The sequence below is a fragment of the Juglans microcarpa x Juglans regia genome, chromosome 4D (genome assembly GCF_004785595.1).
Source record: "Juglans microcarpa x Juglans regia isolate MS1-56 chromosome 4D, Jm3101_v1.0, whole genome shotgun sequence".
Taxonomy (NCBI): domain Eukaryota; kingdom Viridiplantae; phylum Streptophyta; class Magnoliopsida; order Fagales; family Juglandaceae; genus Juglans; species Juglans microcarpa x Juglans regia.
The window spans coordinates 9,215,730-9,287,818 of NC_054600.1; the positions used below are offsets into that span (position 1 = coordinate 9,215,730).

At 34.4% G+C, this 72,089-nt stretch overlaps 4 protein-coding genes and 1 pseudogene across 5 annotated transcripts in view; 3 read left to right on the forward strand and 2 right to left on the reverse strand.

The window, feature by feature from the left end:
• The first annotated feature begins 14,265 nt into the window (after positions 1-14,265).
• LOC121259810 (probable protein phosphatase 2C 46) lies at positions 14,266-19,234 on the forward strand. 2 transcript variants are annotated; one of them, XM_041161575.1, is made up of 5 exons: positions 14,266-14,634; positions 15,147-15,528; positions 15,723-16,090; positions 18,094-18,330; positions 18,590-19,234. In XM_041161575.1, exons 2-5 carry the CDS (start codon positions 15,210-15,212, stop codon positions 18,857-18,859), a joined length of 1,194 nt encoding a protein of 397 aa, XP_041017509.1. In that variant the 5' UTR covers positions 14,266-14,634; positions 15,147-15,209; the 3' UTR covers positions 18,860-19,234. The 2 variants fall into 2 exon arrangements, with proteins under 2 accessions (XP_041017509.1, XP_041017508.1); XM_041161574.1 differs by having other exon boundaries at positions 14,283-14,634; positions 15,098-15,528.
• Positions 19,235-21,576: 2,342 nt separating this feature from the next.
• On the reverse strand, positions 21,577-24,677 carry LOC121260117 (annotated as a pseudogene).
• A 15,798-nt stretch (positions 24,678-40,475) lies between these two features.
• Positions 40,476-42,585, reverse strand: LOC121261346 (NEP1-interacting protein 2). Its single transcript, XM_041163670.1, has 6 exons — positions 42,303-42,585; positions 41,865-42,039; positions 41,239-41,417; positions 41,035-41,118; positions 40,768-40,935; positions 40,476-40,666 (listed from the first exon to the last, which is right to left on the reverse strand). The coding sequence occupies exons 2-6, from the start codon at positions 42,016-42,018 to the stop codon at positions 40,544-40,546; spliced, it is 708 nt and encodes a 235-aa protein (XP_041019604.1). The 5' UTR covers positions 42,019-42,039; positions 42,303-42,585; the 3' UTR covers positions 40,476-40,543.
• A 19,180-nt stretch (positions 42,586-61,765) lies between these two features.
• On the forward strand, positions 61,766-62,485 carry LOC121260118. The gene has a single exon (XM_041161967.1). It carries the CDS (start codon positions 61,766-61,768, stop codon positions 62,483-62,485), a length of 720 nt encoding a protein of 239 aa, XP_041017901.1.
• Positions 62,486-68,290: 5,805 nt separating this feature from the next.
• LOC121259707 (aconitate hydratase 1) overlaps positions 68,291-72,089 on the forward strand; it is a 7,109-nt gene continuing 3,310 nt past the window's right edge. The window contains exons 1-11 of the mRNA XM_041161425.1: positions 68,291-68,470; positions 68,653-68,757; positions 69,350-69,510; positions 69,610-69,702; positions 69,902-70,087; positions 70,267-70,428; positions 70,718-70,862; positions 70,976-71,118; positions 71,190-71,246; positions 71,336-71,415; positions 71,506-71,581. Of these exons, the coding sequence (XP_041017359.1) occupies positions 68,467-68,470; positions 68,653-68,757; positions 69,350-69,510; positions 69,610-69,702; positions 69,902-70,087; positions 70,267-70,428; positions 70,718-70,862; positions 70,976-71,118; positions 71,190-71,246; positions 71,336-71,415; positions 71,506-71,581 (1,212 nt within the window). The 5' untranslated portion in view covers positions 68,291-68,466. The remainder of the gene's footprint in view (positions 68,471-68,652; positions 68,758-69,349; positions 69,511-69,609; positions 69,703-69,901; positions 70,088-70,266; positions 70,429-70,717; positions 70,863-70,975; positions 71,119-71,189; positions 71,247-71,335; positions 71,416-71,505; positions 71,582-72,089) is intronic.

Consider the following 72,089-nt stretch of genomic DNA (forward strand, 5'->3'; position numbering starts at 1 on the left):
CACAACCCAACACTGCTTGTTCCTCCATATTCTTTCCAATGTAAATTTGCTTTAGTCTATCAAAAGTTTTTGGACGGAGCTGCGATTGTCGGTTTCGAAAATCTTCCCCAAATTTCTTTCCAATGTTAGCGTGAAAAATTCTGGGTAGAGCCATGACTTTGTATTTATAGAATATAGTGCGATATTTGTAAGATAAACATTGAGTGTAGACTACAGTGTGGTAGATAAGGTAGTCAGTGATGCCAAATCACTGGTGGTAGAACTTGTTGGGTAGAAACAATGGCCGAATAAAATATAGGTTTCTGTATTAGCAGGAAGGGTTGTTGTTAGAAATGGGAAAAAATCATGTGCGGCAATGTCTGTTTGAAAATAAAATGTAAGCTAACATGTCATCACCTCATTAGTTGGTGCAAACAATCATGTTTGCACCACGTCCGGTTAGAAGAGGGACTCAATTTCAATATGAAAAAGCTATAGGCAGTCGCTTGGTGCAAGCGCGGGACAGACGCGTCTAATGTGGAAAAATTAAAAACGTATTGTTTCAGTGTTTGACCTCATTGTCCTAGATCTTCGACTCTCCTTCCTTCATTTTCCTCCCTCTCTGTGTTTCTCTCCCTCGAAGACGAAGACGTTTACTGCCGATTTCTCACCTCCCTCGAAGACTTTCTCGAGTTCTCTGTATTGGTTTAAAGAAGATGTTCATCGACACCTCCTCAAAGTTTGGGCATGGCCGATTCTAGACAACTCAAGAGAAATATAAGTTTTATGGATGGGTCAAGGCATAATTATGCAAGCATGTTAGATGTTTTTGGCTATCAAGCTAATGTCCTTTTTATGCAATGCAATTTTTTCTTTAGGACAATTGCATCGTCAAAATTTATGTGGTTTGACATGTTTGAGGATTTTGGAAGGAATTTTGTCAAGTTTTATTCTGACAAGGATATCTTTTTCATCTTAAATAATTAGTATTGCTTCAAAATTTTGGCTTGCACTTAAAATCTGCTATTTCATGAGTTTGGCACCATCATGGTTTTAATTTTCTGTTCTTCTTTTTTTGTATTCCATTCTTTTGGGATCAGAATCTCTGATCTTTTCTACTCCGAAGTGGAAATTGTGAGGAGTTTACTATTTACATATCTTAGTTAAAGGTTGAATGTCTGTATATTTTTCTATTATTATCTTGAATAAAATCTTGTTTACGTATAAAGAAATATCTTAGCTTAAGGGTATGTAAAGGGCCCTAGAAATATTTTGGGTTTAGAAAAGATGATAGCAACTTTCTTTTCTGAGAAGAGGTATGAGGCTGACCAAAGCTAGTTGAATCTGACAGGAAGAAATAGTTGACGAAATGTAGATGGGAAAAGAAAAAACTTTACCAATGCTTGATGCTGCTGACGGAGAAGACCCACATGAAAATGGAGACCCATAGACCTAGACGAACAAGACGACTCAGAAGCAATGTGGGTAGCAATTTCCTAGATCACATGAGAAGGAAGACGAAGAACTAACACGAACACGCAACCGAAAATCTAGACGAGCGGGAAGACAAAGATCCAGACAAACACGAGCTCTCTTTCAGTGTCCTTTCTTCATTCTTATTTCAATTTTGGACATGCATTTTGTTTTTTCTTTTTTTTAAAAAAAAAAATCTGACATGGCATCAATGACTCCCCACCGACTGTAGGTAGAAAAATTTTTTCAATATAAATTGGATCCAAACTAAATATAGACCCTTTACTCAGTGCGAAGAAAAAATCAAGGGAAATTCCTTGGTTATGACTCTAAAAAGACACCAATATTTGGGAATATAAGTATTCTCGTATATGCTCAGATATTCTCAAATATTTCATTTCTAAACATTATTTAAATATAAAATTTTTCAAATTCAAATTTTTAATTTTTTAATTTAATCATTAAAACTTTTGCAAACTCCCAAACTAAACATAAAAACAATAACAATACAACTTTTTCAAATTTTTCAAATTTTTATTCAACTTTTTCTCCCTAAAAGCAATCAGGTGATTGCCCTCTTCCACTCGCCCTTTCTTTGCTGTATGAATAAGGTCTTAATATGTATGGGCATTATAGACGGGTCACAATAAATTGCTAGTCGAAGGTTTAGATCACCAATCGCAATTCATCACCATCTTGCCCGCTTACAATATACAAATGAGAAATATCCAAATCTTTTTTTTGGGTGACCCATCATCTAAGCAAGTTGCACCCGTTATTTTTTAAAATTCAATAAAACATCTTAATTCAAATAGTTTTACTATTATTCATAAATAATTTTACTACTATTTACAAATATTCTAAGATATTCAGAATGTCCAAACGAGCCCTAAATAGACACCAATTGTCTTTAAACTAGGTGTACATCCTAAATTGAGAGAAGTTTGTCTGTTAGAACTGAATTCATTAGATATAATACATCATACATTATCCCTTATATCCTATTACATAAAACGTTTCACATTTAAAGAATATACTTTCAATATAAATTGGCTCCAAACCAAATACTATTACGTACACCTAATTTGAATCTTTTTCATGTTCCATCAATGTTCATACGGATAAAACATTCATTATAGCTTTTCTTACAAAATAGAGGATGAATACAAGGAAAAGAAGCATGAAGACACTACACAAGTACACCACAACATGCAAAAAACACCATGCAACAAGCAAGTTGATGAAAAGCACAATGCAGCAGCTGAAAAGTATAAAGCACTAGCACAGAAAAGCAACGCAACAAAAGGAAAGCATGGGGTGACAGATCAACCTTAAAGGCTGCACTGATTACACACAAAAGCAAATAAAATGATGAAAAGCAATGTCAAAGAAACATATTGCAGTAGATTTATTGTAAAACAGTAGAAAATAAAAAGTTAACTTTAGGACTCTTCCTTTTGATCCTTTCGGTTTTCTTTTGTAATGCATATATATATATGTAGCAGAACCTTGTATCAACTTAACTTAAGAAAATGAGAATCAGTTTTTCTCTATATTGAGATTTCATTTCAAGTTCTTGTTTCACTTCTAACATGGTATCAGAGAAGGCTATTTGTCCTACTGTGTTTGCTTAAATCTGCAAACAAATTTCATCTTTTAAGCCATGGCATCCTCATATTTCTCTTCTCCTATTTCCATTGCTGAGGACCCAAGCAGTCTATTCTTCCTACATCACAGTGATAATGCCAACACTGTTATTGTGTCACCCTCATTAACTGGTTCAAATTATATATCTTGGAGTAGATCATTTCTGCCCTCCATTTCAATAAAAAAACAAGCTAGGCTTCCTGGATGGCACCATTAATACTCCTGAGTTGTCAGATCCCTCGTATGTGTCATGGCTGAGATGCAACAACATTTTATTAGCTTGGATCCTGAATTCTGTTTCAAATGATATTACTTCTAATGTATTTTTCATGACCTCAGCTAAGCAGGTTTGAGACAAACTCAAAGAAAGATTTGCTCAACCTGATGAAGCTCGAATTTATCACCTCCAGCACAAGCTCAATAGCATTGTTCAAGGGCACCTCTCTGTAAGTGATTACTCCACACAACTTACTGCTATTTGGGAAGAACTACACAGTTATAGACCACTTCCTTGTTGTTCTTGTAGAAAGTGCACTTGTGATGCCTTAAAAACTATTGGTGAGGTCCAACAAGGAGATTATGTTTTTAAGTTTTTGATGGGCTTAAATGATAGCTATGATTTTGTTAGGAGGCAAATCATTTTACTAAGTCCTTTACCTTCATTAGATAAGATATTTTCACTGATTTTGCAAGAAGAAAGACAAAGGCAAGCAAGAAATATAGCTTTACCCATCTCAGAGTCTTCTGCTATTTTAGCCTACCAAAATCTTCCATAGAAAAGGGAAAAATTAGACTTGATTTGTCACCATTGTGGTAAGATTGGACACACGAAGGATAAGTGCTATAAATTAGTAGAATTCCCACCAAACTTTAAATTTACCAAAACTAAGTTTGGAAGTAATCTTGCTACATCATTATCTGCAATTCAAGTTGCTACACAGGTTGTCTCTTCACCTCAGGAAGCTCCTGCTCCAAGTGCTTCTCAATTGAATCTCTCTCAGGCACAAGCACATCACCTCATGACTTTTGTCAATGCTCAATTCCCTCAGCTAAACTTGGGACAAACCAAGCCAATTATGCCTACTCCTACTTCTGCTAAACCAGACACTCCTGAAACCAGCTCTTCAATCACACCCTACTCAAACTTAGCAAGTAATTATCACTGCCTCACCACTCTCTCATTACCTGCTAATCAATTCCATCTCAGTTCTATAAACCACTGCAAACACAACTCACCTTCTCAAGATGAACAATCTGATGTTTATAACACACCCATGGATCATGGACATAGGAGCCACTGATCGCATGGTGTGCTCCACCTCATTTTTTAACAAGCCCTCTTCTTGCATACAAGCCTTTGTGCAACTCCATAATGGTACAAGGGCTCAAATTACCCACATAGGCATTGTCAAACTTCCAGAATCACTAATCCTGACTGATATCCTATTTGTACCCTCGTTTACTTTCAATTTGATCTCAGTCAATAAGCTCACTCAAAGACCAAATATATGCCTATTTTTCTCAAATGATTTGTGCTTCATCCAGGCCGTCTCTTCATGGATGACGATTGGACTTGCTAAAGTCCATACTGGCTTGTATTACCTGCTACCTTGTCCTCATAACAGCAATATCAACCCTCCTTCAACTCTCTCCAATCAAACTCAAGTCAATTAAGTTACCACACAACAAGTTTTTGATCTATGACACTTTAGATTAGGACATTTATCTTCACAAAGGATGAGTTTAAGTCATTCTCATATTCCTAATGTAAAGTCCAAGGATCATTCTCATTGTAAAATCTGTCATTTGGCCAAGCAAATGCATCTTTCTTTTCCTTCAAGTGTATCCTCTAGTTCACTCCCTTTTGACTTAATACACTGTGATATATGGGGACCATATTCTCAAGCCTCACTTCAAGGTTTTCATTACTTTCTAACTATTGTCGATGATTTTTCTAGAGTAACTTGGATTTTCCTAATGAAACTAAAATCAGATACAAGATCCATTTTACAATCATTCTTCCATCTCATATACACTCAATTCAATAAGAAAGTAAAGAAAATCCGGACTGACAATGATCTTGAATTCGATATGGAAAATTTTTGTAAAGATCATGGCATTATTCACCAAAAGTCTTGTATGTATATCCCTCAACAGAATGGTGTTGTTGAGAGGAAACACCAACATCTCTTAAATGTGGCCCAAGCCCTTCTCTTTCAAGCTGCATTGCCCACTCAATTCTGGGGAGATGCAGTTCTAACAGCTACATAAATCATCAACAAGATACCTACACCTATTCTTTCTAATAAATCTCCCTATGAAGTACTATTTTCCTCACCACCTTCATATTCTCACATTCGAGTCTTTGGATGCTTGAGTTATGCTAGCACTACCAAGTACCACAGAACTAAGTTTGAGCCACGTGCTAAACCCTGCATTTTTCTGGAATACCCTGCAAATGTCAAGAGTTATAAGCTTTATGACATGGAAACTCATTCCACATTCATTTCCAAAAATGTCATATTTCATGAATTTGTCTTCTCATTCCAATTTCCCACCTCCATTCCTTCTCCTCCTCCCTCATTTCCTTAAAATCTGGTACTCCCTCCTGCACTACCAGATGACACATTCTCACTCGCTTCCATGTCACAACCTATCCCAACAGATGCTCACCTCCACCCACTCACATGTCACAATCCATCTCACAATCTGAAACACCTTAGCCCCTTATATCTTTCTCTCCTACCTCCCTTGATTCACCTCCTTCACCCCAACAACATGAGCTGCCTACCAACCCATCCCTTCGAAGATCCACCAGAGAAAGACATCAACTTGCCTATCTTCACCAATACCACTATCAAACAGCAGCCTCACATCCCTTCATCTATACTTCCTCCACATCCTCTTCAACTCTTCAGCCATTCCACCATCACTTGACCTACAAACACCTCTCTCCATCCCACCAATCTTTTTCTACTTCCCTTTCATTACTTTTTGAACTATCCTCTTATAGTGAAACTGTCAAATTCAAGCATTGGCAGGATGCCATGAAAACTGAACTCAGTGCCTTAGAAGAGAACAACATTTGGACTGTTACTTCTCTTCCCCCCCGACAAAACTGCAATTGGTTACAAATATATCTTCAAAGTCAAGCTCCAATTTGATGGCTCCTTTGAAAGACACAAAACAAGTCTAGTAGCAAAGGGATACATTCAAAGAGAAGGTTTTGGCTTCTAAGAGACCTTCAGTCCAATAGCCAAGCTCACCACATTTCAAGTCTTTCTTGCCTTGGCATCCATTCAAAACTGGTTTTTATCTCAAATGGATGTTCATAATGCTTTTTTACATGATCATCTTGATGAGGAAATTTATATAGATTTATCACCTGGTTACCACATTCACAAGGAGCAGCTTGAGGGGGAGAAACTGGTATGCAAGCTAAATAAGTCCATCTATGGACTAAAATAAACATCAAGGCAATGGTTTTCAAAATTCTCTAATTCACTCACTATCATTGGTTTTAATCAATCCAAATCTGACTACTCTTTATTCACCAAAGGGAATAAAAAATGAGCCTTCACAACACTCCTAGTCTATGTGGATGATATCATAATATGAGGCAATTCTCAAAGAGAAATTGATCTGCTCAAAGCTCACCTCCATGGAAAATTCAAAATCAATAAACTTGGACCCCTCAAATACTTCCTAGGACTAGAGGTTGCAAGATCATCAGCTGGAATAAATGTTTGTCAAAGGAAGTACACCCTCGAAATCTTGAAAGACTCAGGGTTACTTGGCACCAAACCTGACTCCACACCTGAGTTAAATAAAAAATTGAGTCATACCACAAATGAGATCCTACAAGACCCAACAACCTATAGAAGACTCATTGGAAGGCTCATTTACCTGACCATTACCAGGCTAGACATTAAATATGTTGTAAATGTGTTGAGCCAGTTTATGGACAGACCATCACAAGCTCACTTACACTCAACTTATAGAGTCCTCAGGTATCTAAAAGGTTCTATAGGCCAGGGCATCTTCTTGTCATCAAAGTCATCTCTACACTTGAAGGCCTACAGTGATTCTGATTGGGCTGCTTGTCCCGAAACTAGGAGATAAGTCACAGGTTTTTGTATATTTATTGGGGACTCATTGGTAAGTTGGAAATCAAAGAAACAAGTGACTGTTTCTGTGTTTGGCAAGTGAGAGTACTTGAGGTACTCTCACTACTATTCTTTACTTTATTATTACTTTTTACCTACTTTTCTACTATTCATTACTTTTCACATACTTTTTAATATTTTATTATTACTTTTTCATTACTTTTTCACTACTATTCATAAACATTCTCAACACTTCTCAGGTATTCTCACTACCCAAACGTAGCCTTATAGTCCTAAGCAGAAGCATAATATAAAGCATTAGTCTCTACAAGCTGTGAAATTGTTTGGCTCCTTGGTCTGCTAAAGGAACTTAGCATTGGCCATGCACAACCTGCTTTCTTGCTCTGTGATAACCAAGCAACCATCCATATCACGAAGAACCCTATCTTCCATACGAGAACTAAACATATAGAACTTGATTGCCATTTTGTTAGAGAAAATGTTTTGGCTGGAATCATCACATCTATCTACATTGCCTCAAAATTCCAACTAGCAGATATCTTCACTAAGGCCTTAATAGTTTCTGTTTTTCAGTTCTTATTGTCCAAGATGGGAATACTCAATATCTATGCCTATCTTGAGGGAGAGTCTCACAAAACAGAGGATGAATACAAGGAAAAGAAGCATGAAGACACTGCACAAGTACACCACAACATGCTGAAAACACCATGCAATAAGCAAGTTGATGAAAAACACAATGCAATAGCTTAAAAGTATAAAGCACTAGCACAGAAAAGCAAAGCAACAAAAGAAAAGCATAGGGCAACAGGTCAACCTTAAAGGCTACATTGATTACACACAAAAATAAATAAAGTGATAAAAAATAATGTCAAAGAAACAGATTGCAGTAGATTTCTTGTAAAACGATAGAAAATAAAAAGTTAACTTTATGACTCTTCCTTTTGAACCTTTCGGTTTTCTTCTATAATGTATATATATATGTAGCAAAACCTTGTATCAACTTAACTTGAGAAAATGAGAATCAGTTTTTCTCTATATTGAGATTTCATTTCAAGTTCTTGTTTCACTTCTAACAGCTTTTCTCAAATAATTAGACTTTTTTCTTTTTTCATTTTTGGGGGAAGGGATGGTATTAGTCAATAGGAAAATGATACTATGTTGTTTGAGTTTACTTCCTCAATTTAACCACTCATGTATTTGTTTTTTTATTTTTTTGTTTAATAGTTAAGAAAGTGACTATTAATGTATTGATTTTTTTTTAAAAAAATATTTAAAAAAAATACAATTTGCACTAATGTCTTAGTCAATATCAATATAAATAAAAGTTGATCTCTAGCCGTTCAGTCTTGAAAGTGATAAACGGCATTGCATTGCAACTTGCACTTGAAAATCACTATTTTTCTAACTCTATTTATAATTTTTAATTATTTTCAACTCTATTTTCCAACTAATTTTCAAACTACCAATAAACAAAAAAAAAATAAGTGGACAATCCTTATTGGCTCTCGGATCGCTTGTGCTTCCACATTAAGCAACTAAAGCAACTTGTATGCATAAAAGAACTTGAATTTACCACTTTTCTTTGCAACTTGTATATGCAAATCATGCCATCCTTCCAAATATATGTTGAAAAATATAGATTATAATTTCCCTTGAAAAAAGTTGTTGAATCGATTCCATTTTTCAAGACGCATTATAGAGTCCTGTTTTTTTTTTTTTTTTTTTTTTTTTTTTTTTTTTTATTTTTACCAATTTTATCTAACAAAAATACTAGAGTTACCAAATGTTGGATCCCAGACAATTTTATCTAAAGAGAATGTGCAATATTTACACATTTCACGACTGTAAATATCATTTTTTCTGAAATGCAATGAACCTTTCTATTTGAAGATATAGGAATGGTGATCTCACCTTATTTCTTTTTTCAACTCTACCCTCCTAATTGAATTAAAAATCAGAGAAATAAAATTTATTTGTTACCAACAAGAAGGAAATAACATTTATAGTACTTGACCTTTACCAATATCCTTTGCAACTTTGGTTTGCAAATGGCTTCCTTTGAAAATGTAATAATATTATTCTTCTCCTCCATAAACTTAGGGAGATCAGGGATAAATATATAGTGCTTGACCTTAATCATTTTCTTTTCTTTGCAACTTGTAATTGCAAATGACATTTTTCCTTTTCACCTCCATAGAACTTAGGAAGAGGGATACAGAGCTCTTAAACAATCTCTTTGTATGATGAGTTAGGAGGAGAAAGTTTCTTTTTGCAACTTGTATGTGCAAATGGCTTAAATTGAAAAGAAATAATATCTTTTCTCATATAAGTAATTACACTTTTTTTAAGGTGTGCAAGTCTGGAGCACTTCATTTGCAAAAAAGTAAAACCCACCATTAAAAAATAATTTTTTTCATATATATCTTAAATTTATCAATTTTTTTTCAAATGGAGTGTACGATAGTTGCACACCCTAAAGCTGTAATTTTATTTCTCTTTCTCATGTATTTAAATTCTTGAACCTTACATACATAGCACTTATTAATAAACTAAAAATGAAGAATATGTAAAATTAGCAAAAATGAGTCTCATGCAGCCACTAGGTTGCCCAGATCTGTCAAATCAAGTCGCTTCTAAATCTTATCTTAAGTAAGGTTGTGTTTAGATATTAAACTGAGCTCAATTATTTATAAATAACAGTGAGTTGAGTAGTAGATGGAGTTATGTGGGGTCTATCTAAACTGAGTTAAAAAGTGTGTTCGGATGTTAAGATGAACTTAGTACTTTTAATGAGGATTGAAAAAGGTCGTAGGTCCCACATATAAAAATGTGTTAAGTTGAAAAAGATTGTGGGTCCTACGTGTAAAAAGGTTTTGAGTTGATATAAGTTTAGTAATTTGAGAGTTGGGTATTTAGATGTTAGACTCAGCTTAAAATTAGACTAAACTCAACTCAACTCAGCTGAGCTCAGCAACTAAACGAAGCTTGTGTTTGGATGTTGAACTGAGTTGAGTTGAAATGATAAAATATTATTAAGATATTATTTTTTAATATTATTATTATTTTAAGATTTGAAAAAATTGAATTGTTTATTATATTTTGTGTTAGAATTTGAAAAATTATAATGATGAATTTGGTAACCAAAGTACCCTAGAAACATCTAAACCTTTTTGGGTTTTTAATTTTAATTTTCTAGGTTTTGTTATTTTTTTTTTCACATTTTAGCATGTTCAAGTCAACAATTAAATTATAAACGGCACTCAAGAAGAAGTATACGTATACAGGATAACTAGAAGTAGAGGACAAGAAAAGGTTTGATAAGGACTCGTTGAAAATAGAGAGAGATTACACTACATAATGTTTTTATTTAATTATGTATATATATGTGTATGTATATGAATGGTGGCTCTATAGCCACTGTTTGGAACTCCCGCCAGTTGTTTTACTTGTTTTTTTTTTTTGCTTTTTCTTTATATGTATTTTTTTAATACTTAAATTTTTATTTAAAAAAAATTCACAACATTATTAAAAAAATACTTACTTAATCATTAAGTAAAAAAAAAAAAAAAAAACAACAGTAGCCCCCAGCGGTAAGAGTAGAGTTTTCCTATATGAATTTTTATACAAACCTAAATGATTAGCCTAGGATAGAACTAGAAATGGGCATTATGTTTGCAGTCCAATATATTTCCATTATGTTACCTAGCCAAAGTCGCCACCTCATGTGCCAAAGTCAAACAGTTGTTCTTTCTTTCCTACTCCCTTTTTTTCTACATATGCAGTAGAGGGCGGAGCACTCTATATGACCAGCAGTGGGTTATCAGTGAAGAGAGAACAACTTCTTTCTCTATTGCCTTGCTTAATTTTCCTTTTATGATTGAAAGTAGCATGCAACGCCACTAAAAGAAGGTTACTTCCTATATATGTTGAGGCAAAGAAAATCTAGAAGCTAGCTTTTGTCTTGAAAGCAACCATGCCTATATCATGGAGTTTTGCTTACCAAAGTGATCTTACTAAAAGTCATAATTAAATATCATTATTGTATAGGTATATCTCGTTGTGGAAGACTAATTACTGAATAATTTATAGGTGGAGCCAAAGAGTGTAAACTGTACAAATTAACAATATCATTTATTATTTCCTAAAAATTTTTAAAAGTACTTATCTACGGTGTTGTTTTAACTTTTTTGGTGGCACAAAAATAACTTATGTAAGTTTATTGCAAAGAACCAAGGAAAAATGCAATTTTCAAAACATTTGGGAGTGGGGGGATGGGGGATTATTTTGAATTTTCAAACATTACAAAAAAGAATGAGAGTTTCAAAATTTTTGGAGTTGCGATGCCCACTCCTATCCCCTAAATCCGCCCCCTTTCCTCCTCCTTTTTTATTTTATTTTTATTTTTATGCAAGTAGTTTACATAAGGAAGGGATAAGATTTTCAGACAAATACCTCATTTCAACTTCTTTTTTTTTTTTAATTATTTTTATGGGAAATAGTCTTTATTCATTCATGAAAGTGAAGTTACAGTTTTGACTGATACAAGGAAAAATCTAGATTACAAATCAACTACTCACAGTTGGGGCTCCACCAGTACATAAATTCCTTTATGACTGGTTTGGTTAACTTCTAAAACTCTCTATAGACAAATCGTCTGAGAGAACACACTCTGCCTAAAGCAAATATTTCAAACCCCACCCTCTAGAGGAGGAGAAAACTTTTACCCTATAGACAAAATGTCTAAGAGACTATTTATTATTTATTATTAACCTAAAACAAATGAAATAATATAAAACCTAAATGATACATGAGAAAATAGTAAAATACAGCTTGAAAAGCTATAGATCCACATTTTCAACCTTAAGAAAATAAAAAAAAAACAAACACAAGGACTATGGTAATGCGTGTGGGACACATGTGGAGAGTTCTCTTGTCGCGCGTGAAGGCGGTAGAGCTTTCCTTGCAATTGCGCGTACTTGAATACTTCATTTCAACTAATACAATACAAAGAAAGAGAAAAAATTCAGATCTATAGGATGAATTGATCCTCCTGAATTCCCCACAATGGAGGATTCGTCTTAAATGATGGATTTTTACAAACCGCACAGGCGGGCTGCGATGCCATCATTTGAAACAATAGTTGTTTATGGCGTGCTGCAGTTTATTAATTTGAATTATTTAAAGGAGATACATGCGTAACGCATGATGCGTTCTCCTCTTCAACATCTTTGTTCAGTTGGGAAAATGGTAATATGGTTAGATGATATCGACTGGCTTGAGTCGCCAGTATCTAGAAATTGTAACATCTAATAGATCTAGGGACGCTAGAGCCACTAGTACGATGCCATAACTTTCAAGTTTCAACAGCGTAGAGATGTTACTAGGCGGGTGGCCATGAGTGAATGGAACTGTACGTGAGGCACACGAGCCAATCATTTTGCGGTTGTTCTGCCTTGTATTGGTAGATTCGTGGCTGGGGCATCGTGTGGTGGAGGTTGCCAGTCACTCAAAAACAATAGGAAAACACTACTTTACCTCTACTTTACCGTTCAAAGTGACTGTTTAATTTTTTTTTTTTAATGATTAAAAAACTAATTTTAAATGTATTGATGTATTTTTTTTATTTTTTAAAAATATCTAAATATATTAATAAAATGTGAATAGAAAAATAAAATAAAAAATTAAAAAAACATTATGGATCACTTTGAATAGACTACTTTAAGCAGTAGAGTAGCCCGACTCTACATGAAAAATAATAATTCATGTCTAAATGGAGTGGATGGAAGCAATGTTTTAACATAAATGTTTTGGTTCCAAATTTGTGTCCTGAATGCGCTTTTTTTTTTTATTGATTAAAGAAATATTTTTTAATGATGTTATAAATTTTTTATTTTTTTAAAAAATATTTATGATGATTAAAAAAATACATGAAAATAAAATAAAAATAAAAAAGTAAAATACACCATTTGAGACAATTCTTTAAACTACTTTTTCGATGATTGTAGCAGAACTCATATTTTAAATTTCATTCTCTTAATCATTCTAATTTAAGTATTGAAAAGAATATTTATGCGTTATCGTGTCTTTATGTGTGTGTATATATAAAGTTATAATTAGTAAAATAAACACAATTTATGCGTGTATCATGTATATAAATGTATGTGTGAGCGCATATATATATATATATATATATATATATATATAAATTAAATATCTATAATATATATATATGTGTGTGTAAGAATTGGAATTGAAGATTTATAAATTAAATATATGTTGAAAACACGTAAGCAAATTTAGAGATATTGGTATTAAAAGATAATATTAAAAAATACAAACTTGAAACGAGACACACAAAATAAATAAATAAATAAATAAAAGAGTTTAGAAATTATTAAATATAATAAGATTTAAAAAAGAAAGAAAGAATGAGGGGAATATATTTAAAATTACAAAGAATAAAATTATATAAATATCTTTTAAATTTTAAAATAACATTAATACTATCCAAATTTAAAATATACAAAAACACTATAAAAGCTTTAAAAATTATAAAATCCTAACGTGGAATGGAAGAGTCCTGTTATTCCGATGGTAACGAACTGGAATTTAGAGAGAGAGAGAAAAAAAAAAAGACAAAAACGACAACCGGAAAAGAAACAAAGCTAGCGTATATATCTATCTCTTTTCATTTACCGTTACAAAGTAAAACAAAGGAAGAAGAGATATTTCTGAGAAAAACAAAAGGAAATTAGAATAAAACTGAAAGGAGTTTATTTTATCTCCGTATAAAATCTAAATATGTCATTATAATCCATCCAAATGTTGTAGTTTCATTGGATTGAGGCCATAGATTTTGTGGATGACGAAAAAGTTTGACCAAAAACTACAACATCCCGGAAAAGGGGTGGGGTTTCATGCAAATTAAATGTATTTGTAATTAAAAATAATTATATAAAAATTATTTTCTGCCCCTTTCTATCTACTCTCTTTTTGTTCGGTTCATATGTGGAGCCCATGGCTGCCCCATATGCATTGCTGGCTTTCAGGCCAACGCTTTGTTCGTTTTCTTTTGTAAGGGCTTTTGTCTGCTGAGAAGGACCAGAGCGTGAAAAAAAGGAAAGAGCTTTGGTTCGTTCAATCACACTGATTGAGAGCTCCTTATTCAATTATCTCTTCCTTCTTCGTCTTCCATCTTCTTTATTACCCACAATCGAATCCAAAAAGAGAAAAAGAGAGTGTGACCCATATACAAAAACCCTATTACCCATGGTTTGATTTGATGGATCTATGGATCTAACGGTTTTATACCTATATGTATTGCTTAGTTTCTTTTAGATCCCCTTCGTTTTCGTTTGGTGTTATTTGGTGGCTGACCGGAACTGATTGAGTTTCCTAATTATATTCTGTGAGTTTTTTTCTCGTTTCTCATGTATACGTTTCTTTTCTTATTACTTTGGAAATTTACGGGATTGATTTATTTGTTTGATTATTGTTTTTAGTTTGGTATTGGATAGTTGAAAGTTACTGAATTTGAGTGTGTGGACAAATAATTGTATGGTTGGAGCGTGGAATGGGGGGAGGTAGAGATTGACCATTACTCTTCGCCGCAACTCTAAGTTGTTTTCTTTCTGGTGTGTTATTCATTTATAGGTAGTAGTAGTTTTGGGGTCACTGTTCTTTTTAATTTCTAAGCAGAAATGCAGGTGGGGTTTTAAAGTTCAGGTCATATTATGCTCATTTCAATCAGGTTTTAGGCAAGATATATAGACTGGAATTTAAATTATTTTGCCAGTTACGTGAGTGGATGTAGACTATATTGAAGGGTGTTAAGCATGTTAATTATGTTTTTTTCTATTTCATTCATATAGTGCTTATCTCGGTCTGCACTCAAGGAGGTTGTTGGGGTCTTGGTTGCAGAGGGCGTTATTGCATCCATTCTGGATGTTGAGGAATTGGAAGCTGGCCCCGGTGAAATGAGGGATGTTATCAAGGTTGATGAACTTTCTGAGGGCCTGCTGGCGGCCGTCCTCGGACCGTTATGCCCACACAGACTCGGATGCAACAGGCCGGCAAGATGGCTTACTTTGGTACAAAGATACCGGTCAGCACATGAGTGGTGAATTCTCGATGGCTGTTATCCAGGCCAACAATTTGCTTGAGGATCAGAGCCAGATTGAGTCTGGTCCCTTGAGCTTGCTTGAGTCTGGCCCATATGGCACTTTTATTGGAATATATGATGGCCATGGCGGGCCTGAGACATCACGTTTCATTAATGATCATCTATTCCAGCATCTAAAGAGTAAGAAACTAGCTCCGATAAACTTTTAGCATGAGAATGTTTGTTAATCCCAAAAGTGACATCCATTCATTTCATATGTCATTATAATTGAGAATAATGAGATTTTATGCAGTTTCCTTCAGTATTTCTTGGATGTTGTATGCTTATACTTCAATTGTTCGGTCTGACATGGAAATTGAGTCATGCCTTAGCAGGGTTCACCTCAGAGCAACAATCCATGTCGGTTGATGTGATACGAAAAGCTTATCAAGCAACAGAAGAGGGATTTCTGTCTCTTGTTACCAAACAGTGGCCTATGAAACCCCAAATTGCAGCTGTTGGGTCTTGCTGCCTGGTTGGTGTAATATGCGGTGGCACCCTCTACATTGCCAACGTTGGTGATTCACGTGCTGTGCTGGGGAGGCTTGTCAAGTCAACTGGGGAGGTCCTTGCCATCCAGCTGTCATCAGAGCATAATGTGGCAATTGAATCTGTGAGAAAGGAGATGTACTCTGCGCACCCGGATGACTCAAAAATTGTGGTTTTAAAGCATAATGTCTGGCGTGTTAAGGGCTTGATACAGGTGAGTTCTTTGTGTGGACGACACTGATATTTCATTTTAACCTCACCCATTTAATCACTCACTTTTTATTCTTTATATTTTGATGTTTATGATTTATGGTATCATTTTGATTTGTACAATGCAGATGTTACAGTGTCAATGGTTTCAATACCTTTAAAAAATGTGACCTAATTTTAATAGACCAAAACTAGTTACAAGTGCCCTGCTGTGTAGATGTGACCTAGTGTAATCATAGGCTCCTTTGATGTTTGGCAATATTACTTCCATTTCTGCTAGCAGCTTTTAGCTTGGTTGTTAAGGATGATACTGGCTTTGGTCTCCTGCATAAGCCACGTGATTCAGGCTCTGCCATGTTGTTGAGTGCCCACTATTCCTCGTCTTGAAATCTGATCCAGAGTAGGGCCGTCACTGTAGCCTGTGTAAATTAATCTGGATGCTAATAATTTCTGGAGGATGTTGTTGGGCAATAATTGCAAGGGAGACCTCAAATTTTGGGTTGTTGCAGCTGATTCCATCCCCCCCCCCCCCTTTCTTTTCTTTTCTGTTTCATCCTACTACTTGCTTGGGGCACCAGAATGTTATTTTGTTTATTGATTGTGGTAACTATGCCTGTTTATGGGGTGGGGTGTGTGGGGCTGGGTCCTTGGTTCTCGGTTCAAATACTGCTATTGCCCATGAGAAATTACATAGCAGTTTTAATGTACTTTATTGCTTATTCCAGTTTCTGAATGGATGAAATGCTTTTTCTTTCATTGTGGGGGTGTCATTCGTAGTTCTGGTTCTTTAGGGCCCATTTGGCAACACAACTGTTTTCAAATCTTCAACTTTTTCATCTAATCATTATAACTTTCCCAACTCCTAAACGAAACACAAAAAATAATACTACTTTTTCAAAATTTCAAAACAAAGACAATATTAAAAAATTATATTCAAACAATTTTTTAACTTTATAATATTTTTATTCAACTTTTTCTCTCTCCTTTCCCAAAACCTAATAAAACATCTTAACTCAAACCATTTGACTGCTAATCATAGATATATTGATATATTCTAAGTATCCAAACGGGCCCTTAGTATTCTACATGCATAGAAGTTGTGCATCTTCATGCATGATCTTCATGCTTGAGTGTTTGCAAATTGGATCCCATGGAGGGGAAAAAGTGCACAGACCATGACATGTACTAGTTGTATAATGTTGGCTTTATACCTTGTAAGCTATTTTCATAACCATAGAATACGACCCCAAGCGAAATGCATTCATTTGTCTCATACACCATGGGGATGGTGAGAAAAGATCTTCCCAGGGAATGATTGGATAAGTTAGAGAGAGGAAGAAAGATGGTGACTTGGGAAAGAGCTTAATAATGAGTCCATTATGTGTCACTGATGAATATATAAAGAGATGGTATAAACCCAGAATCGGCAGATCCACATGGTAAATGTATTTCCAACCTATAGTTTAGCACAAAACATATTATTGCCAGTGATCATTGCTCCGAACATGACTAGAAGTCATGCTTAGCGAGGCTTAAGTTAAAAATTAAGATATACAAGGATGAGCGATTTATCCAATGTGGAAAAATTAAAGGGCAATGCTATTTATAATAGGATCACTCGGAAAATGTTCTTATTAAGATGGCATTTATAGCCTGAGCTGATTTTGACATTTTAGAGTGATAAATTAGAAATAAGTAATATTGGCGATTGTGATGTTTATAGCTCTGAAGAAGTAATACTGGCTCTGAAGAAGTAATACCGGGGATAGTGGTATGTTGGATCTTAGGTTCAAGTTCTTTTTTTTTTTTTGGGGGGGGGGGGGGGGGGGGGGGTGGTGGAATTGCACGTCATTTTTTTTTACTGATGATCCCCTAAAAGATCCACACGACACTGGAAATGTTGTAGGAGTGGGTTTCTGTTGTGTGTGTCATGGAAAACCTTTAGTGGCATGCTGAGCATTTTTCTTTTAAAAAAAGTACTTATCTGTGGATATGTTTGTGTTGCAGGTATCTAGATCTATTGGTGATGTCTACCTGAAAAAGGCTGAATTTAACAGGGAGCCTTTGTATGCTAAGTTTCGCGTTCGTGAACCTTTTAAGAGGCCAATTTTAAACTCTGAACCGTCAATTTCTGTGCATGAACTTCAATTTCATGATCAGTTTCTTATCTTTGCTTCTGATGGGCTGTGGGAGCACCTTAGCAACCAGGATGCAGTTGATATTGTTCAGAACCACCCACACAGTGTAAGATATTTATATCAGCAATGGCAGTTTCTAGTCTTGTGTGTTTCATATCTATGAATTTCTGGCTTGACCTTGTAAACTGCACCTTATCATTAGACAATTTGGAATTGCTCTTAACTTGTGAAACTTTGTGGAGCTTTCACTTTTTGAGTCTATTCAATAAGTAGAGTTCTTTTGCCTCACGATCTCATCATTGATTGACATCATATTAGAAACTTCAAGAAATAATGGAATTTGACATTACCTGCTCCTCGTGCAGGGATGTGCCCGGAGGCTTGTGAAAGCTGCCTTGCAGGAAGCAGCTAAGAAAAGAGAAATGCGGTACTCAGATCTGAAGAAAATTGACCGAGGCGTCCGCCGACATTTCCACGATGACATCACAGTCATAGTTGTTTTCCTTGATTCAAATCTTGTGAGCCGAGCGAGTTCGGCAAAAGGCCCCACTTTGTCTGTGAGAGGAGGTGGTGTTATTCTACCTGCAAAAACACTAGTCCCCTGTGCCACACCCACGGAAGCTAACACTACCTAATGAATCCACATCTTTGAATTATTGTACTTAGTGCTGGATACTTCTTTTGCATCTGGGTGCCCATCAGTTTATATATCAAAGAGAGATAAGAGAAGCTCCTGCCCTTTGTTTTTTTTTTTTTCTTTTTTTCTCTCTGTACAATGTAACATTTTACTTGGGACATGTATTTTATTTAGTTTCCGAGGACATGGGCAAGGAAAGAATCAGGTAAATCGAGCTTCAAAGTTGACATTGATGATTCTTTCTCTAGGATGATCTCCTTATGAATTCATTTTTCTCTTCACACTCTTTGCCCCCCACATTTAGAGTTTGTATTTTGTAAAATATCTGAAACATCTTCCCTTGAAATCAAAGTTTCAGTTTCTGTTGTTTCAATTCTCACGTTGCGGTCTCAGATTCTGCCTGTGGGCACTGAAATGGTTGGGGAAAGTTCGCTTCTTGAAGAAGGATTCTTTATATATGAGTAGTATTTGTTTAGTTCAAAACAAGAACACTGTAATCCTGCACGTAAATCTCAAATTTAAGGGCAGGGCGAGTTGATAGCCTAACAACCACTGGAAATGCTGAGATCAGTTTTCCACCATTTCTCAAGAAGAAGAAGAAGAAGAAGAAGATACTAGCTAGTAGGAGTATTTATCAGTTAAATCATAAGAAAAGGAAATCAATGTGGAGGAAACACTAAGGTCTGGTTTGGATTCAAAGATGCGAAGAGATGGTTTTAGATGAAAAATTAAAGTTGAAAAAAAATATTGTTGGAATATTATTTTTTAATATTGTTATTGTTTTGGAATTTGAAAAAATTGTAATAATGAAATTAGATGAGACACTAAAGCCCTGTTTGGATATAGACACTCTCAACCCATGTCATCTTAACTCATATCATCATTACAATTTTTTCAAATTTCCATATAAAACATAATAAACAATTAAACTTTTTCAACTCAAAACAATAATAATATTAAAAAATAATATTATAATAATATTTTATTTAACTTATTTAAAATCATTCCATCTTATCTCACTATCTAAACCAGCCCTTATAATTACAGAACGGATAAGTAAAGTTATTCTGAGATACTTTTGTCATACCTTCAATCTGGTTAATTTCTGTAATGAAAAATTCTACTCTACAATTTTTTTTTTTTTTCAATTTCAACTTAAAAAATTAAGATTAGTTTAATTAAGAAAATATTTAAAAAAACGTATATAACTTTAAAAAGTATTTTTAAAAAATGTTTAAGTTAGAAAAATCGCTTTAACTAAAAGTAGTTTAAAAAAACAAATCTGTTCAACTTAAAAAACCGAGAAAAAAAATCACTTTAACTAAACAAATTTAAAAAAATTATGTTTAGCTATTTTTTTTAACAACAACTGGTTTAATTAAATAATATATAAAAATCTCTTTAAAAAGTCATTTTAATTTAAAATTATTTTAAAAAATAGGTTGAAGTTAAGAAAAAGTATAAATAAAAAGTTCTAAAATAATCTGTTTAACTAACTTTACTAAAATAATGTGTAAATAAGAAAATCCTGAAAAATCTATTTATCTTAAGAACTTGTTTTTTCAAACTTAAACAGGTTTAAATTTTTTTTTAAGTTAAATAATAATTTTTTAAGCTAAACTGATTTTTTAAAAAAAAAATTAACTGAGATTAAAAAAATTAATAGAAATGGCTCGTGTCAGCTTTTGATTCACTGACACGTGTCATGTTTTGCCACGTGGTAAAAATTTTTATTAACTGACAAACGGTTTTTTTAACGGAAGTTATCGAATTGCAAAATTTTGAAGAATTTTGTTATGTATAAGTAAGTTTGTGTATCAATCTGTGTACTAATATTGTTGCATTCATATTCTAAATTCAAATTAGTACTGTTTTCAATAAAATCTACTTTCTGACCAATCATATTGAATGGGTGCGCGTATTAGTACGCATAATCACTTACAATTAAATTTTTTCAATTCTGAAATCTCAAGTATAAATGTTGCGAGATAAAACAATCAAGAACTTTTCCCGAATTAGTGAAAACGGAGGTACTCATGAATTTGAACCAAAAAAAAAAAAAGGGATCCAACTGCAATATTTTTTTTTTTTTTTAGTTTTTTTAACTTATTGATTAAAAATGTTGTTTAATAATATTTTGAATTTTTTTTATATTTTTATATTTTGAATTTTTTTACATCATTTTTTAAAACCTTTAAATATTTTTTAAAAAATTTACAATATTATTAAACAATATTTTCTTAATCACTACGTAAAAAAAAAACTAAAAAAAAAATTTGGAGTGGGATCATGGAGTGGGATCCCTAGCATTACTCAAAAAAAAAAAAAAAAAAATAGTGGGAATTAAGGAGAGAGATTTAGATTGCATTTGGGTATTGAGATAATCTCAAATATTTTGTGAATATTAGTGAAAAAGTAATAATAAAATATTAAATAATAGTGAATATTAATAAATATTAAAATACATGGTTCACTCAGATTCCAAATGGTATCAAGTTTTTCATGTTAAACTATTGTCTAACATGGTTCTCCCACTCACAAAATGTTGTTCTATATATATATATATATATATATATATATATATATATATATATCAGCTCTTTTTTTTTTTTTCTCGAATTTAAAGAGCAATTCATACCAATATATGTAATCAGTTATTTTATATATATATATATATATATATATATATATATATATATATATCCTGCATTCAAATCTTCCAAACCCAAATATTTTTCCTGCATTTTTGTCACTCTTGCCACTCAACGTAGATGATGATCTTCTTCTGCATTCTCAAGAATCCCCTTCAAGTTGTTCTTGTCAAGTCCAGACTAAGACTAGTATCCTCCAAACACCTTAAGCTAACGCTTTGAAAGGAGAGGCTATCCATCTCCACATGAAACTTCTGAAATCCAACGCCATTAATGCTCACAAAGCTCTGAGAATAATCCAAGTTCATCGATCCAACTGGCCCAGCTCGCTCTATTGATCGAGAAGAAACGCTGCCATTGGAGTGATGGCCAGCAGTAGTAGCACTACTTGATCTTCGAGCATCCTTTGAAAGTGGTTCCAGGGCCTCTTCCATCTCTTTCCACACTTGTCTCATTGTCGGACGATGTTTTGGTTCTTTGACAACACATCTTAGGCCTATCCTTCCCATCTTTAGCATCATCTCCATGTTGCATGGCTCTGCTAGCAGATTAACGTCTAGTATGTCTCCAATGCTGCCTTGCTCTAAGCTAGGCCTTGCCTGCATGCATTTTTTCCCCATAGGTTATATTAATGTTAAATATAATTACATGATGAGTTGTCGAATGACCAATTACAGTACCCTTCCCATGAGTTCAAAAACTTTAGGAATAAGTTAATAACTACACTTTGCATAATCCTTCTAACTTATCTAAAGGTTTTGCATTTTGCATCCCAAAATATCAAAACTGAAACATTGCACTCTCAAACTAAAAAATAGGTGTCGTGACACAATTTTGATAATATAGGATGCAAAGTAAGTGATTTTGGTGGCATTGTAGCATTTGATCTGTATTCGAGTTTTTTTCTTTATTTTATCATCCATGTAAATGAATTAAGTCCCGTTTGGATAATGAGATGAGATGAGATGATTTTAGATAAAAATTAAATAAAATATTATTAAAATATTAACTTTTAATATTATTATTATTTTGAGATTTGAAAAAATTAAATTGTTTATTATATTTCGTGTGAAAATTTAAAAAAAATTATAATAATGAGATGAGATGAACCGTTTCTGTATCAAATGAAACCTCAAGATTTTTTTAAATTTTTATATAAATTTAAGAATCTAGATAAATAGACATATCGAACTAGCTTTACATTATTTACAAATTTTTTGCATGTAAACCTACTCATATAGATCAGCTAAACCTCGAACTTGAAACAAGGGTTAAATGCCTCAAACGGCAATTAACATTTAATGAACAAGACAACTTAGTAAAACACACGGTTTTACTAAGTTGTCTTGTTCATTAAATGTTTCTTTTTACCACATATAATTAATGGCGTAAGAAAAAACAAAAAAATGATTGCTCACCCATTCAATGATATGATAATTGGACTGATTTCGACCGGTATAAACAGCAGGCCGAGCAGCAACAAGTTGCAGTAAAATAATACCAAAGCTGTACACATCGCTGAATGGTGTCAAATGGAAACTGGAACAGTAAGCAGGATCAAGGTATCCAGGTGTCCCTTTTATCTGGCTGCTCACATGTGATTGGTCCCCACTAGGCCCCGATTTCACCAGACCGAAATCCGAAACCTTGGCTTCAAACCCTTCTCCTATTAAGATGTTACTTGGTTTTATGTCCCTGTGTATTATGCTTGGCTTTATCCCTTCGTGCAGATGAGCAATCCCTGCATATTTTTCAACCAAACTTTATCAAATAGTTTAATGTGGATCATTTTGTGAGGGGAAGGGGCAAAGATCCCGACTTTTTCATAAGTAAAAACATAAAGTGGATCTTAATTTATAGTATTTATTTCCGTCCGTGAAACAACATTAAACGATTAGTAAGTAAATACTGTATGACTTATTTTATGTGTTTATCTCTGTTCGATCGGTAAGAAAATACCCTTTGCTGCTCCTATGGCTATGTTGACTCTCTGCCTCCAAGTTAAGCTCTCTCTTCTTCCTGCATGCATGGTAATTACACATGAAATAAAAAACAAAGAGCATATAATTTAGGACTGTCAAACAGGTTTAAACTCACCCGTAATGTACTCAAGAAGAGAACCATTTGGTGCGTACTCATAGACTAATATCTTTTCCCCTCTTGCTCCTGTTTTCAAGGCAGAACATGAGGAAGATTCATGATTTTGAATATAATTTGATCATGGACAGCCCAAGTTGACATGATGCACTTCGAATTTTGATACAATTCTTTCTTGAGTACTGACGTTTTAACATACCTGGTTCTTCACAAAATCCCACCAGACCTACGAGGTTCCTGTGTTTGACTTTTGAAAGTAGCCTAACCTCTGTTTCAATGAAACACTACACACAATCATGTACCTTGTTTCTGGATTGTACGTAGAAGATTGAAACTTGTGCATATATGATTTGAACATGGAAACATGTTATTAATTAAAACCTCAATTAAAATTTTTACCATTTCTGAATTCTTCACGACTGTGGTATGAATCAGCATGGGGTCTCTTAATTGCTAGTGTTCCTTCTATTTCAAATGTCCCCTTGTAGACATTCCCATATGCACCAGACCCCAACAAGCAATCTTGGCTGAAATTGTTTGTAGCCTTCTCTAGCTCCTCCATCCGGAACTGCCTCAGCATCATATTCTCATTTTTCAAGCTTCCTAATTTTCATTTTCCCCCATAATTAATTAACCATCCATTTATGCTACAAAACTACTGTATGTTTGAATATCAAGGAAGTGGGTAGCTTCGATCAAAGCTGGTAATTTCGAAGGAAATGACTCTCTTGGTTCAGTTTAGTACCATTCAACCATGATAACAGCACTAATCATGTACTCACAAGCCATATTATTGTAAGAAGTGCATGAAGAAAGTTGCATCCAAAACACAAACTGATGTTACTAACCTTTCTGCCGGAAACGTTGATTGAGAATTGGAAACAGTATCTTTCTGCAGAAGTAGTAAAGCAAGGCAACCACAAAGACAGCAGAAATCCCGATTATAAGCCCTTGCAATATATTCCTCAGCACAGGTTCATTATTTGTCGGAGAAGGCGAAGGCCGCGGCGGCTCCGGCAATGCTGATGATGGTGAATCCGCTGCAAAAAGACGTCTATAATTTGCCATTGATATTCAGTACTCCTCTTCTAGAAATCAATAAAACTTCGATCTACATGACTTAATTGGGTTCACTCCTCCCTCCAACATGATTATGTACAAGAAAACAGAAGGATACAGATCGAAGTGGTGGTGGTATAAACAAACAAGACACAAAAAATAAAGTAAAAATGTAACAGTTGCAGCCGGCTGTCCATTGATTTTTAAAACAAAATAAAAACTCCAGATTTTCAAAGTTGCTTTTCCATGTCAGTACTTGGGAATTAGTCTTCTTTTGGGACGGCAGATATAATATATACAAGTCTACGTAAATCCATGCACGTATACATATATCTTGTCCCAGGAGGCATTGAGTCTCCATGCATCTAGAGGTTGACAAGTGACATGTACTAGAGTAGGTCTTGGTGTACAAAACAAGTGTACTAAACACCAAGATTAGTGCAAGATTAGTGCTAAATTAACTAATTAAGGAACAGCTGGTGAACAATATATCTAATACTAGAGAGGCAACACATATATAAATATGAAAAACGCTTGTCGCAAGCGCCTGGTGTAAACGGCGTGTAAACGTGATTGATGTAGAGACACTTGATGAGAGAGAGATCAAGCTGATGAGAGAGATCAGAGAGAGCTGAGGAGAGAGAGACCAAGCTGTTGAAGCTGATGAGAGAGAAAGACCGAGCTGATAAGAGAGAGAGCTGATGAGAGAGGAAGAATTTATTTTAAATCTGACGTGGCATGGATGACTGCACGCCGATTGTATCTACCGACTATATATAAAAGAACTGTAGAAATATATATTATTCTGAGGTTCGTTCTATAAATTAAGAAGCTACATACAGTACTACTGATTGGATCTTTTGATGTCTTGTAGCCATTGTTTGACTTAAATTAGAGAATATTTAATTTAATTAACATTCGACAAGGTCTTTATCTTTAAAGATTTGAATGTTTTCGTCGTGCTTTCGTGAAATTATCCGGATGCACAAGATTCCCATTAAAATATGCTGATCTCAAATATGTTAATTAAGAGTATAAACAGATCATCAGAGATTGAGAGAAGGCCTGGTGTACGTAACTTTATTGGCTTCAAATCTGATCTAATCCTTATTTACCTCTATAATTGAGTTTAGTCGATCGGTTAAGGATTCAAGTTATTGTTTGGACTTAAGGTCTCAAGTACTAGAAGAGAGAGAAATACATGATTAATCAGTAGGTTCTACATGCAACATTTATTATTCATTTAATGTTGTATGAGTTATTTATAGAGACAATAATAAATATTCTAGGGGCCAGTACTACTTATTCATCCAATCCCATTTTCTTAATATACAAATATCACAAATACAAACACTTTTTAATGTCAAATTTTTAACTTTGTTATTTGATCATTACCTAATTATTAGAACTTTTTCAAACTCCCAAACAAAATATAAAAAATAATTCAACTTTTTTAAATTCTAAAATAACAATAATATTAAAAAATAATATTTTAATTTTATAATATTTTTATTCAGTTTTTTTTCCTTCTCATTTCTCAAAATTCCAATAAAACATATTAATTCAAACCATGTTTCACTACTATTCACAAGTATTTCACTACTATGAACAAATCATTTCATTTCATCTTATCTCATCTCACTATATATCCAAATTAGGCCTTAATGTGTGTCTCTCTCCCACTCAAGGAATGAGACACTCAAGTTCAAGATACAACAAGTTATAATCCCTACACAAATATGAACAATGCATGAACAATGGATATTGTTTATCCTTATTTTTTTTCCTCCTAGTGAAAATCCTGTGTATCAAGCTTTAACCTAGATCAATAGACAATTGGGTTGGCAATACATGTTCATAGGTCGTGTTCAGGTTGTGTCAAGTCATTAACATTCGATTATCAATATACCCGGTCCATTAAGCTAAATGAGTCAGACCTTCAAACCCTAACATGATCCATTTAAATAACTAGTGATACAACACAACCCATTTAATAATTAATTAGAAATTGGTCAACACAACAATATTCATTTCAACCCGCTTTATGTAAATGCGTTGAATTGACCAGCGTAACCCATTTGACCTGATTAACATAATCTCATATAAAAGTTGAGATCTATATTTATTAGTAGCCATAATATCTAAAAAAAAAAATCAATAAGACTACCTACTAACAAAAAATATCAATATCTTTCAGATTTTAACATATAATAAAACTAATATTACAAACTCAACAATAACAAATATAGACATAAGTCCAAAAGTACAATCCCAACAATAAAAACATAAGCATATTGAGAAAAATCAATATTACAACATAATAATAATAAAATTGTAATTTTGAAATATAATTTAAACCGGTTTTTGCAAGCTAAATTCAGGTTAAACAGGTTGAATTGTTTATTAATTATATCTTAATAGGTCAATCCGTTTTGACCCGAACTCATTTATATCAAACTCAAACTCGCCAATTTCGTATCATGTTTATTTTGGACTTACAATTCGTATCATATATTACCATATCTAATTACACGCTTTATATCAAGCACTCGGGTTGCGTAGCGCCACCAAGCCACACCTAGGTTGCATGATCACTTGAGTTTTTGGCCTTGACAACTCAGGAAGCCTTAGGGGTGAAAAAAAACTAGAAATTGGTAGAATAGACAGAACTCGTGAGTTCGGTCCAGTTTGTAACATGGAGGATTATCCTTCATGCATTTGTTCTGTCATTCATATGAATTGATCAATAATTTTGGTTTCCTTTCATAAAAGTTAAACACTAATATAATAACATGTATTTAGACAATATAGTAAAAGTCTAGTACAAAAATAAATTAGACACTAGTAAGGGATGGAAAAAAAAAACTCGAAACCGGTTAAACCGAACTGAACCAGAATAAAATTGAAAAAATTAAAAGTTCCATTTCATTGATGAATTAGTTTGTATCCATTCTTCCAAAACTGGTTTATATTGGTTCAATTCCAAAATATATCCAAAACCGGACCGAACCGACCAGTTACACTCCTAGGCAGCTTTAAGTTCCATCGCTCTGAGCTGTCTTTTCAATTTCTTTTTAATTTAGAATTTTACTTTTCTTCTCAATTTTCACTTATTATTCTAAATTCTATCTTTTGTTTATACTTTTCAAGATTCTCAAATTAATTTTAATTTTTTAAAATTTTTTAAAAGTTAAAACTAATTTATATTTTGATCCCGTGACATGTGACAAGCCATGATAAAGTTTCGTTAATAAGAAGTTATTCATGAAAAACTCAAAGATTTTTATTTTATTTAAACCTCACATGTTATCTTTGGCAACACCCTAGCTACCAATCACATATAAATGTGTGCATTTATTCTCTCTTTAAAAAGGCTTCGGTGTAGATTGCCTCAAGTGCCACTTAGGACTCATTGAATTATGAAAATGTAAATTTAATAAACGGTTTGGCTAATAAAATCTTAAAATGTGTTGCATTGGATTATACAAATGGAAAAATGGATGGCTTTTAGCTACAATAAATTAATTATTTGGGTCATATTTGATAGTCACTATAGCATGACGAAAGGGAATAAAAAATGGGACGCTCTACTCTGCCGCCCAGCTTTACCGCTGGGCGTGCCGCCCAGTCTATTTTTTTTTTTTTGCTTTTTCCTTTTCACATTTTTTAATACATTTTTATTTTTAAAAAAAAAAAATACACCAATACACTTAAAATCACTTCCTTAATCACTAAGTAAAAAAGAAAAAAATTTGACAAGCGGTCAAATAGAGTGGGCAAAGTGGGGAGGCAAAGTAGTGTTTTCCATAAAAAATATTTTCTTCATTGCAAGCTCTCTCTCTTCCCTCGGTTTTGGCTTCTGCTTAACTCTTTTTTTTTTCTTTTTCTTCTTCATTTCTTCCTACGTCTTCTTCCTCTCAGCAGCACTTGTGTTTTGTTGTCCTTTTTTTTTCCCTGTTGCATTAATAGCAATAATTGTCAAATCCAATTTTTTCCTGTAGCATTAAGAGCATTAATTATTGTATACTAAACGATTGTATTAATTTTCTAATTAATATTTGTATCATGAATGGTTGTATATTCCAAGTCTCATATTGTATAATATTAACATTTCCATGTAGCTCTTAATTTAGAAAAAAAAATTATTATTATTATTTTGACTAATAGATGGATAATCCAATGTGGGAATAAATTTTGAGTGGAATAACCAAATACAAAATCATGTCATATTATGCAAATTTTACATTTATATTTATATAATTCAATGCTAATGCTCCATGCTACTAGATCTCGAATAGGTAGCTTTGACCAACTTTTTAGTCTTACATGAGGAGTACCAATCATGTAAACTGTTTCTAACTTCTACTTTTTATAAGAAATATAATAACTATATTAAACTAATAGATACTACAAACAATGGAGAGGAGTACTCTATAAATATTCCAAACAGACTAATACATAGAATGCAAAAAAGAACAATAAGATTAGGTTTGGATAGTGAGTTGAGATGAGATGAGTTGAAATGAAAGTTTAAACTAGAAATAAAAAAGGGTTACATGGGGAGATAAATCAAGTGGAGGGAACTTTGATGGTGGGGTGCATGGTGGTCTGAGATGAGTGGATGGCGACAAATCTTAAGACTAATGCTCGTAAAGAAAATATACAAAAATTTGTTAATAGTAAAAAAATTTGGAGGAGAGAGGAAGAAGATGAAGAGAAGTGCTAAAGAGAGGAGAGAATTAAGGATGGAAAGCCTGGCGTTGGTTTTATAGGGGTGGGGGAACTAGGAAGCGGGGGAAAGGGTGGGGGGAGGAGTGGCTCGGGCTCGGATTCAAAATTCCAGTTCACTAAGATATGAAAGCTCTAACTTGTAAGTCTTTTTTTCACACTCTCTCTAAAAACAAAATCTTGTTCATTTGATCCCCATAATATATGCTAACATTTTATCGTTAATGAAAAATTTATTTGAGAAACACATTTATAATAAAAAAAATTTAGAGTTGTGAAAATATCAAAGCTAGCTTTTAAAATGGCAGGATTTAGGGTGGGTGGGGGGAGCCATTCTCCCAATTGTTTTGATCCTTCTTCTTGGTCCCAGTAATTATTTTTGGTCTTTACAAATGAAAAGAATCCCTTAATTACCTAAAATTCTACAAAAAGTACATTAAAAACTAAGTATTGTAACGCCCCAATTGCGCATATAGAAATTCACTTAAACTCAACTTTCAACAATATAATTATAAACTCCAAATTCCCAATTTCATATAGAAATTTTGATTCAAACTAATTTTTCCAATATAACCAATTTTTCAAAATGTCAAGTCATCATAACACAATAAAATTTCTTAATAAAAATCGTCAATACTCACAAAAACTTTCTCTACTTAATCCATTATACTTAAATCATCTCACCTAATGCCTCATAATCTTGATCCTCAGCTAAACCATTAAAATATCTTAAAAATATTATGGAGATAAGGGATCAGTTATCAACAATTCAGTTAGCAGAGAACATATACTAGTATGTAAATATGAGTATTTATAAAGTTCAGAATGCAGAACAAAGTGTCTTTAGCTTCAGAATGTAGAATAAAACTTTTACTTTCAAAATGCAGAATCAAAAACATGTTATCAAAACATCAGAGCGAAACTTTCAGAAAACTTTCTTATTCAAAAATCGTTTAGTATATCATAAATTGAGATATCATCTTCATATCATATAAGAGCATCGCATTGGGACAAAGACCAAGTTTAACCCCTGTGGTAGGGTTATAAACCACTATTATACCCGTGGTTGGGCCGTATACCATGTTTAACCCTGATGGTAGGGTTATAAACCATTATACCCGTGGCTCGATCGTATACTATGTTTCACCCTCGTGGTAGGGTTATAAACCATCATTATTCCCATGGTAGGGCCTTCACAGGATCAAAATTAAACATCATCGGAACTTGATCATATTCATATATAGACTCAAAATTCAGAACCTCATGTCAAAATTTTCAGATCCCACATCATATCAAAACCAAGTACTGAACAATTACAGATCATTTCACATATTCAAGAATAACAAAAACAAAACTTCTTCATTTAATCAAAGCAAAACTTTTTGGATCTCATATTTGCTCTTTTTGCATAGTTCAAAAAACATAATATACAAAATTAACTCATGTCTGCACCAAGAATAACAGAAAATATTTTCTCTTATATACAATCTATGCATATGCAAAACAAACATCTGAGGTCATTTTTCATATTTCTTTTCAAAAACAAATGTGCATATTTTCAAAATCAACCTTATTTCATTTCATTTATGCAAAATTAGTATATAAACCCCACTTACCTGAACTTTTTAACTTCCCAGAATTTCTTGACAATAGAGCTGAACAAAAAATAATCACCTATAACAAATAATCACATAATTTTCGTAAATTTTCAATCAATGACGTATTTCGATATTTAAGCCTAAAATGCTAAATTAACCCATCTTAATACCTCAAAATCCAAAAATTCTCATAATCCAAAAATATCATCATTTCCCAGATCCATCAATATACACTTAAATATTTACTATAAAAATAAAATTTCTAGACTATTTTGAAATAAAACTGAGTGCACTTAAAACATAAACTCCAGTATGTAAACCAAACAGCCCACCCAATAGTAATAATAAGGGCATAACCGTAATTATAAGTTCAAAACTACTCCTTTTACGAGAGACAGAAAATATTTCTATTTTGTAAACCAAACTTTATTGAGCAGAGAGGTGCACGAATCCTTACTGTGCGGCTACTGTGGTGGCTGTCTGGGTGGATCTTGATGGCGGTGTGGCTGGGTTCAATGGTGGTGGGACTTTTGAGAGAGAGAGAGAGAGAGAGAGAGAGAGAGAGAGAGAACGAAGAACATGGTGAGAGGGATAAGCACCATGCACAACAGAACGTTACGGAATGGGGTGGTGCATTGTCCAGGGCAGCATCTGAAGGTGGAGGCTTGTCCTTTAGTGTCTTCTGCTGTCAGTGGTGTCGTTTGTGGCTGCGGCAACTGGTGGGGAGGTGGCTTACGGGCAGTGGGTTGGTTGAAAAAAAAATGCTCTGTTTGCAATGAGATGGGGATGGTGGAAATGGGTTGTACTACGAAGGAGGAAGTGCTCGATTTGCTTGCTAGACAGGTTTGGTAGTAGTGCATCCAAGGTTGCGTTGGACGACTGAAGGTTGTTGTCGCTAGCTGAGGAAGAACAAGCAGGATGGCTCGTGTGGTGGAGTTTTGCAGTGGGATATCTTTCGATCGTGGTGGTTTACGGTGTGGAAGTGGGTATGGTTTTATGATACAAGAGTTACCGTGTGGTGCAACCTTGGTGACTGAAGGGAGGGGTGGCAACCTATTGAAGGAGCTTTGGCTTCTAGGGTGGCTATCAGCGTGAAGCAGTGGTGCAACTATACTTGATTATAGGATACAGTGGTGCAGTCTGCGTGTGCTAGGCTTGACTGCTTGATCGTAAGTGGTTTCCTGCCGATTTGGCTTTCAAGCTGACGTCGTGGGGTGGCACTCAAAAAGGTTGAGCATGGTAGGGAGAATCATGGTAGCTGATGAAGGTTTTGTGGTGCACAACAGCTTCAACATCTATTGGCTTGGTGTTCCAATGGTCCAAGTCGCATAAAAACTACTGCAGGCAGAGGGGAGTGGCTCTTGCTTTATGGGGGAAACTTTGCTCTATTTTTCTTGCTTAGCACAGGTCCTCGGTGATGATGGTTTACATTGCGTTTGTGATGGTCTCACTGTGCAGCAACTTGGGTCACCATGCTGGTTCACAGGGAAGTGGTTCCGTGAGATGGGGGCTGGCAGTTGTGGCTGGGTGGAGTTTTGGGCATGGGAGAGAGAGTCCACATGTTGCTGGGGTGGTGAACGTGGGGTGAGGGGTTGGTCTTTAATATCACGCGTGGGGCTTACGGTGATGCATGTATGGTGATACTTGGGAAGGAGGGAAAATAAAACAAAGAAAAAAAAAAATCTAGGGTTTCTATAGCTTGGGCTTGGTGTTACATTCTCCCCTCCTTATAAATATTTCGTCCTCGAAAATTGCTAGTACCTCAAGCGAAGCCTACATATTTAACCATCACATCCAATGCATGCCTATTTTTATCTTCGATCATTCTTGTTGAACCTTTTTTTTTTCAATATTTCGCCTGCTGCCTTAAAAATCTCCTAATCCTCTTGGCTTACTCAATCTTGCACCTAGTATCGATCTTCATACACCTCGGGATCCATTTCAAGCCTAAAATATAATCCTTAACAATGGAATTTCAAGCCTAATAATAATTCCCCCTAGTCATATACGCTCACGCACATTCTATCGATTACGATACACTTAAGTTTCCAATCCACTTCAAACTGTAAACTTCCACAACGAGCTCGTTTAAATGCCAACTAAAAGTTTTCAACCAACTTCTTAAACTAACTTCGTCTGAAATAGTACATAAAACTATTAACCTCATATGGATAGTAAATTAAAACTCTCCAAAGTCTGAGATATTTAATCTCAAATTCAATTCACAAAGTAATCCAACTTAGTTAAAGATCCCTAAAAATCTCTCATTCTTATAAATCCTCCAACTTGAAATCTATAGTCATGAGATTTAAAATCTACATGATCTCAAGTTGCAACTAGTTTCTCAATCCTCACTAATCTTACTCTCAAACCATCATATTACCAAAAACCACGCTTTCGTTGCGCATTCTGATAACTTCACAAAATTTTTCTAAAGCTAGGATTCATAAATACATCGATGCAAAGTCTTATCCATTTCAGCATCTACCAATATTAACTTTTACCACACTTTGATAACAAATAGATTTATTGTCTACCAAATCCATGCACACCCACTTATACTTTTAGATACCCTCTTCCATTCTCAGCTCCAATTGTTAGCCATTAAGTACACACTAATGGTTGATGACCACTTACTATCACCCATGCATCCAAAATGTACCAACTTGCATAAGAGAAATCACCGTATCAATGGAATAAACTTGACGCTAAATGAGTGACCTAAAAAAAAAAAAAAATCTACCCACAACATCCTTACCATAGTTTTACTCCAGAGTGATCCAAGAACTCAGGAACCTATGCACTAAGTTGAGCTCATGGGGTGGATAAGGTTGAGTAGTCATAACGGAGTGATTGGAAGCCTAAGATGAAGCAATAAATTTGAAAATTTTCTCGTATGCATCCATGATCGGTGTGAGAAAACTGATACAATGAAGGAAGTCATATTTAGGCACCAAAGGTGTGCTCACCAAGTGACCATGGAAGAAATTGATTCCCAACTAGAATTCGGAAGGTCACATTAATACCTTAGCTGGTTTTAAGGTGGTTCTAAAAAAAATACTCATAAATAAAGTTCCAACCTTTTGTCAAAAAATAGCCCCAAGCATTCTCGGTGACGGAAGTTCAAAAGGTTTGCCCAACCTCTACAAATACTTACATATATACGAATAATCAGCTTATAGTGATGGTATCCTCAAACCAAAGGCTTATCCAAATGTCCTTGTGTAATTGAAAGTCCTCACTTCCCGTCTAAAATAAGCAACGAGCATTAGAAGATATGAAACAATCCCTAACCTAAAATAAACGCACCTATAACTTTCAACCTGACAACCTAGAACTTAAATTCTAAACCTTAAATATTAAAAAAAAATATATAGTCTACATAATAAACCTATAGAATCTAAAACCTCAAATCTCATAACAAAACATTTCTTAAAATTTGCAAAATTCAAAATCCTCATATTTCTTAGGCCACCTTCCATGAATCTGCAAATGCTAAATCCTTAAATATCATCACAATCATATCTTGAAGCCTACAGTATTCTAAAATCTTAAACCTCATCAAAATTATTTTTAAGGTATGCAAAATCTCTAAACCTCGTATTTTTAAAAACTCAATTCATAAATTCTGCAGAACCTCAAACCTCAAATTTCATCAAACTTCTTATTATAGTATGCAGAATCTCTAACATGGCTTTGATACTAACTGTAACGCCCCGGTCCCACATGGGATCTGAGAGTTACTTCCTATCACTTAAACTCACATTTCAACAGTATAATTATAGAGACTCCAAATCCCCAATATCATATAGAAATTTCGATTCAAACTAATTTCCTCAATATAACCAATTTTTCAAAATGCAAAGTCATCATAACACAATAAATTTTCTTAATAAAAATTGCCAATATTCATAAAAGCTTTCTATACTTAATCCACTATACTTAAATCATCTCACTCAATGCCTCATAATCTTGATCCTCAGCTGAACCATCAAAATATCAAAAAAATATTGTGGAAATAAGGGATGAGTTATCAACAACTCAGTTAGCTGAGAACATATACTAGTATGTAAATATGAGCATTTACAAAGTTCAGAATAGAGCATAAAGTATTTTTCGCTTCAGAATGTAGAATAAAACTTTTACTTTCAAAATGCAGAATCAGAAACTTGTTATCAAAATATCAGAGTAAAACTTTCAGAAAACTTTCTTATTTAAAAATCTTTTGGCATATCAAAAACTGAGACATCATCTTCATATCATATATGTGCATTGCATCAGGATAAAGACCATTTTTAACCTCCGTGGTAAAGTTATAAACCATTATTATACACGTGGATGGGCCGTATATAATGTTTCACTCTCTTGGTAGGGTTATAAACCACTATTATACGCGTGGCTGGGCTGTATATCATGTTTCACCCTACCACTCGTGGCTGGGCCATACACCATGTTTCACCCTCGTGGTAGGGTTATAAACCACCGTTATACTTGTGGTAGGGTCTTAACAGAAACAGAATAAAACATCATCGGAACCAAATCATATTCAAATACAGAATCAGAATTCAGAATCTCATGCCAAAGTTTTTAGATACCACTTCATATCAAAACCAAGTACTAAACAATTTCATATCATTTCACATATTCAAGAATAAAAGAAACAAAACTTCTTCATTTAATCAAAGCAAAACATTTTAGATCTCATATTCACTCTTTTTTCATAGTTCAGACAAATACAATGTATAAAATTAGCTCATGTCTACACCAGTAATGACATAAAATATTTTCTCTTATATAGAATTTTTGCATATGCAGAACAAACATCTGAGGTCATTTTTCAGATTTCTTTTAAAAAACAAACGTGCATATTTTCAAAGTTAACCTCATTTATTCTTTTATGCAAAGCTAGTATATGAACCTCGCTTACTTGGACTTTTTAACTTCTCAGAATTTCTTCACAATAGAGCTAGACGAAAAATAAGTACCTATAACAAATAGTCACGTAACTTTCGTAAATTTCCAATCAACCAAGTATTTCGATATTTAAACCTAAAATGCTAAATTAATCTATCTTAATACCTCACAACCCAAAAGTTCTCATAACCCAGAAATACTATCATTTCTCAAATTCATCAATATCCACTTAAATATTTGCTATAAAAATAAAGTTTCTAGACTAATTTAAAATAAAATTGAGTGCACTTAAAACATAAACTCCAGTACGTAAACCAAATAGCCCAAACCCAATAGTAATAATAAGGGCATAACCGTAATTATAAGTTCAAAACTCCTCCTTTTACAAGAGACAAAAAATATTTCTATTTTGTAAACCAAACTTCACTAAGCAGAGAGGTGCACGGATCCTTACCGTTAGGCTACGTGTGGTGGGTGTCTGGATGGATCTCGACGGCGGCGCAACTGGGTTCAACTGTGGTGGGACTTTTGAGAGAGAGAGAGAGAACGGAGAACACAATGAGAGGGATAAGTATCATGCACAACGGGACATTATAGACTGGGGTGGTAGTGTCGTCCAGGGCAGTGTCCGAAGGTGAAAGCTTGTCCTTCGGCATCTTCTGCTGTCAGTGGTGTCATTTGTGGCTGTGGCAATTGGTGGGGCAGTGGCTTACCGGCTGTGGGTTGGTTGTAAAAATATTCTTTGTTTTCGGTGAGTAAAAATAAGGGTGTTCCCACTGCGGCTTTTCGATAAGATGGGGATGGTGGCACTCGGTGGAAATGGATTGTACTACAAAGGAGGAAGTGCTCGATTTGCTTGTTGGATAGGTTTGGTAGCAGTGCATCTGAGGTTATGTTGGACAGCTAAAGGTTGTTGTCGCTGGTTGAGGAAGAACAAGCAGGATGGCTAGTGTGGATGAGTTTTGTAGTGGGCTATCTTTCGGTGGTGGTAGTTTATGGTGTGGAAGTGGGTATGGTTTTACGATACAAGGGTTGTCGTTTGGTGCAACCTTGGTGGCTAAAGGGAGGGGTGGCAACCACGTGAATGAGCTTTGGCTTCTAGGGTGGCTATCGGCATGAAGCAGTGGTGCAACTATGCTTGATTACAGGATACGGTGGTGCAGTTCGTGTGTGCTAGGCTTGACTGCTTGGTCGTAAGTGGTTTCCTGCCGATTTGACTTTCAAGCCGACATCGTGGGGTGGCACTCGAAGAGGTTGAGCATGGGAGGGAGGATCACGGTGGCTGATGAAGGTGTTGTGGTGCACAACAGCTTCAACATCTATCAGTTTGGTGTTCTAGTGGTCCAAGTCGCATAAACACTACTACAGGCGGAGGGGAGTGGCTCTCTGTTTATTGAGGAAACTTTGCTCTATTTTCCTTTCTTAGCACAGGGCCTCGGTGATAATGGTTTACGTTGAGTTTGTGATGGTCTCACTATGTAGCAACTTGGGTCGCCATGTTGGTTCACAGGGAGGTGGTTCCGTGAGATGGGAGCTGGCGGTTGTGGCTAGGTGGAGTTTTGGACGTGGGAGAGAGAGTCCACATGTTGCTGGGGTGGTGAACATGGGGTGAGGGGTTGGTCTTTAATATCACGCGTGGAACTTACGGTGATGCATGTATGGTGATACGTGGGAAGGAGGGAAAAATAAAACAAAGAAAAAGAAAAAGAAATCTAGGATTTCTACGGGTTGGGCTTGGTGTTACATATATACATATATATTTTTCTCATAAACTTCAAAATATAGCCCCAACTCTTATAAAAACTTGGTTTATGTTTAAAAAGTTAAAAATTTGGCCTTATAATCTTAAAAAGAAAAAGAGAAATTTGAAGATCAATCATGATAAGTAATCTTTATCTATTCTCCTACAAATCTCAGTAAGTGAGAATAAATAAGAATTATTTTTTACGAGCATTCAAAGTGGATCCCTTATCTTATTTTTTAAAATAGGTTACAAAATTTTATTTTTTTTACATATTAATTTTTACAATAAATGATATATCAGCTTATATATTTTTTCTTCATATTATTTAAATAGTATTTTTTTTATCCTTTTTAAATATTTCATTTCTACCAATAAATTTGCAAAACCCATATATATTTTTTATATTTGCAATATGTTTTTATTTACAATGTAATATAATTCAGTGTTATACACACAAAATAAAAATATATAAGTCAAATAAAAGTTAAAAATAAAATCAAAATATGGAAGAATTGGAAAAAAAATTGAATTCCAAAATATCTTTTAAAAGAAAATGAAATAGATGTGTTTTAAAAGATAAATAATAAAAAGAATTTACTTAGATGATGCAAATCAAAGTAAAAAGAATGAAAGAGTAAATGAAATATAAATAACAAAAAAACATTTACAGCAACGGTCACGTGTACTTTGTGGTAGGTGGCGAGCTAATGACAGCATAGACAACGTTTGTGACACGGGGCCCAACTAGTAGTTATTTCCTTGTTCACTAACATGTGAACTGAAGGACACTTGTCAAAGTTTCTGGTGGGCTTGGCATGTGTCTGATGTGGAGCTTGGATGAGTCTATCCCCTCATTGTATTTCTCATGTTCAAGTTGATACAATTCATTTGTAATTTGGTATTATGATAAAAAAAAACTGCATTTTTACTAAGAAAAGTACCATTAAGTAAAAAATTTTAATAATTTAATTTCAAGTAAGAATTGATTAAAGAAAAATATGGATTTTAAGAGGGTTAAATAAATATCAATATAAAGTATATTTAAGTACCTTTTTGAAAACTATTTCGTTTGTTTTTACAACCATTCTCATCTTATCTGATTATTATAATTTTCTTAATTTTTTACACAAAAGAAAATAAATAATTTAACCTTTTCAAATCTAAAAATAAAAATAATATTAAAAAATATATTCTAAAGATATTTTATTTAACTTTCAATTTTTATCTCAATTTATTTCATTTAATTTCATCTTATTTATGAAAACAAACAAAACCTTAGCATCCACAGCTAATACTAAACTACTTGATAATATTGTTCCCTTGGCTCTATAATTTTAAAAGCCTCTACTTATAATAGTACTATAATTTTAGCACCTAGTTAAGAGTCTCAACCTCTATGTATAAAGACCTTGTTAAGTTTTAGGGTATTTTACTAGCTCAATGTTCCCTTTAGCTCTCTTTTTAGGACATGAGAGTTATGGAGTTTTTTTTTATTATTATTATTTATTTGTTTATTTTTTTCATATGTGCTATGGGAGTTTCCTTCTTGCGTTTCTATTGATTTTCTTTTTGATCTTTTGTGTTGGTTTAAGTCCCGACTAATGCTGGGTTATATAGGCCCTCGGTAAAGAATTTCTTGCAAGGTGCCTTGGGTGATTGAAGGGAAAACTTCCTCAATCCAATGGCTCCAAGGCAAATGCACAGTTTTAAATCTAAGACATACAACTTATACGACTCGTCCATCACTGCGCCGCCCCTTGGAGTTTATAGAAGTTATCATCATCTAGAACAATGTTACGTATAGTCTCTATTTAGAAATTGCATTGCAACCCTAATCGATTTTATCTTTAAATTATGGTATCCCATGTTGTGTTGGGAAATACATATGAGTTGTGGACCCCCTCAATCGAGGCCTATCATCGTCCATTTACATTAATATTTGAAGAATCCATCAATGGCCTTATACGTACAGTCTCATCAATGAGAGACGAGTAGATTTATGAAGAGCCAGCTCTGCATGGCCACAATGCCGTTCAGAAACTTAATTAGCCAACAAGCCTCATCTAAATGGACATGCATTTTGGGCGGCGAGGATTGTTGAATGTTGTCTAGCTCAATGGTTTTTATTGCACTATTTTTTAAAAGAATAATTTTTCTTATTAGCTACTACTCACTACTCTACACCCCACATCTTATGAAAAAAAAAAAAAAAAACTGTCAGATGTGAGATATAGAAGTGAATGATAGCTGATGTATAGTATAGCAAAACCTTGAAAATGTTATAGCTACTCTTCATACTAAATCGTGCCCTTAAATAGCAACCGGTTAACATGTGTTGTATTAACTGTGGTGTGTGATGCGTGAGGATGATGAATAGTAGCGCCACGCTAACAGATCAAAATGCCACTAAATAGTTCCTGAAATGTTCATGCTTTGCTGACTGTTATAAAAACTGAGAGTTATCCACAATAGCAGTACTACAGCAAGTGAAAATTAGCATTGGCTAGAGGATTTGAGTAGTACTTCTAGATTAATTACAGCCATTTCCACGAGCAGATTCTTAATGCACTGTTTTTAAGAGCCTCTTTGGGCCACAACCATTTATAGCTTGGTGTTTGTCCTTCAACAACAGAAAAGAGGGAAAGTAAGAGAGGGGATTGCTGCACATGATCCAAAGCAGTAAAAACTGCCGTAACTCAAAATTTTTTTTTATACACGATCTCTAGTACTACAATGACCCAACTCATATGGCGGTATGAATCTCCAACTACCAAAGTAATGATGCCCCGAAGTATTCAAGTGAAACAAAACAGAAAAGTCCTAAAAAGTTAATGACTGTATAAACAATAAAAGAAAATTTTCTTCAACTTGTAATTTACATTGAGAATTGGTCACAGATCCCTTCTGCATAATGGGCAAGAACCATGCCTGAGGAGCCACTTATCTATGCAAGGTAGGTGAAACATATGATGGCAATGAGGCAAGCATCTAACTGTCTCTCCAAGCTGAAATTCCTGAATATGGAGGAATTCATAGCTAGGATTAGCGAACACATAATTCACGAGTTTTATGACAGTAAAAGGTTAGCTGGAAAGAATAAAAATCATGGCTGAACCTGAAGGCACACTGAACAAGAGACTTCCTCTCCAGAAGCATCTACATTGTTGTTCTTTGAGATTATGATCTTTGGGATTTTTTCAACTGAATCTCCCGGCAAACCCTTGGCTCCACCGATGTCGAAGATGTTTGGGATCTCATCAAAGCTTGCTTCAACAGCACCCATCTGATAAAGCTCAATGAAATTGTAACCAAAATGAGAATGGTCTCTGCATTTCTGGCTGATCTGTTAAGGAATTAATCACCATTTGCATTGCATTATTACCTGACTCTGCACAGCACTTAACATGGCCGGACCAATCCGCTCGCGAACTAGTCTGCCACTCAGAAGGCTTGCAATAACATCAATCTGTACAATTCATAAGGAATCATAAATCAGGTGATTGGGGTCAAATTTTGCAACCAAATGTAGCTTGGAAACCATACAAATATATCACAGGACATTGAGGATGTAGGCTAAAATGCTCACCAAGTAGAGGAGACATCCAAAACCGGATTCATCTGATTGCCAAAGAACAAGAGAAGATTCAAAGACTTCAATGGAGAAAACAGCTCCAGATATTGCTCCAACGGCAGCCCCTCGAACAAAACCGCTTTCGGTCTCTTGGCCTATCAAAGCTCCAGTCATAGCTCCTAACAAGGTGCCCACTGCCAACACATAGTGCCATTTCCTTTAGTAACAATCTTGGGTAGAGGAATCAGCCTTCGTATATGACAATATGCTAAGTTTGTTGTATTCAATCATAATCAGAATGCAACCTAAACTATTACGTAATTCCTATATCATCTTTCCCCATAAAACTCATTTTTTCCCTAATAAATTCTGAGCTTTAGTGTATGAAGTTCCATCATTGAAACTCAAAATACGAAGAAACAAACAGAAAAACAAAATTTTTTTCGCGGTAATAGGAATACCAAAACCAAGGAAAACCAAAAATCCAATCTCTTGCTAGACCCACATCAGAAAACAAAACCGGATCAAGAATCTAATGCCAATTCGGAGGTTGTAATCCGTGTAAAACATGATGTTCAAGGAAAAAATAAAGAGATCGAGGAGGAAGAGAGAGAGAGAGAGAGAGAGAGAGAGAGAACAACCTAATGCAAAGAAGAAGGTGAAGATCGCAGATAAGATGCTCCCAAGAACAGCAGACACCGCGAAATGGAAAGTATCTCTAACCCTTTCAAAGAAATTCAAAAGGAGAGACGATGAAGAGGAAGCAAGAACAGATGGGTGTGCAATAAAATCCATATTCGGGGTGGGGATTCTACTAAAAAAAAAAAGCGAAGCTTTATATAGCTGGCGTCTTCGCGATCTCCAAAAGGCCTGCTGCCTAGTTCAAAATGGCTGATACATAAACATGATAATAAATAGAAAGAGATGGGTATGCTTAGTCCCTAAGAGAAAAAAGAGCTGCATCGAAGGAAAGAAACCACATCTACCAACTCGCATTTAAAGCTTTATTATTATTTTCCTTCATGCAACTCTCTTTTACTTACTAGTTACTTCCCCCCAACCAGAAGGAAATAAAAAATTCTCTCTCTCTTCCTAACTGTTTTCTACCAAAAACTCCTATTTTCCCTTCCTTCCTCTGCAACGGAGGAAAGGTAGGCTGAACAGAGACTGTAATAATTCTAATAAGTTTTCATTGTCAAAGACAAGGGATTGGGAATGGGATAAGAAACTTCTTTCGAAGATTCGACGTGATCTGCTGTTGAGACAGTCTTATTGGTAAGCAGATTATCACAGTAAATTTTTGGTCAGCAGAGTCTTCCAGTCACTGATTATCACAAAGGAGAGAGAGAAAAGAAAAAAATAAAAAGAGTCAAGGTAGGGGAGATAATAATGTCACCAGTAAATTTAAGAGTTATTCAAAAATTAATTATATAAAAATAATTTTATAAATTAACGTAATTTTATCCGATTTATAAGATTTATTTTGTAAAAAATATAATTTTATAATTTGATAAAATACATCAAATTACGTCAATTTATTATTTAATCTCTCCATAATTAAAATATTTCTCTAAATTTAATACCAAAACTTTGTCCTTTTCTGTGTTTAATCTTAATTAAATAATTATTATAATTATTTTTAATGTTTCTGAACATCAGATTAATTGACCAGTGTCCCAAAGTGTAGACTGTAGATAAATATCTCGTGTTAGGTGGGATCTAAGCGACACTGATTCCATCCAACCCCATTGCTTTGAAATTTGGTAGTTCGACTGCATAACTCCTTTCCCCCACCACTTCCAACTCCCAATATTAAACTTCCCCAAAAAAAAAAAAAATTAAAGTACAAAAATAGGCAGGTTGAGTGTCAAAATTCAATTGGTAATTGGTCATTTACCGTTAGTAACTACCATTTTTTTTTTTAACTTTTAGAAATATTTCTCAAAGCTTGATTATCTTTTTAAAATAATGTTTCACTCTATTTAAAAAAAAAAATTTTGAGTCCACAATTAAAAGATTTTTTTTTCACATGAGTTTCAGATATTATTTTTAAAAGAAATGTGCGAGACTTATACGCCTTAAGAATGTAAATATCATTTTTTTTAATTGTACGGCATTGGTTAGATCATATACAATTAGTTAGAGTAGTTCAAGCTCAATTTGTTCGACCTAAAAGGAAAAAAAAAATCAAAATTAAATAAAAAAAAATTAATAACTTTTTAAGAAATAAAACTATCATATATATTGATGGATTGTGAAATGGGTTGATTAAGCATATAGATTAGAGAGAAGAGCTAAAGTAATGACCATTTTTGCTTAAAAACAAAGAAATAACTATGACCATTCATCTTTCAGTGCAGAGATAAGTATGGCATCAGTTATTCCAGGGTAGCATGCATCTTTCAGTGCAGAGATAACTATGCCATCGACAAAAACGTTGCACCTCAAGCACATGCATCTGTTTACTGCTGGAAATCATTCAGCTTCAAGTTTCTGTCAACAACTTCTTCCTCATTGAATAACTCAGAGAGCTTTAAGGCCAATCATCAACATCTTCTTTCTTATCAAAGAGTCCGAACTATAGAAAAATATAAAGAAAAAGAAAAGAAAAAAACGAATGATTATATTTACTTTTTTTTTATTATATATCTATTTAAGTTTTTAGAACAAATAGCAATTACGTGCTATCATGCATCCTGAGTCTCGAGTTATAGTCAAGGCCTTCCTAATGAGATTAAGTTCTCATTTGAATTTTGATTGAACTGAGATTAATTTCGTTGAGTCTAATTTTAAATTGAGTCTAACATCCAAATATTCAACTCTCAAATCATTAAACTCATCTTAATTCAAAATCTTTTTACACGTAAAACTTACAATATTTTTTAACTCAACATATATTTACACGCGAGATCCACAATCGTTTTTAACTTTCTATAAATACATTTAAATTCATCTTAACATTCAAACACATTTAAATTTATCTTAGATGGGTCTCAAAAAACTCACTCTATCATCTCAACTCAACGTCCAAACCGATCCTAAATGGCTTTGCATACAATGTTACCAAAAAAAAGTAAGAAAAAAACTGACATTTCTTAATCAATTACCTACTAAAAGCCCCTGAAGTTAGGTATATATCTTCCCTTTGAATATACAAGTGAGCAGCCATGGAAAATATAATTAAAAAAAAAACAGAAAAAGGGCTAAAAAAGACCATCGAGATTAACATCATGTATAATTTTATTGATGGATCATGGAAGCATTAAAGAAACAAATAGAGAGAACGTTTGAAGGCTTTTCTATTTTCATGAAATGTTGAGCTCTTGATAAGGTTTTTTTTTTTTCCTTCTAATTTTTAGTAGATAAAACCTATTTAGTAATTGAAAAATCAAACATTTTAACATATCAGAAAATGATTTTAATGCTGAAGTGATGATTCATGTGGATGAAATAATATTATTTATATGAAAAAAATTTATACATAATGACCTTGTAGCTAGCTTTCAAAAATAAGACATATTTGTAATAAAACCTTAAATATTTTACTCTCAAACTAGAATTTATACTATTATTACAGTAAAAACAAAAGGACCTTTTTTTCAAAAATATTCCTTAAGCCAGGAAAAAAAAAACAAAAAACAAAAAAAAAAGTCTTAAAAAGTGCTGTATGAGTATTTAAAAATACTTAAATAGTTTTAAAAGCTCTTTAATGAAAAAATTAGGTTGTTTGGATGTTAGATATTAAAGTACTTTTAATCTCAAATAAACTAAAAAAATATTTTGATGTTTTTCCTCAAATGTAATTTTCTGAATAATGCGGAACGTAATTTAAATTTAAAAAAAAAACTGTTACTAGACTTTTTTAATTTCAAATAATCGTAATTTCAAGAATATAATCATAATCTTTTAAAGATATGGTTATAATCTTTAAAAATTCAAATAATAGTAATTTCTACATCAAAAAATACTTTTTAAATTTGTTTCTAAATAAACGTAATATGTTTGAAAGCGTTTTAAGCATATAGTTACCAAACAGTAAATAACTTTTAATAGTAGAACTTATTACTTAAGTTAGAAGTTCTAAAATTATAAGCTATATTTCTCACTGTAGTCCCAAACATTACATAGTCATTATCGAAAGTCTGCCTATAAAAGTAGTCCATCCAAACGTGGTATAAGGTGACCGACTCTTCATGTTGTGCTCCACTTTTTGCATAATACTGTAGATACAAAATATATGAGTAATGCTAGATACAATTTTAGAATATGTAAGTTTCGCGTATTTCATTTGAAAAAAATGTGGGACTCACCATTTAAAAAATTATTATTTTAATGTGAATCCTAGATTTATCGACATTTTAAAAGAGTGGCAAGACTTACATTTGGAATCTCAACTCACCTCAACTTATCATTACAACTTTTTTAAATCCCAATACAAAATATAATAGACAATTCAACTTTTTCAAATATTAAAATAATAATAATATTAAAAAATAATATTCTAATAATATTTTATCATCTCAACTCAACTCAACACAGTTCAACATCCAAAGGACCCTTATACTCAGAACACTCCATTACTATTTATTATTTTATCATTATTTTTTACCTATTTTTTATTACTATTTACAGAATATCTGAGATCATCCCACTATTTAAGTACAACCTAAAATTACAAATATTATTTCTCAAAAAAAAAAAATATATATATATATATATATACACACTCCTGACTCATCTTCCATATAGGCCAGAAAAAGAAGATAAAGGAAGTTATAATAAAGCCAAACCTCATGTCCTTGGTGATCTATATACGTATACCCGCTAGAGTGTAGAGTACTGTCTCAACTTCTCATGGGAAATTTCAAGCATGTTCAACAATATTTTAACCCCTTTTTCATTTATTTTAGATGGTGGGTAAGCTAACTCTTGACCTAAAAAAAAAAACTAAATGATTGACACCTTTGTTAGATCTAATTAAGTCAACTAATTCAGTATTAATTAGTTACTGGAAAGAAAAGAAAAATAAACAAAGGTAGCTCAGATCAAGGACTCGACCTTTCACAATCGATATGAGATTTTATGGACAGAAATACATCATATAAAAAACAAACCACGGACCTTGTAAAAAAAAAAAAGAATCCATGATGTTTGAGATTTTAAAGATGAGTCTGACCAGACACCTTTTACACTCGATTTAGATATAAGAAATGTTTCATCTCGTTTTATCTCATCTCTATATATCTATTAAAATTTTATTCAACAGCTCTACATCACACTTGTGGAATAGAAAAAAATAAAATAAAACAGTTGTTGATCTACTTAATACATGTGTAGTGTATAGCTGCTGAGGAGAATAACTCATAAATCAACCAACTAAAACGCTGCACCTTCAAACCATTTTTTATATTTAACGAATTTATAAGGATATTCAGATTCAAGGTCAGCCAACTACTTTTACGTAGGAAGAAGATAATTTATAGGAAATATTCATATTCTCTAATATTTTTCAACTTTGCATGTGGCAGCATGCATGCATGCATCAATACTCAGTTAGGATCACGAGGGCGGCTCACGCTAGCTATTGGCTGCAGGCCCCCTAATGTGTTTAAATCTGAATGGCTTTTGCATGCGTCTTTATCTAAAACTAAAGAATTATATCAAATTTATAAAGAGTGCATTGGAAAAAAACAAAACCATATCGTTTTAAGCATTTGTTTGTTTCCCAAACAAAAATATAGTTTAATATAGAGAGGCGCGCATTCGAGCCTGCATGTTTATAGCATGAGGTAATGGACAGATGTTACACTTAAATATGAAGTAGTATTTTTTAAATAGAATAATACTACTTAGTTATCTGAAATTTATCGCTTAGAGACCTCTTGACGTGATTTTCGATATTTTTTTTTCGTATTTTTAGACACCTTTTTGATTTGAATATATTTATATATATATATATATATGTATATATATATTTTAATAAATCACGTTGCACTACGTAGTGGCCGCCACGTTAAGAGAACCATCTGAATTATAAGTTTCAGATCATGACCGACCCATTAATAGCAATACTCTTTCAAATATCTTTCTGTGCTTTCTCTTGAGATGCTGTTTGGCTGGAGCATTGGATGTTGCTCTAGTCTTTGCTCTATATGTGTATGACCAAATGAGCTACAATATATATTGGTCTGCTTATGTATTATTGGGATTAGTCGGGAATTTGTCACGGACACTTGGCACCAATAATAATAATAATAAAAAAAAAAATTCCGTCGAGGAAGGACCTTATCTATCTAATAAAAGAGAAAAAAAAAATGTTTTAAAAATACCTGAATCTAGATCAATTGAATCTTAAAAAAATGAGCTATATATTGATAAATTCAAATCTAACATTCCAACAAAATTAAAAGACGAAAATGAAAAGAAATGACACTACTAATGATATGGCTCGGAGAAATATATAATAATATCGATACAAGAAATTAAAGATCTGATAATTAATAATATTTTATCTTATAACAAAGCTTAAAAAATGGGAATAAGTTATCTAATATTTTAAATTGAATTTGAGAAATTTATAATTTATGATTTAAAAAATAAAAGGTTTTTTTTTCTTTTTTCCAATTATTCTCAAACCTCGATTCTCTTTATCAAGACAAAAACAATCAACAAAACCATCAGAGTCTGAATCGAAAGCGTATGTGTAAACGCAATGCATCCAAACGCGCAGTATAACGTAATTGTAAGCGATTTTGCGCATTAATATGCGCATTCATTCAATATGATTGGTCAGAATGTAGATTTTATTGAAAATAATGCTAATTTAAATTTAAAATATAAAGGCAACAACATTAATACACAGATTGGTACGCAAACTTGCTTATACGTAACAAAATTCATAACGTGACCAACTTTCCTACTGATTATAAACTATTTTTTCTCTCTTCAATTAATTTAAATTTTATATCTTAATCTATTTTAAAATTAACTCATTACTCATTACAGCTAATATTTAACACAGTTAAAACTGTACATTCTTCACATATTGTTACCTATTACTCGTCAGTTTTGATATTCAAAGACTCAAAATTGATAGTATACTGTTGTTTGGGTATCAAGAATACATGATCAGAATATCTGTGAGTAATAATAAAATAATTTTTGAATATTAATAAAATAGTTTAAAAATATCTAAGAACGGTTATATTTCCAAACAGACTCGTGGTAGGAATTAATACATTCAAAGTATAAAATGCATGCTTACTAATTGAAAGAAAGAAGAGTGGCTATAAAATGGCGTGTACATGCAACATGATGAGATGGTGTGGTTTTCTCTCGTGCGATTGTACATTTTCATATATGGCTAGATAATATTCCTCCAAGATTAAATTGTTGTATGCACCAAAGAATCAAAGACATGATTCAATAATATCTTACCTAAAGAAAAAGTCATGCATGCATATTGCGTAATGTAGATGTAAAAGATCATATGCTGAGGTAATTGTCCAACGTCTATCTCTCATATTGGTCCAACAGAAGAAGATGAAGGAAAATCTATGCTATTTTTGTGATCTAAACTAGCTGGAGTAGTCTATATTGCACGCATGCATGGGGAAATTTTAAGCATTTGCAAGAATATTTTAGCCCATTTTCCTTTTATAGAATTGGTAGTTAAGCTAACTTACGACCAAACAAATTAATGATTGAGACTTTTCTAACCTCACAAGTCAACTAATTAAGTATTAATTGGATACGTTAGGGAAATTTGGTCTCCTAGCTTGCGCTGAGGAGCGTTGTCTCTTGCGGTACACAAAATTTGTCTTCTAGTCTTTTGACTGAGAAGGGTTGGAAGGAGGTTTACTGGGCATGAGAAGAGACAAATGGCTGAAGAAATAATTAAAAGGTGGAGTACGTTCAGTTTAACGGAGGAGGAACAACATGAGATCAATCTTGATATCACTGATAATGGAGTGGTTAGAAGATGAGGAAAGTAATGCTTGATAGGTCTGGTAGTATCAGACATACCCATTAATAGGGAAGCTTTCAAGTCCATGATGTTAAAGGTTTGGAGACCGAATGGAACAGTGTTGTTTAAGGAAATTGGCATGAACATGTTTATGATTGAGTTCCAATATGAAAAGGACTTACTGAAGGTGCAAAGGGGTAGGCCGTGGTCTTTTGATCGTAACCTGTTATGTCTAAACACGTTTGATGGTCGACAGGCTCCGAAAGACATGATCTTCGAGAAGGAGTCGCTATGGATGCAATTTCACAATATTCCATTCGGAGGCATGACCAGAGAAATTGGCGCACAAATTGGTAGTAAGGTTGGCGAGGTTGAGGAGGTGGATGTGAATGAAGAATGTATCGATTATGGACCTTTTCTGAGGATGAAAGTGGCCATTAATATTATTAAACCTCTTATGAGAGGGATACTTCTTAATTTGGATGGGAACAAAGTCTGGATTTCATTCCTCTATGAAAGGTTGCCATCCTTTTGCTTCAAATGTGGAATAATTAAACATGGGGAGAAGGGATGGTCTCCCGGTATGGTTTGGCTTAAAGATTAGTGAGGTATTCCTTGAGTCAAGTAAATGCCTCTTTGCAGTTGTCATTCCACTTGTGAACTTTCCATAACACTTGGAAGAACAACAAGCATTTGTTGGTCAACTTGGAAACAAACAAGTTGAGCGCCACAATTCTCCCCGTAAACCTTTGTACTTCGTTGATGGTGTGAAGGGATCTCATGTTGATCACGACCTAAATCTTTTCAGGATTAGCTTTGATGCCTCTTTTTGAGACTATGAATCCGAGAAACTTTTCCAACCTTTGTACTTCCTGAGGACTGCAAAGGCCTCTTGTAGATCATCAAGATGCCCCTTGCTTTTGAGGAGCAGGTCGTCGACGTATACTTCTATGTTGTGGCCGATTTGGTTAACTAACATCTGGTAAGTGGCTCTTGCATTTTTAAGGCTAAACGACATTACTAGGTAGTAGTATAGGCCGCAGTTTGTAATAAAAACGGTCTTTTCTTCATCTTCAAGGCTCATCTGGATTTGGTTGTACCTAAAGTAAGCATCCATAAAACTCAATATTTTGTGATTTGTTGTTAAGTCGACGATTCGGTCGATGCGTGGCAATGGGAAGCTATCCGTTGAGTATGCCTTATTCAAGTCGGTGAAGTCGATGCACATCCTCCACTTGTCGTTTGACTTGACACTAGGACCACGTTAGAAAGCCATTCTGGGTAATGGGCTTTTCGAATAAATCTTGCGGTGAGTAGCCGGTCTACCTCCTTTGCTATTACGACGTATTTCTCTTCGCTGAAAGCTCTGTCGTTTTTGCTGAATCTTCTTTGCATCAAGATTCACAGTTAGGCAATGTTTGATCACGTCCTTGTTGATCCTGAGCATGTCTTCGTGGCTCTAAACGAATACATCTTGTTGTTCGACAAGGAACCATATCAGTTGTGACCTCATTTCACGACTTATCTTCGTTCCTACCCTCACCATCCTTTCTAAGCTCGTGACATCCAATGATACCACCTCAAGGGGTTTGTCGGCCTCTCCCTATTTCAGATTTTGTTCGTCCCTAGTCTCCACCTCCCAGTTGATGAGTTTGGGTGGTGAAGGTAGTGCTTGTAAGGTGGCCTGCGATGGCCCTGCCATAGGTGTCTCTGCTTCAATATTCTCAAGCTTCTTCTCTTCCAAAGTTGACCTTGTCGTTTGTTCCTCTACCCCTACGAATGCATCCTCTCGGGTGGCTAGGGCAACTTCTTGTACGTGGCCCATTCAAGAGCAGGTCATAGTTGGCTCACACAAGATGTTGTTAGATCGAAAACACTAATCTCATAGACGACGCCAACTGTTATGATGTGTTTCGTAACCACCAACTTTGAGTCGTGCCATGAATCTACAAAAGGAATCAAATGTGGTGGTTGGGTGTATCCGGGACACCTCCAATGCCCAAATCAAAAGACAGTTTTTGCAGGAGAACCAGAGAGAGAGAGAGTTAGGAATGCGTACAAAGTGATTAACCCTTCATTTGTAAGCTATATGCTACTTAAACCCTCCCTGTCGGAGTCTTTTCAATTCAGATTGCCATACTGCTGTATCAAATGCCGCAGTTTTTTGTAGGCAACAGGATCTCCTGCTCACGCTCCATGTCAGGGCATTTAATGCAGCGCAGCCTTTTGCCCATTACTTGGATGGGGATGCGCCATCACTTATACCCACCCAGGCCTTCTTCCCACAATCGTGGGCCAGGTTTGATTATCCCAACTCCTGGGCCCTTAAAGTGTTACAGACATAAGCCTAGTCCATTGAAGGCGTTTGGTGTGTGTGTGTGTGTGTGTGGGGGGGGGGGGGGGGGGGGGGGGGGGGGGGGGGGGGGGGGGGGGGGGGGGGGAGATTAGGGCAAATGACATTCACACATACTAATGTGGATGAAAGCTGCGAAAATGGCTTAATTCGGTTGTGTGCTTTGAAATGGAAGGAGACTTGCACAGGTCTTGGGTCGATTTGATTGTGTAATTGAAAAGTTAAAATGGAAGGAGACCTTTGGCTGAGGTTGCCAAAATGGGTGTTGCCAAAAGCAAGAAATTGTGCATTTCAATCTTTTAAAACAAATCGGTTACTATGCACGAATGTGGCAGTGACACATGTACACCCACATTAGTCCGTACACCGTAGCCGTGTAAATGTCCATGCGAGTATCATTATCATTTTCTATGCACAATTAAGACTGTAATCGAGTCGAGCCGAGCCGGTTTTTTACTTGCCGAGCTCGACTCGACTCAAAATACTCGAGCTCGAGCCCGAATTCGAGATTTTTTTTTTTTTTATTCTTCATTCGAGCTTGGCTCGATAAGCTAAACGCTCAACTCGAGCTCGAACTGTATTTTTTTTGAATAAGATTTGATAATTAATAAATAAATAAATAATCTAATATTGAATTTATACACCTAACAAGTAAAGCCTCTATTGAATTATAAAATTTTAAAAAATTTATAAGTAATTAATATCTAACTAGTTGATATTTATCCAACATAACAATATATTATTAATACATACACTTAATATGATAGTATATATCTATTTCATATATGGTTATCACATACTAGAATATGAAATTATTAAATTTTATCTACTAATTATTATACAAATTATAAAATATATTTATGAAGTATATTCACTATATAGACATAAGTGATTAGATTACATATTATATATTTAATTATAAAAATGGTATGTTTATATTATTAGTTACTACATATATATATGTGTGTGTGTGTGTATATACATAGGTGTATGTATATATTTATCAATATATGAATAAGTTTTAATCGAGTTGAGCTAACGAGTTAACTCGAGTATAAACGAGTGAGCCTTAACGAGTCTTAGCCGAGTTGAGTCGAGTTTTGTCGAGTATGTATCATTTACAATTCGAGCGGGTATATGCTTTCACGAACGAGTTTTTTTTTTCACGAATCGAGCTCAATTCGAGTTTAATCGAGCGAGCTATTGAATAGACTGGTTCATTTACAGCCCTATGCACAATCCTGTTTGAAGATGATCAATCACATTCACAAGGAACAAATCTACCAATGTATAAAGGGGTTGATACTTGACAACTTGATGAAAGTGTTTAGATCTTGAAAAATCTTAAAACCAAGGTCTCATGTCAAAGCATTCATAAAAATCAAGTTTAATAAGTCAGCTGTCACTTATATATATAGAGAGAGTAAAAATAGTCAAATTCCCTCCATTATAAGCTGAGAATGTTCATGCCAGTCCACAAATAAAGGAAAGATCCAAAATACTTAGGGGGCTAACAGTAAAATAAAATATCAAAGATATTAAAGGCATGTGATCTGGTTGGCATAACTCCCGATTTTTAAAATGGAGATTTGGAGTTTGAAATCCCCTCTCTCAAATAAAAATAATAATAAAAAAAATAAAAAATAAAATATTAGAGACAACTATTAATTAAAGGCAGAAAATAATGATCGAGACATATCATACCAACAAGAATAAGAAGACACAGGAGTTAACCAGTTTTAATAATTGGTTCCTAATTATTATTTATAAGGATAATGAAAATAAAACGTATACTTTTTGATTAATGGTTGGGCAATTAAGAGTATCTCAACTATTTTTAAATATTTTTAATATTATTTATTATTTTATTATTATTTATTTACTTTTATTACTATTTAATTTTTTTTTTTTTTTTTTTTTAAACTATTCAATGATACCTGTAGAATTTGCTTGGGCGTTTTTCGATCATGGAGCCCACAGTACTATGGTCAGATGACCCTCTCATCGGTGGCTCAATACGGACCTAAGAACATCCACAGTTTTTTTTTTTTCTTACGAAGCCCATAACATGGTCGGATGACCCTATTTTCACTGTACGCACAGTACTTTTTTCAGGTTGTTGATCGGTATCCATAACTTACAAATATAAATAAAAGACAAAAAATAGGCAAGACAGATTTACATGTTTCTGCACTACCGTCTAAGTACATTGGTCTTAGTTGCAAAGTTCGCTATAAATGGGCTTAATGCATGCTCTCATATCCTATAGAAGCTCTCTATTACTATATTTGTGGAGGCTGGTAAAGAAAGAAGAATAAGTTCTTGGTCTCTTACACGACTACATTGATAGAATTTGATGTTGCAAAAAAGTAACAACTTTTGTCTGACTTTGTAATTTAAGGGTGCAAATCAGTCGGTCCGGTCTGATGATTTTCAGTCCATCATTTTTTCAGTCCAGACTAGGCCGAACACCCATAGTGACTGGTAGCTATCAGTCCGGTCCGGTTAGTCCATTCTGTCCGACCTAATTATTATTATTATTTATTTTTTAAATCAATTAATAAAAAAATTATTTAAAATACTAAATTAAAATTAAGTGACTTATTAATGTGAATTATGTCACTAACTCAATAAAAAATTATTTTATATAATCAATAATAATAAATTAGACGAAAATTATATTATTAATTTATATATTATTTTATAATTAGCTAATTGATATTATATATTAGTTAATTGATAGAATATTAACAATTGTTAATAACATATTTAAAGCTTTATATTGTTAATGGTGATAGGTTGGATGATAATTATATACTAAATTGTATAATTACTATACAAATAATATGTGTAAAATATAATTTTTATTTTTATTTTTCATTTGGTCCGGTCCAGGGTGGAAAAATCCTGGACCGAGACTGGACCGAAACTTTTCAATCCTCTAAAACATAGATCAAGACCGATCGATCTCAATCTCGGCCCGATCCGGACCGAAACGACCGATCTGGTTGGTTTCTCCAGTCCAACCCAACCGTTTATCACCCTTACTTTGTATGCATAGGGTTCTATTATTTGAGCAAGAAATGGTGGAATAAAAGAAAATTAAAGATGTTACGAAATTGTAACTACTTGGTGTAAGTAATTTTTATTCTATGTTTTCATTGGTTTCGACATTTCTTCTTAAGATATTCTTCATTGGGTTTCAAAGGCTAGTTTTATATTTTTTAATTTTTCAAAACATTTTGTTCTCTATTCATATTTTAAGATTTTCTATATATATATATATATATATATATATATTATATCTTGGAAGTGTAAGACTATTATATATGAGAAATGATATTTGTAGTCTTGAGTGTGTAAGTGTCGCGTATTCCTTTTAAAAAAGTGACTAAATATGTGATCTACATAAAAAAAAATTAATTTTTTAATAGTAAACTCTACTCATTTTCAAAATAATTACGCAATATTTACGCACTACACAACTATACGTAGAATTACTCAATATATATATACCTAAAGTTTGAGAATTGTTAGATGATATACATGAGACTCAAAACCTACATGCACTGCTTCATTAGATTGTTGGGCATGACATTTTTAAGATGGACGTTGCTACATCCACAGCTATCGAAATCCTCTGTCGATCACTTTATTTATTTATTTTTTTTACTTTTTCTTTCACTATTTTTTTAAATCAAAAATAAAAAAAAATAACATATTCATTTTAAAATACTTACTTAATCACTAAGTAAAAAAATTAAAAAAAAAATTCGGTAGAGAATTTCAGTAAAAATCCTCTATGGGCATAGTGTTTTCCTATTAAGATAAGATATTCCACGCCCCTACACAGCTGCACATGGGCCCCACATGTAGGTATGGATCTGCATGAACACCCGCTGGCCTCTAGTGCTCGATTCGACCCTTTTCTCCCTCATATTTTTTCAGTTCTTCTATGCACAGTCATCTCATGTAGACGTTGTGCAGTCGGCTGATGTAGTTGATATTATTAAAAAAAAATATGGGAAAGATGCTATTGTTGGCTTCTGCAGTCACTGAAGAACCCGACAGCCCCATAACGAGTGAGATTATGCTTGGGGCCTCACACCTCGGCTCGTCTTCATCCCCAACGCCCTGGAATATTGTGTTTTCCTGCATCCAAAACAGAGCATGGCTCTTCCCTTCACAAGCTCTCCACCCGTGAACCACCGCCACCCCCATAGTACCCTTAGCCAACCACCATCGTGCATGACCCACGCCATTGCACCTCCACCCCATCCCACGAAGAACCACATCACTGAAACATCTTTGTTTTGACCCCCGAAAGCAGAGCCCAACTCTTCCGTTTGGCACGACTCCTTTGCAAACAACCATCTCCTCCATGCCACTACTACCTGCACAGAGATCATCGTCAAACACCCCAAGCCACCCCAGCCCGTCGCTACTCCTCTCGGTGAATCCCTCTCACGGTTACTCCCTCCCTCTCTCGGCTTACTTCTTTTCTCCGCTCACTCTCTTGCTCATCACCCTCTCTTTCTCTCTCAACTAGAGTCCAGCCACCCCCTCAACCAACTTCAACCGTGACACCAAGGCTCATCCAGCCCAGCCCAGCCCATCCTCGTCGCGCCATGCCCCCACCACGAGAAGGGTCTTGTCGTCTTGTAGCGTGGGTATGAGGAGAGAGAGGGAAGGTCTTGCAGCATGATTTGGGATGGAGGAGAGGGAGGTGTCTTGTAGCGGGACAAACATAATGTTTTGTTTTTTGCCAACTCAGCAGCCGTTTACACTACGCTTGGGGCAGGCGACTGTCTTAAGCATTTTTCATATTTTATTGCTTTACCAAAAACCTAGAGTTAACATAATCTCTTATAAAAGTTTGTAGAGCAGGAGATAGAAGCATTTTTCGATTGCAACAATTTATTCAAAAATAGTACAACCCATTTACACCATCCTTTCATGGCTGTAATAGAAACCTTGGAAATATCTCTTTGAAGGCTGCCAACAAAAACCACTTTCATCATTGATCTTCTCTTAAATTATATTTCAATCTATTTACCTAGAGAATATGGGCTTGGGCTTCTCCATTAGTCTTAACTTTTATTGTATATTTTCTTTTTATACTTTTTTGATTGTTTAATACTTAGGGGTGATTATTATTATTATTATTATTATTATTATGCAATCATATTCCAAAAAAAAAAGTTAAAGTTGGTTATGAAAGGACTTTCTATTCTTTCAAAAAGACAAGGCACCTTCACAAACGGGATTCCACTTTATTTATTGTCTCTTGGGTAAATCTCTTGGTAATATTAAATATTCACTAAATATTTATCATAAATTATATGATAATATATATAGATACATAATATATTCATACATACTCTACTATTTACACTTAATTAAAGTAATTAGGTAATTTTCTTTAAAATTGTTGGAACATTTGTTCTTAATTAAACTGCAATTAAGTCTTCTCTCTCTCTCGTGAGTCAAGCGAAAGAGGAGAAGGCTCCGTTTCCTTATTCATCTGAGTAAGGAGGATTTTCCACGTTGGGGTGGGCTACTGTCATGGAGGATCTGCATGATGCATGAAATAAGATTACTCTGAATAAAGAAGCAATCAATGTGATTGAGATTGAGAAGGCTGAATTGGAGGAACTTTGAAGCTGTGAGAGGAGAAGTCTAATTGGTTGAGTGGGCATGGAGGTTATCAGATCGACAATACTGAAAGTGTGGAAAGTTGATAAAGCTGTGATTTTTATTCACCTTCCCTATGGCATGTATGACTAGGCGTATAGGTGAATAGATTGGAAAGTCTGTAGGGAAGGTGATTACGATAGATATTCCTAGTGACGGAATTGGGTGGGGTAGATGTTTGAGAGTGCTTGTGGAGTTGGACTTAAGAAAGCCAATAACTCGGGGAAAAGCTATTAAGTATAATATTGAGAGTATGTGGATCCCAATCCAGTATGAAAAACTGTCGAAATTTTTTTTCAAACGTAGGAGAATGGTGCATGGGAGTGAGGGGTGTTATGTGGGTTTTGGGATTGCTAAACAGAGTACTTATTAGTTTGGCTCTTAGCTTAGGGCGTCTAGTTCTGATGGTAGAAGGGGTACAGGAGTACAACCCAAAAAGGAAAGTTTTAGTCAAGACTTTTCTACAGCACAACACGGTAGAGGATGGCGGCAAGAAGGTTTGGACACGGAGAGGGGTGGGAGAAAGGGAAATGGGAATCGTGGCAGTGTGATTCCCGAGAATCTCGTTGCCTTTGGTGGTGATCTTATCTCGGCAAGAAATGCGGTGCATGGTGGTTGTGATAACAGTTTGAAAATTAGTTTGCTGGACAAGGAAGTGGAAATCAGGTTTTTTCAAGACTTCAAATATTGCAGAGGATATGGATAAGTAGTTGGGGTGTGAAGAAATGAGGGCCATAGCACGAGCCTCGTGAGAGTGAAATAGATGACCCAGCCCAGGAGAGAGGTCCTGTTACCATTAGTGGGCTTCCAAAAAGGAAACTAAGTCTGGTAATCAGTCTCAAAATAAAGAGAAGACAACTGGTTTGGTTGTTGTTGTTGTGCAAAAATCTCAATCTCAAAAGAGGGATGCTGCGATGGGTGGGAAGTGGAAGCGTAGTGCTCGATTGTCAGGTACTCGAGGTCAGTCTTCTTCATCTTTATCTAGAAAGCGTGTTGCTGGTTTGTTGCTTCTTGATGAGGAGGAAGGAGATCTGTGTAAAAAAACAGAGGGTTGTGGGAGGTTGTGATGATGATGAGCAAATCTTGTTATCGGCGGAGGCTATTGAACAGCCTCCCGAGAGCTATGAATTTGCTAAGTTAGAATTGTTAAGGGCTTAGGAGCCCTCTGGCAGTTCATAATCTTTATCTTATAATAAAGAAGAAGTCTCCCAAGGTAATGTTTTTTTTGGAGACGTTACTGAATTCTGCGAAAATGGAAGGTCTAAGAAGAAAATTTAGCTTTTTTGGTTGCTTTACTATTGATCTAGTAGGTAGGAGTGAGGGTTTTGCTTTGTTATGGAAGGAAGAAGTGGAAGTTATTATTCATAATTATTCTCTTAATCATATTAGTGGCTGGGTGTCAGATTTGGAAAAGGGGGTTAGGGTTTTATTTACAGGCTTCTATGGTGCTTCTGATGTAAGTAAGAGGGTTTATTCTTGGGATTTGTTGTCTAGGATAAATCCTGGTAATTCCCCCTGGGTTTTAATGGGGGATTTTAATGAGATTTTGATGCAAGTTGAGAAGATAGGGGAAACGTCAGATCAGAAAACCAAATGAGGGGTTTTTGGGATGTTGTGGAGAGTAATGATTTGATTGACGTGGGGTGGAAGGGGAATCCTTTTACATGGAGTAATAGACACTTAGATGAGTCTCACAACTCACAAAAGAACGACTTGATAGAGACTTTGTGAATAAAATGTGAGTTACTCAATGTGGTAGGGTGGAGGTGGAAGGTTAGGTGGCAAGAACTTCAGATCATAACCCTTTTATTTATTATTGTTTTGTCAAGACATGGTAGGGTGGTAAGGAGGAGAAGGGATTTTAAGTTCGGGCTGGATGGACTTTAAATAAGGACTGTTGTAGGGTCATTGAGAGGATTTGGAGAGATGTATTAGTGGGGGCAAGGGCTGTTTTAGGAGGCCTTCAAGATACTTTGTTGAAGTGTAGCTCTGAATTAATCAATTGGAGTAGGAATTAATGCTCGGGTGGTGAGAAGCTTATTGCAGAAAAGTCAGAAATGCCCAAGGAGCTACAAGAGAGAGAAGGGGTAGAAAATGTTGACCAAGTCAGCTTGTTGCAGCAAGAAGTGGGTCTTTTAATAGAATAAGAGGATATTGGATGGAAACAAAGAGCAAAAATCAATTGGTACCAGGCTGGGGATAGAAATACAAGGTTTTCTTTATCTTAGTGCTTCCCAAAGGAGAAGAAGGAACCAAATTTTGGAGGTGAGAGATTCATAATCAGTTGTGAGAACAGGCCATGATAACATTCAAGCAGCTTTTGAGGATCATTTTAGGGTGATTTTTTGTTCTACTAATTCGTCTGAATTTGCAGTGAGTGATGGTTTGGCAGCTTTGGGGAGTAGGGTCACAGTGGATATGAATGATGCTTTGGATGACTTTTTCAAGGGTAGAAGTAGTTGATGCACTTTCATAGATAACTCCTTTAAAGGCTTCTGGGCCTGATGGTTTTGGTCCTTGTTTTTTCTAAGAGTATTGGAGTGTGGTGGGGGATATGGTTGCAGAAACAGTTTTGGATTTATTGAATGAAGGCAGATTTGAAAGGGCTTAATAGGACAAATATTGTCTTAATTCCTAAGGTTGATAGGCCTTCCTCAATGAGTATTTTAGACCTATAAGCTTATGGCTAAAACATTTACAAATAGACTAAAGTTGGTGCTATCTGAGATTATCTCCTATAATCAAAGTGCTTTTATACCTGGAAGGTTGATATCAGATAACATCATGATAGCATACAAGACATTACATTTTATGAAAACAAGACAAAAAGGTAGAAGAGGGAGTGGGGCAAGAAAATTAGATATGTCAAAGGCATATGATAGGGTTGAGTGGCCATATCTGAGGACAATAATGTATAAGTTGGGTTTTAGGTCCAGTTGGATTGAGAAGATCATGGTATGTGTATCAACTGTGCAGTATTCAGTTTTAGTGAATGGTCAAACTAGTAGAGTGATACATTCTTCAAGGGCTTAAGGCAAGGGGACCCACTGTCTCCTTACTTATTTATGTCGTGTGTTGAAAGATTATCATCAATGCTGCATGCTACAGAGGCTGGAGGGGTTTTAAAGGGTGTGCAAGTTAGCAGAAGAGGTACAAGCATCGACCATTTGTTATTTGCAGATGACTGCATGATTTTTTGTAAGGATGAAATGCAACAATGGAAAGCTTTGGAAGCAATTCTATCTGCTTGTGAAGAGGCCTCAGGTCATAAATTAAACATGGAGAAGACATCTTTGTTTTTCAATTCTAATACAAGAGGGAGATCAGAGAAGAGTTGGCATAGGTTATTAGGGCTAGAGTCTATGGGGATACAGAAACATATTTGGGTTTACCTTTAATGGTGCGTAGAGCCAAATATAAAGCTTTTAGTTGCATCAAAGAAAGGGTGGGAAGGAGAATCAACAATTAGCATAATAAGTTCATTTCACAGTCAGGTAAGGAGGTTCTTGGTTCTTATTAAGTCTTGGTTCTTATTAAGTCTATCATTAAAGCAATTTTGACCTATGCTATGAGTGTGTTCAGACTTCCTAAAAAATTATGCAGAGATATCTCTAAAATGATGGCCAGGTTTTGGTGGGGTGGGCACCTTAAAAATAATAATAAAGTACAATGGAAGAAGTGGGGTGGGATGGGGTTATCTAAGGGGCAATGTGGGATGGGTTTCAGAGATATGGAGATGTTTAATCAGGCTTTGTTGGCAAAACAATATTGGAGATTGCTTGTTAACCCTAATTCCCTTGTTTCTAACATAATGCAGGAAAAGTATTTTAAGAAGGGTGATCTTTTGAGTGCAAAAGTGGGGTGTTCTGCTTCTTTGATTTGGATAAGTATTTGGGCGATAGGTGACTTAGTTAAAGTTGGTTTGAGGTGGAGGGTGGGAAATGGGGAAAAGATTAGAATATAAGGGGATAGTTGGCTTCCTACTCCATATACTCACAAGGTTCAATCTCTAGTTATTGCTTTGCAGAGAGAGTTTTTTGTGAAATAGTTGTTGGATGGTAAAGGGAAGGGAATTGGAAGGAAGAGTATATTGATGAGGTGTTTTGTGCTAAGGAATCAAATTTCATAAAGAGTTTGACTGCAAGCAAAAGGGGTTCTATTGATAAATTGACTTGGGGACAAACCAAGATTGGCATGTTTTCAGTTACATCAACCTATTTTCTGCAATGTCAGTTAAAGATGGTCAATATGGGTAAGTCTTCGAAACAACAAGTAACTTCAGATACATGGAAGAGACTTTGGGATTTACAAGTGCCTAATAATTTCAAAGTCTTTGTGTGGAAGGCAGTTAACGAAGCATTAACTACAAGAGGGAATCTGTTGAAGAGAAAAATCTTAGGTGATGGTTTGTGTCTTATATTTGTAGGCAGCAGGAGGAGACTAGCAGTCATGCTTTGTGGAGTTATGTAGTAGCTCAGGATGTATGGTTTGAGTCAAATAGTCCATTATAGAAAGCAACATTGAATGAGATGAGTTTTGTTCATATTTGGGATGGACTGGTATCGAGACATAATAAGACAGAGCTTGAGTTGATTGTGTGTGCGCTAAGGACAATCTGGTTGCAAAGGAATAGGCTGGTTTTTGAAGGTAAGTTAAAGGGCCCTAAGAAGGTCTGGCTGATTGCAAGATTGGAAGTGAAGGATTTTCACCAACAGTGTGGAATGACTCAAATAGTTGGAGGGGTTGCTAAAGGTACACTTATGAAATGGAGCAAGCTTGCATTTAACTGGTTCAAGCTTAATTGGAATGTAGCTTTTTGTGAGAAGAATAAGAGGATGGGAGGTGGAATAGTGGTTAGAAGCTGGGAAAGTGATTTGGTAGCAGCTGCAGGGTGGTCCAAGAGGTTTATTACTAATCCTTTACTAGCTGAGGCTACTACTTTAGAGAGAGCTACATATTTGAGAATAGAACTAGGATTGTATGAGGCAATTTTTGAGGGGGATGCTCTTGTGTTGATCAATGATGTAAAGGGTAAGATTGAGAACTGGTCTTGGTATGGACAAATTGTAGAAGATTTGATGTTGTTCTTCTATCATAACAACAATCGACAATTGAAGTTTATACCAAGAATAGGGAACAATGCTGCACACATCCTTGTTAAGCTAGCTTTAGGCTTTGAGGAGGAAGTGGTTTGGATTGAGGAGGGTCCAAGAGAGATTTTGCAATGTGTTGATTGTGAGAAATTGTAGTGGATGTTTAAGTCAATGGATTGAGATGAAATGGTTTCTTCAAAAAAAAAAAAAATGTACTTTTTTTTAAGATACCTAAGATGCAAGCAAGCATGAATAATCTATGGACAATGAAATTATTTAATATTCATTAATCAAATAACCATATATAAAGTATTAGAGTTTTAATTTTTAATATAGGACATTAGTAAGTAGTAGCTATCACTCAAAAATAAAAAAGTTGTAGCTATCAACATCATAAATATATTATAATTAAATATTTTTGTAATGAGTTAGTTACATAATCCATGTTAATAATTCACTTAATTTTAATTTTAGTAATTTAAATAATTTTTTTATTAATTTATATGCCAAAAAATAAATATGCAATAAAATTTCCTAGGAAATGTAAGAACGACACAATTTAGAGTGAAATAGGATCTAAATGGCGCCATCCCTATTACTAATTCACTGAGTGCTGAGTTGTCATTTCATGCAACTCAATTTTTTTTTTAAATAACCCATGTTGAAATGGCGTTGTTTAGCTTTAATTTCAAGCCAAATAGAGTTGTTTCAACACAATTTCTCTAACGTGGATGCTCTTCTCCCTCACTCTCTCATTCTCCCAACTCCCAAGTCCCAAATCCCTCCGTCATGCCCCTGATAAACCCTAAAAATTTCTAGCGCCTCCGCCTTAGCTCCCAGCCGCTTCACCGCATGATGCCTTTATATCTAAGGTACGGAATGTTATTCTCGTGTTGTTCCTTGAAAAAAAAAATCCAAAAAAGTCAAGTGATTTAGGGAACTAATAGATTTACAGAAATCCTCACTCAAGTGATTTAATCACGATCTTTTCCACTCAGTTCTTGCCTGATATCGACTTTCCATCTAATTCTTATAGCCCTAATTTCATAGAAAGATCGTAAGGAAGCGCCCAAGCCCCAGTCTCTCCACACGATTTTTTCCACAACATATGTGGTACAAAATCACCCCACTTTACATTTCTTTTATTTAGCAAATTAATTATTGCATTATTTTTTTATTGTGAATCCAGCTAGGGTTTGGATTAAGTTAATTGTGTATCCAGTTAGGGTTTAGATTAGTTATACTATGTGATCATATCTTAATCATATATGATCATGTATCTTAATCAGATATTTTTAAGCCTCACTATATGCTTAATCATGTATCTTATATATGATAAAATCCAGTAGCTAAATACTCGAATTACTTATCATTTAGAAAAATGTACAATATTCTTGACTCTCCCAAACTAAGATAAACAAAAACTCTAATTTATGAACCCTTAAATTAATTTTGATGAACCTAAGTTAGTGCATTTTTGTTGAACTGTTTTTAGCTTGTTATTGTGAATGGCATTTAGTTGGTTTTGATCAGATTTAGTAGCTAAATACTCAAATTATTTAGCTTGTTATGATTAGATCTAGTAGCTAAATACTGAAATTATTTAGATTGTTAATGCTTTTAACTTGTTATGGAGTAGTGTGTAGTTGGGAGAATGATAAATATTAAGTAATTGCGAATCGTTTTTAGCTTGTTAGGTTAATTAATCTGCTTTTTTAGTATGTTTATAACTATTGAGTAGTGTGTACTTGAGAGAATGATAATCTGTAATTGTGAATCTATTTTTAGCTTGTTAGATTAATTAATTTGAATTTTTTAATCTGCTTTAGATGAACACTTCAAGAACCGATTTCGAGAGACTCTACCACACATGATGCTAATGATTTAACATAAGGGTAAGGAATTCCTCCACTCCCACTCGATGTAAGTGCTAAATTGAGTGGTAGTAGACCTAATAGTGGTAGAACTTGGTACGTCAATAGTTTGGGATCACTTCATATGAATACCAAAAGGTGATCCACCTAAACTTAGGGTTGTATGTAATTACTGTGTTGCTTCGTATGCATGTGATGTGAAAGCCAATGGTATAAAACCCATGAAGTATCACATTGAGGAATAATGTAAGAAATGTTTATTTAATGAGATGGATAAGTTCAGACTACTTTTAAGTTGGAAAACCAAGTATGAAAGAAGTGGTAGTGGGGGACTTGTCCCTATAGTATTTAATGTTAAGGCTAGACAAGCCTTAACTAAGATAATTATTCTTGATAAGTTGCCCTTTAGGTTTGTTGAAGATGAAGGTTTAAAAAGGTTTATGTTTGTTGTTCAACCTAAGTGGGTAGGGATTCCATCTCGTGTTATAGTTACGAATGATTGCTATAATGTGTATTTGAGGGAAACAAAATAAGTTAAGAAGTGCTCTTCAAGAGTAACAGGTTTCCCTTACCATGGATATATAGACATCCATGCAAAATCTCAACTATATGTGCCTCATTGTCCACTTTATTGATAACGATTGAAATATACACAAGAGGATCCTATATTTTTCTTTAGTTGAAAATCACAAGGGTGATACACTTAGTAAGACCATAAAGATGTGCTTGCTTGATTAAGGGCGACCAAAAATACTTACAATCACTCTTGACAATACAAGTTCTAATAACGAGATGGTTTCTTTCTTGAAAAAGAAAAGCAAACATATGAGAGATACTGGTTTAGAACATAAATTCTTGCATGTTTGATGTTGTGCCCAAATCTTAAACTTGATTGTCCATGAGAGGTTGAAAGAAGATGATGAGTTCATTGCCAATGTGAGAAGTGTTGTGAAATACGTTAAATCCTCTCCTCAAAGGTGGAGTGCATTTAAGTCATGTATACAATTAGAAGAGATTATATGCAAAAGTCATATTTGCCTAGATGTACAAACTAGGTAGAACTCCACCTATCTTATGTTGAAGAGTGTTAAAATATTCCGAAAGGCTTTTGAATGGTGAGAGGAAGAAGATTCAGAGTTCCTTCCTAGTATTGGAGATGATGATGATGGTGACGACGACGATACGATGAGGAGAATGTAAAAAATGTTAGGGCTTCCAAACAATGATGATTGGGAGAATGTAAGATTGTTTATGAGGTTTCTTCAACTATTTCATGATGCAACTTTACGTTTCTCAGGAGTCAATATGTAACTTGCAACTCTCTTTTTCTAGTTACAATTCAAGATGCGATTGACATAGAGTGTAAAGAATGAAGCCCCGTGGTGAGATTAATGGCAACAAATATGATGAAAATTTGACAAATATTGAGATAACCATGATAATATGAATATGTTATTGTATATTGGGGTTATTCTTAATCCTTGGTACAATATGTGATATCTTGAGTTTTTATTGGAATCAATGTATGTCCATGATCCAACAAAAGCAGTTGATTTGAGTTTGAAAGTGAAAAGGTCTTTAACCCATATGTATAATGCATATGTTGAAATTGAAGAAGGAACAATTATGGTCAATAATATTAGCGCACAAGTCCCCTACGTGAAGATATAAATACTAAAGGTAGTAGACTTAAGGATAGGAGGGCACTGAGGTTGGTCCTATTTAAACAACGGTTACAATCGGAAAATTCTTTGAAAAGCAAATTAGTGACTGATAGATACCTAGCTAAAAGCTGTAAGGAACAAGATGCGAATTGACATTCTAAATTGGTGGAAAGTTAAGTCAGTTAGATATTGCATACTTTCAAAAGTTGCACGTGATGTTCTTGCAATACCATTATCTACAGTGGCCTTTAAATCTATATTTAGTACGGCAGGTAGTGTACTTAATCCTTTCCGAAGTATTTTGTCTTCGATGATGGTAGAGAGTCTCATTTGTGCACATAATTGACTTTGATCTCCTTCTACTCCAATTAGCCTTAGGGATTTAATTGACGAGGTGGATGATTTTGAGAAGTAATTGAATATGGGTATATAATAAATTAGGGATGTAACTGGTTCGGTTCGGTCCGGTTTTGAATAAAATTTAGGACCGAACCGGTATGTACCTGTTTTGTATTTTTCAAAACCGATTACGCACCAGTTATCCTCCTAAACCAGTACTTCCGGTTTTACCGGTTTCCGGTCCGGTCCGGTCCCCTTTTTTTAAAATGTAAGTTTCACAATTTGTTATTAAAAATTTGTTTATAAAAAAAATTGATTTAAAAACAATTGTTTTATACTTTTATTAATATATTAGACTATATAATAGTATTAATATTAGACTATTGGTATAGTTATAAGTTATATATTAGTATTAGTTATAAACTTTTAGTGATTTAATATTAACATTTTATGTAATAATTTATAAATTATAATAAGAAATTACTTCATATATGAATATATATAATTATATATATTATATATAAAAATTTCACATAAAAATTTATAATTATACATTATATATAAAACTTATATATATTAATATTTAATATATATAAAATATTTTGTATAAAACTTATATATAAAAATATTATTTTTTATTTTTTTAATCAACGGGTCCGGTCCGGTCCAAAAAATCTTGGAACCGGAACTGGACCGGAACCGGCCGGTTTTTAGATTTTAAAAACCGGTTCCGGACAGGACCAGTTCAAAACCGGTAAAACCGGTCCGGTCCGGACCGATTTTTCAGTTTTTCGGTTTGAATTTACACCCCTATAACAAATTAATTTTCTTATGAATCTTTTCATGATTCATTGATTTATATTTATATAAATTTATATAATTTGTTTTTTTTATCTTTTATGTATAGAACTTGTTGGGGAGGTTGAAAATTCTATAGAGGCGTCAAATATAATATCTACACCCATTACAGATGATTGAGATGAGAATAATATACTACTATGCTAGTTATTTTGGTTAGCATGAAAAAAAAAATCTAAACTAAGATATTTTTTTGGTATGTTTTTGTAGTATCATTTTTGTGACTTGCGGAGACCTGGAGTTTGAGTGTGGGCCTATGGCCTCATTGTCATTCAGTTATTTTATTTTTTTTTGTTATTACGATTTTAACTCATTTGTAATATTTGAAATTTGTAATATTGTTTTATAAGTATGTGGGTTATGACTATATGCATGGATTGTAATAATTTTTATGTGTCAGTTGCTTTACTTTTTTTTTTGTTCTTTTCTTTTATTTGAAATTCAGAAGATTAAGGATTTTTTTTTTAATTTCTTTTTCTCTATTTTTGTTTTTATTTTTTGGATAGATATGGTCAGTATGGATAATTTTAATGTATATTTTTTTTTTCCTTTTCTTTTATATTTTTTCTTTTATTTAGAGTTTGGATGTTATTAATTTATTGGCATATTACATATTTTCAAGTTTTACTTTTTATTTTTTGTATGTAAATAAACGTTATTATTTATTGAATTGAAAATAGGATAACATGTTCTTGGGCTGAAATATGTCTAAAAATATCATTGTTGCACCGAAAAGCATAAATTGACCTATTTGATATTGGGTCAGATCAAATGGACCGATGGCTAATCATCCGATCCGGAGTGGAAATCTGAAAATAGTGGACTACTAGCAATCGGACCGAATTTATTATTAGATAGGTTTGGATAGTGAGATAAAAATTTTTAATTTTATATAAAAGTTTAAAATATTATTTTTTAATATTATTATTATTTTAAAATTTAAAAAAATTAAATTATTTATTATATTTTATGTATAAATTTAAAAAAACGAGATTTTATGTTTCATCTGTGTCTCACCCACGTTCTCGAGAGTGGATCTGAGAGTTATGCTAACCACGTGGCATCCACAGCCCCAAAATAATAGGATGAGGAAATGTACACGTGCAAAATAGCCCCTCGCATAGTTAGCATTAATTCGACACCGTTTCACCGCACCTCACGGTCAGGACTCAGGACTCGGGCACTATCGAAAAGAACAGCGACTTTTCAAAAGTTGAAACTACCAGTTCGACTACTACTACATTTACATAGCATCACTCGGAATACACACCTCGCTCTCTCTCTCTCTCTCTAATCTCTGGTTTTGATTTGGTAACCTCGTGCAGTCCTTTTTCTGTAGATCTCGTTTCTAGCAGCGACCAATCCTCGCTCCGCCACGCAACTCGAAATTCCGATCTCAGCCATGGGTAATCTCATCGTATCGGTGGATTAGATATTTTGTTTTCTTCTTTAAAGAACTTTTTATTTGGAAATTTCGATCTGCGTCTAACGGAATTTCTGTGTTTGTTTCTCGTTTTCAATCGAAGATTTTGAGATTACCTTCGAGTCTGCGTTTGATTAACATTTTGATATGTCTTATCCATTGCAGCTGGTGAGAACCCTTTCAAGAGCATATTGAAGACGCTCGAGAAGCCAGGCGGTGGTCAATTCGGCAAGTACTACAGCTTGCCAGCTCTAGACGATCCCAGAATCGGTTGGTGGTTCTGATTTTTTTTTTTTTCCTTTTTTCTGTTTTGGTTGTTGATAGAGTTGGTAAGAAATGGATGGATAAGAAATGAAAACAATATAAACTTTTCTTTATAGTTTTTTAAGGCCGAATTAATCCATTGGATGAACTTCATTAAAAGCTTTTGTTTTCTCACTTCTCACTAATGAAATAGGGAAGGCTTTGATTGAAATTCTGTACGTTATGTTCTTTCAGTTCTCTTTGGAGCCGATCGGATATTGTAATATCTTTTTTTATCCATTCTGTAAAGTGTAGCGTTAGCATGATTACGCTAATATTTACTTTACTAAATATCATTAATGATGTAAAGTAAATTGCTCAACGTACTGTAATAAAAATGGGAATTTAGACCAAATGTTAAAACACAAGTTGTATTGACATCGTGTAAAATCCGTTTATTTATTACGACTTAATGAGATGAAGAGTCTTATAGTCTTTTTTTTTTTTTTTTGTTACTATTAATTGGTTGTACTTCTTTTTTATTTATATATATTTTATGGACTGGGCTTTTATGCAGAGTTAATAGGGGTTTGATGATTGGATTGATGTTTGTGCGCAGATAAGCTCCCATACTCTATTAGGATACTTCTCGAATCAGCAATTCGTAATTGTGATGAGTTTGAGGTTAAGAGTAAGGATGTGGAGAAGATTATTGATTGGGAGAACACCTCTCCCAAACAGGTTGAAATCCCATTCAAGCCTGCCAGAGTGCTGCTGCAGGTGAGCTACATAATAGATATTCAATCTCTTTCTTGTAAGATTTTCTGAAATGTTATCTATCAAAGGCTATAATCATTTCATTGTAAATCTTGTTCTCAGGATTTTACTGGGGTTCCAGCAGTTGTTGATCTTGCTTGCATGCGGGATGCTATGAACAGGCTTGGTGGAAATTCTAATAAAATTAACCCATTGGTAACCTATCCATGGATAGATTCTAATTGGCATTTCTAGTTATCTGCTTGTTTAGCACTTCTCTTTTCTTTTCCTCCTCTCTTTTTCTGCTTCAATGTTTATGGGAAAACCCCAACTAATACGTGGATGTGGTTTGAATTATTTTTTTATTTAGTGCTAAACGTTTTTAAGCAATGCTAATGTAATTAACAAAATGCAGGTTCCTGTAGATCTTGTCATAGACCACTCAGTTCAGGTTGATGTGGCAAGATCCGAAAATGCAGTGCAAGCAAATATGGAATTTGAGTTCCAGCGTAACAAAGAAAGATTTGGTTTCCTCAAATGGGGATCTAATGCATTCCATAACATGCTCGTTGTTCCTCCTGGATCAGGGATAGTTCATCAGGTAATTTCGTCATTTGAGAAGTGCACTTCAGTCTGTTTATATGTGTGTGTGTGTGTGTGTGTGTATATCTTTTGTTCTGATTATAGCATCGGTTCAGTTTGTGAAAACCAGTTTGGTTTTTTATCTTTCTGCAATTCTAGTCACCTGCATGAAATGTGCTTTGTGATGTTTACTTGCAGGTCAATCTAGAATACCTTGGCAGAGTTGTGTTCAACACAGATGGCATACTTTACCCTGATAGTGTTGTCGGAACAGATTCACATACAACAATGATAGATGGATTGGGTGTCGCCGGTTGGGGAGTTGGCGGGATAGAAGCAGAAGCTGCAATGCTTGGCCAGGTAATACAGTTTGCTAAGAATGCTGTATCTACTTATTAATACTAGAGAATGAAATGTTTCTTAAATCACATATTTAATGGACATAAATGCATTACTTGCTGCATATAGGCATGTGGTTTGTTGCTTCTTTCATTGCTTATATTAATATAGTTCTTGAGGATGTATGTGTGAAAATGTACTGTGGACTTTTGTTCGACTGCATTTCTTCTGAAGGTTTTTCTCAAGATATCCATTTTTAAGTGTTCCTTCTCAGCAGATACTTAATTGTACTTTTTTCATTTGTATGTAGCCAATGAGCATGGTCCTGCCTGGTGTGGTTGGTTTTAAATTACTGGGAAGACTGAGAGATGGTGTAACAGCTACTGACTTGGTTTTGACAGTAACTCAAATGCTGAGGAAGCATGGAGTAGTTGGCAAGTTTGTGGAGTTCTATGGTAACCCAACAATTTAATATTGCCAATCTTATATTTGATTTGTTGGCAGTGTCATTGTTTCCTGTTTTGCTTATCTACCTAAGATTAGAGTGGGTCTTTACCCTCTTATGCAGGGGAAGGCATGAGTGAATTGTCACTAGCAGATCGTGCAACTATTGCGAACATGTCTCCTGAGTATGGTGCAACAATGGGCTTCTTTCCTGTGGATCATGTCACCCTGCAATACCTGAAACTGACTGGCAGAAGTGATGACACTGTAAGCCCGTGTTTAATCAATTTTAATTGTTGTTTATTTTCAGAATAAATGACTTGTAAATTTTCGTGCAGATTGCTATGATAGAATCCTATTTACGTGCTAATAACATGTTTGTGGACTACACCAAGGTAAGCTGTGCATACAACTTATGTTAGAGAACATTCATGCAACAAATCTACTGTTTTGGTCTGATGCTAAATTAATTGCCTTATCTCAGCCCCAAGTCGAAAGAGTTTACTCCTCCTCTTTAGAGCTTAATCTTGAAGATGTTGAACCTTGTATATCTGGTCCAAAGAGGTACAATTTTCAGTATATGTTTTAGCTTTGAGTCACATTAATTTCTCCATTTTCAATCCTCCATGGTCTTCTCAGAATCTGATTCTGCAGGCCACATGACCGTGTCCCTCTGAGAGAGATGAAAGCTGATTGGCTTGCATGCCTTGATAATAGAGTTGGTTTTAAGGTGAGATCTTTTCCAAACTAAAAGAAACTTGTGGTTGATTGTTAGGGTTGCTTGGAAATCATACAACTGCATGTGACCACTGACTCAACGCTGAAAAGTTATTACAGAATTTTGTCACATGGATCTGCTAAGCATTGTATACGGGGAATGAAAATTTGTAACATTTGAGACAAACATCAATCTGCGTTAATGGAGGTTCAAAAATATCCATATTTTCTCTATAGCTTCAAAACTTGAAAAAAACACAAGCAAATAAAACCCTCTTCCAGAAGCTTTTATAAGGATGGGAAGCTTATAAAATAAATACTTCAGAAAATGATTGGGATCAATAGGCTCAATTATCTGGGAATGCTCTGACGTCCACCCAAAAAGGGTTAGTGATATATCTGGACTTGCTGGAAAGAAAGAGTGGAAAATTGTGAAGCTATAAGGGAGGAGCAGCAGGGCAAGGCTTGATCCATCCAGCAACCCTAAAAAAATGTGATTGATGCTTTGTTTTACAATTTCC

Coding starts and splice junctions, on each gene's coding strand:
- LOC121259810 (XM_041161575.1), top strand. CDS start 15,210: ATGTTATCAAGGTTGATGAACTTTCTGAGGGCCTGCTGGCGGCCGTCC. Junction 16,091..18,093: donor GTGTTAAGGGCTTGATACAG/GTGAGTTCTTTG, acceptor TTTGTGTTGCAG/GTATCTAGATCTATTGGTGA. Junction 18,331..18,589: donor TTCAGAACCACCCACACAGT/GTAAGATATTTA, acceptor CTCCTCGTGCAG/GGATGTGCCCGGAGGCTTGT.
- LOC121261346 (XM_041163670.1), bottom strand. CDS start 42,018: ATGGATTTTATTGCACACCCATCTGTTCTTGCTTCCTCTTCATCGTCT. Junction 41,418..41,864: donor CACCTTCTTCTTTGCATTAG/GTTGTTCTCTCT, acceptor ATGTGTTGGCAG/TGGGCACCTTGTTAGGAGCT. Junction 40,936..41,034: donor TAAGTGCTGTGCAGAGTCAG/GTAATAATGCAA, acceptor GAGCTTTATCAG/ATGGGTGCTGTTGAAGCAAG.
- LOC121260118 (XM_041161967.1), top strand. CDS start 61,766: ATGAGTTTTGTTCATATTTGGGATGGACTGGTATCGAGACATAATAAG.